The sequence below is a fragment of the Dermacentor silvarum genome, chromosome 5 (genome assembly GCF_013339745.2).
Source record: "Dermacentor silvarum isolate Dsil-2018 chromosome 5, BIME_Dsil_1.4, whole genome shotgun sequence".
Classification (NCBI taxonomy): Eukaryota; Metazoa; Arthropoda; class Arachnida; order Ixodida; family Ixodidae; genus Dermacentor; species Dermacentor silvarum.
In genome coordinates, this window is record NC_051158.1 from 127,204,963 (window position 1) to 127,265,910 (window position 60,948).

The 60,948-nt window shown below is 48.0% G+C and overlaps 1 protein-coding gene across 4 annotated transcripts; it reads right to left on the reverse strand.

Annotated features, from left to right (window-relative positions):
• Nucleotides 1–20,368: 20,368 nt before the first annotated feature.
• On the reverse strand, nucleotides 20,369–42,413 carry LOC119454406 (transposable element P transposase). Of its 4 annotated transcripts, XM_049668454.1 has the most exons (11): nucleotides 41,930–42,413; nucleotides 31,119–31,251; nucleotides 30,264–30,317; nucleotides 26,957–27,016; nucleotides 26,680–26,766; nucleotides 26,279–26,362; nucleotides 26,157–26,207; nucleotides 25,882–25,956; nucleotides 25,732–25,794; nucleotides 25,232–25,641; nucleotides 20,369–24,649 (listed from the first exon to the last, which is right to left on the reverse strand). In XM_049668454.1, exons 1-11 carry the CDS (start codon nucleotides 42,128–42,130, stop codon nucleotides 23,594–23,596), a joined length of 2,274 nt encoding a protein of 757 aa, XP_049524411.1. In that variant the 5' UTR covers nucleotides 42,131–42,413; the 3' UTR covers nucleotides 20,369–23,593. The 4 variants fall into 4 exon arrangements, with proteins under 4 accessions (XP_049524411.1, XP_049524412.1, XP_049524413.1 ...); XM_049668455.1 differs by lacking the exon at nucleotides 26,157–26,207; XM_049668456.1 differs by lacking the exon at nucleotides 26,957–27,016 and having other exon boundaries at nucleotides 20,370–24,649.
• Nucleotides 42,414–60,948: the final 18,535 nt, after the last annotated feature.

Sequence of the window (60,948 nt, forward strand, 5' to 3'; positions counted from 1 at the left end):
ATTTTTTGCTCCACGGCTGCAAATCCGAATTTCACTGGTCGATCTGGAGCGGGTTCGCGCTTTTCACTGGTCGTTTAGGATCAACTCGCTCCGCGCCGGATCGCTCTCACTTGCTCCGCTGCCGAGGCGCGGATTCGGGCGGAAATAGGACGAAAGGATACGTCACTTCCGCTCGGTGGGAGATGGCGATCTTGGTGGCCATAGAAACATGCAGAGCGGAAGTTGATTTTTGTGACGTGTGTGCGCAGACTTCCGGTACGATCCAGCGCGGAGAATTTTCGCTCTCCGCTGGCAGATTAGTGTTGGTCCTGGAGCGAGCGCTCGCTCCAGGATTTCGGCGGCCGCTCCAGATCGACCAGTGAAAAACGCCATAACACTCTAAAGCCACTGGAATGGATTCTGACGTGGGTACTAAGTGAAGGAAACGCTAAAGGACGATGGCAGAAGTTATAATCATGAGCATGACTCAGCAAAAATTACAATGACCCAGCGAAAAAAGTTTCACACTCGAAAAACACTCAAATGTGTTCCGACGTAGGTACTAAGTGACGGAAACACTAACAGATGATGATAGAATCATAGCCATGACCATGACTCTGCAAAAATGGCAATGACTCAGCGGAAAAAGATTGACACAAATACCAATGGAATGGCTTCGGATGTGGTAGAATGTGAAGGAAAAGGCGACGGTCGAAGTCATAGTCATGAGCACGACTAAGGCTTTCGCCTTAAGGTCTCTCAAGCGTAGCTAAAGGGACTCGTGAAGACTCGTGACATGAGTGTCACGACATGCGTGTCATGTAGGTCATGAAACAGCCGCCTACGTCTTGGTGCTCTTATGGTCGTTTCGTTAGACTTGGTAGGCTCCGCGACCGCTGCTTCACATAACATCGATTCCCACAGAGCGTGGGATCTGCCGGCTTTTTTAACCTGCAGTATCCTGCACTAACTTGTCCAAACAGAAGCACTTCGCAGCAAACGCTTGTCACTATCATCCCCATTCAGCTAGTGAATGAATGGCGCTTTTAGAAGTAGAGTACAAAATTTGCACACTGACTTCTGATCTTCGAACCATTCGAGGTTATGACGTAACCATACTTCTACCGGGCCATATACCTTGCTTCGGTCACCTTACTCTCCGACATTGAACATCCACGCCAACACTTCATTGAACACACACATTTCCCCGTGATGCTCTCAGTAACGTTCCAAGCACGAATTATTTCTCGAGCACTCGTAACACTCGTATGGCATTAACAGCGAAAAAGGTACTACAGTACAAGCGTATTTCTTTCACCCTGATTGCCGTTACTTCAAGGCGGGTAAATACGTCTGTTGATGCGATGCTCGAAGTGATCCCAAAACAGTACGAGCGAGATACTGCAGGGTAAGGCAACAAACAATTCTTTAGCAAAAGCAAACGTACGCACGGTCCTCTTGGAAACAATACCACCATACTACGGTGAAATGCAAGCGTGTACATGTACGTGTACAAGCATCCGCTATACAGCGACATACACGGATAAGAAGAGCCTCTGTGCACCCCTTAACAGCAAAAGCCACTTCCCCGTCAGGATTAGACCTATTTGCAAGATTACCACAGCAACAAGGTAATGGTGGTGAAAAGCTATCACTAAAAAGCTATCACAGACCTTTTACGAAACGTAAAAGTTCGTTTACGGAAAACATCCATCAATGTTAACGGCGGCACCGAGTTATACTGATTCGGTTGCACTTTTCCTTGGCTGCCGGTGATCAAGAATATATAAAAATAAAGGGTTCAGAAAGTGACTATAAACAAATATATACACATGTCACGAGCTGTAGCAAGTAGTTTAAGCAAAGGTTTCATTTCGAGGAGCTCTGTTCTTGTTTGGTGGCCATTTGCACGTATAGAGAGCGCACGACCAAGCTGTACAGATGTTCGTATTCGCCGGGAAGCGCCTCGCTCATTGTGAACTTGCGGGGCTCCGTCATCGCAGACAAGTGCGACACAAACTACAGAGCCCGTTGCACACACTGAGCACTGAATCGAACAAGTGCTGCACTAAGTCTTTCTCAATGCACTTGTTAGCACTCGTAAACGACACGGTGTGGTACCGTTGTCATCTCATCAGTGCCTAGCGATGCCGGGCCTGCTTCGCGATTAAAATCAAGTGCGTTCACGCGCTCCTGGCCATTCGCTGCGTATCGACGTTGCTCGGATCTGCTTCGCATTTCTTCGCACGAAACACAGAGCCTCTTAAGGTGTGAGGCCAAGTCAAAATTGAATTTTTTTTTTCAAAATGTCCATTTTTTATTTTCCGCTTTGTTAGATGAGGAACTTATTCTCCGTCGTTTCGCTTAAAAAAGCTTCTTCCTACGCAGTTTCTTTCAAAAGATATAAAAAAAAAATGTAAACCCACCCGGCGTCTACGAAACCGAAACTGAAAGTGCCAGTTATCTGTGGAACAAAAAAAAAATGCCCTGGTTTGCAGTTCTCTGCTGGTTATTTAAGAATCGTATCACGTACTAACGTGTAGTAATGCCATAGTAGCATTTTCAACACTTTAATTATCAATTAAAATAAGAAACGCCTCACCAGGTGGACGTGCAATGTTTTGCACGTGTTGTTTACGTTCTCGAGGCTGCACGCATGCTAAAGGAGCAGCGGATTGTTTGGTGGATGTGTTTACTTTCTGTCGCTTACTTTTTCTTACTGGCAGCCACAGAATGAGGAAGTTTAGAGCGCAAAGACGCACAATTAAAATGAAAGTTTGCCAGTAATCAGTACAAGGCGACGGACCTGGTCACATACTGCAAATACCTGTAATACTGCAAAGCAAGCTAGGAAAAAAAAAGAAAGTCGAGGTGCCACACGAGCAAAATCGTACAAGAGCAAGACCCAATACGGAACTGGCTACAAATATAGGGGATTTAGCTTTCCTGCTCATCTTATGTAAGAGCTATGCTTTGAAATCTTTTTGTTGATTTTCTCGGAACCCACCTTTTTGCGATTTCTTCAAACGCGAACATTCATAACGTTTTCCCTAACAAAAATTTTTTGTGAAACTTGGCACAATTTTTTCTCACATTATTGGGTGCGCAATGAAGTTCAACAAGTAAAATCATGCTACAAGTTTTGATATGAGTGCCTTTTACACCAAGGCACACCCAATGGCAGCAGACAAGTTTTTGGTTATTTCATCACTATGCTTCGAGAATTCATCTGATCTCAGTAATTTTGGTTCATTGCACAGATCAAAGCCTCCCCTATACCACTGCCAAAAATTTTGTTTTTTTTATCGAGTTAAATTAGAGTTATGACTGTTGGCGTGAGACCCACATTTAATTAAGTTTTTCAAATAATAAAATATTGAAAAAAATAATGCATACTTTAAAATGCTCACATGGGCCTAAAAAATGTGCTTTATGATGTAGACCAATAATTTGCATTGTGTATCCTTTTTTAAACTTTTTTTTCGCAGCACTTGGCCTCATACCTTAAAAACGTCTCGAAACAGCTACGAACGGCTACAGACGTCTTGATCTAAGCGAAGACGAGTGTTTTTCTCCAAACATAACCGAGGTGCCCTGAAATATACTCGTATATACCTTATCAGCGGTAGCAAACAATTACTAGTGCACCAAGGAATATTTGGTAAACGCATTTAGCACGTCTACTCAACAATCTTATTAGATGTTTTTGCCGAAATGTTCACGAAATGCCAATATGGATTGTTAGAAGTACAGTGACAGTCGGTGTGCATGAACAAAAGACGATACGGACTAAATGGCCTGATAAGAAGCAACATAAGCTGGCGCAACAGAGAGTATTCCGCCACTTGGCGGAATATTCCCCGCGATCTTCACTAGTGCTCATCACTGCCACACGAGGCTGCTCCACTTAGAGTTTACTAGTCAGTATATGGAATAATTTCCGGCTCCGCGTGACGCTTTTTCTCAGCCTCTGTCTCGTATAAAACTGTGTTTCGAAAAGAATAAACCAGTTGAAACTCAGCTCCGTGTTTTGTGCCTTCTCTTGTGTCCAAGTTTTGCTTCCGCGCTGCTACTTTAACTCTCTCTCGTCTGCAATAACACGCTTTGATCACATTTTATCTGTGTTTGAGTTTGCACCTGCGCTTACATCAGCTGCCGATACGAGCCGCCATGGTTTGCGCTGCCTCCGGGATCAGCTTACCGTAGAATACAGCAGCCACCTTACGCAAAATAAGAGGAAAAGCGAAGTAAGCTTCGGTTTAAAATTCTAAGATACCATCGAGCAATGATTGTCTAAGTCAATCGATTTTGCTGCGATGTATAAAGCTGCCGAAATTTCGTATATTGTGTTGTGGGTAATGTGAGTGCGTGTTACGACGACAAGACAACGGCGACGACAGAGAGATAACATCGCCAGTTTCATGGCCTATCCGCCGTAGTGTGGTTGCTTTTATTGCGATAGCAATTATATGGACACTCCAAAGCAGATTTCCGCCGTCGGCGTCGCCGTCGTCGTCGTCGCCGTTGCCGTCGTCGTGAGGTTCCGTATGACGTCAAAGGCGATGAAATTGTCGCCCCGCGCCGAACGCTGTATGTGCGAGTGAAAGGGCGCGAGGGACGCGCGCTTTCACAGGGAGTGAACGCACGGCGGAGAACAAACGCGCGTTCTGCGCCGTGCTCCCTTAAGGGCTGCAGAATTAAGCGTCTCTTTCCTCCTTTACAATCACCATATATGTAGAGCAAACGCGACTTCTTCAGGCACGCGAAAGGCCGTGAGGGGGGGGGGGGGAGGGAAGGGAGGCGACGTTTAGCTGCGGCACAAAATGCCTATTTACATAAAAACGTTGTGAGGCGAGAAGGTGGTAAAGACTTCCGACGCTGCTCGACGAGTGTCCCATTCTGATCTCGTCGAAAACCTCCGAGCCGCCCCAAGAGGCACCGGCAACAGTCACCAAAGCCGCGCGCGTTTTGTGCGAACGCGGGCAAAACGCCGACGGCGTCGACAACAGTTCTGTGTGTTGCCGGTGCTGCTGCATGTCCGAGTTCGTACAGCTGATAAAACTACTATCCTTACTCCGTTTAGCTCTGTACTAACTTGCTATCGCAATTGATGCTTCGCCTTCCGGGTGAAACTACTACTACTACTACTACTACTACTACTACTACTACTACTGCTGCTGCTGCTGCCGCTGCCGCCGCCGCCGCCGCCGCCGCTGCTGCCGCTGCCGCCGCCGCCGCCGCTGCTGCCGCTGCCGCCGCCGCCGCCGCCATTTAAGAAGTTTAAGGGGACATTTTGCACTCAATACTACTTCGCCTCTCTGAAATCTCGCAACAAAACTGCCCTTTATTTTTAACGCGATAGCGTTTAGAGCCCGTGTCGCAGAAAATCCGGCGTCGGCAACCGGCGTGTGATCGCGGGTGGCGGAGAAAATCATCCAACCACACCAACCGCGCAGGCCCTCCACGTGGTGGAAGGTTTTGGTGAACAAAAATTGAATTTCTCACAGTGAAATGCAGCTCGTGGTCCACAACACCCTGAGCGAAATCGTAGAAGCACAGAAAACGGCAGAGATCGTTCGCCTGTCTGCCAGCAAGTCCGGCCGCCGAATACTCGACATGGCGGGCCTCACCGCCATGGCCGCGGAGTCGTGCGCCGTCCCCCTCCAACAGGAAGAAAGGGACGCCTTTCGAGTCTCCACATTCCCGAGGAACGTTCACCCACAACACAACGAGGCCAGGCGCGCAGCCAGGGCCCGAGCACTCATCAAGACTGCCCTACAGAACCCAGAGCTCGCGTCCTTTGTCGACGCGGCGCAGTATCCCAGATCAAACTCGTACGCGGCCACGGTGGTTGACCCCCAGGGCAAAATTCTGAACGCAGCGTCCATCCAACACTCGACGGCCTCCGTCGCAGAGCAAGTCGCAGTGGCGCTGGCTCTGTGCGATCCCGGGCGCACCCAGATCTTCACAGACTCCAGGTCGGCGGCGATGGCCTTTCTCGCCGGCTCGGTCTCGGCCGAGGCTGCGGCGGTGCTTAGGACCCGCAAGCCAGGCACGGTCCGTCACGTCATCACTTGGTTCCCGGCTCACATGGGCCGGAACGTCTCTCCCGGCTCGATCAACCCCAATGAGCTGGCCCACGACCAGACGCGAGGTCTCGTCAACCGCGCCGGTCTGAGGGGCCCGGCTTCGCAGGGGATCGACCGGACCACGGACCCGCTGCTTACTTTCTACGACATAACGGCTCACTACCAGCTGGGACGCAGGCAGTTCCCGGCTCCTCACCCGAAGCTCGGCAGACCCCAGGCCTCGGTGTTGAGAATGCTGCAGGCGGGCTCATTTGCGTCTCGATCTAGGCTGAGCCACTACGCTCTGGGTGTGGATCCCCGCTGCCCCGACTGCGGCGAGGAAAGGTCCGCCTTTAATCACATGCTGTGGCAATGTTCAGCATTGCTCCACTCTCCTTTTAACAGGCAAGAAGACTGGGAAGAAGCCGTCAAGAGCGACGACCTTCAAGTCCAGCTTCGGGCTGTCCAAAGGGCCTGCGAAAGGGCTGAAGATCACGGTCTTCCGCCCCCGGTGCAGCTGCGGCCCGCGACTACGACAAAGTAGTCCCTTAGGACAAAATAAAGTTTCTTTTCTGTCTGTCTGTCTGTCTCAAGGTGAAATCCGTCAGAAAAATGGTAAAGTACGAGTTTACCATTCGGCGTCGGATTGTAATTTGAACGTACGAGAAAACCTAATTCTACTGCGAGGAAACTCAAACATTTCTACCAGACCTGCGCGCGTCGGGGCAATAGCAAACAATTAATAAAATAATAAAAAAGGTGCTAGGGCGGTAGGGCCTTCACATTTTAATATAAGACCACTTAATTGCCCCTGGAAAATGCCTTTCCAGCAATGCATTTCCGTTTAAAAGTGAAGCCGACTATAAGGGGATCGGTGTAAGCTGGTCTTTGTAAGCTGGCTTTCCCACGTTCAGTGTTGCAGTGAATGAAGCCTACTTGCCGTATGCGAACGATGCGATGCGGACGGGTCCCGATAACGCTATCGCGTTCTACTCTTAAAGGCGAAGCTTAAGCGTCCTTCAATTTTTTTGCTTCACATTTTTCAATAAAACGTCTGGAATCGCTGTCTACGTGTATTCGACGGGCGGCAAAGTATCCGCAGCAGCTCGCTCCTACAATTTAAGCACAAAGAAAATGTACGATCGCTGTGCAATCAGCTGGTCCGGCTGATTGCACAATGATCGTACATTTTTCTTTCAAGATGAACCAGTCAAACAAAACTATAAATTTGTTATTAAGTGACACGGACCGAAAATTTTCACTCTTATATGAAATTTGAGAGCAAACAAAGCAGCCATAAACACAAAAAATCCTTCGTTATTCTTAGAATGAAAACGCAGGTCACTGTATTTTGGTTCGGCGTCTATCATAGCCCCACTTCTAAAGCCTCACAAGCCCAGAAAGCGATATGCGTCCATTTCTGTAGTGCCTGAAGTCGACAAACTTCCGTGAGTGATTGTAGTTTCGGCATGCATCGCAGAACGCAACGACCAACTCAGTGTTTTCTCGTCTTTCTTTCTTACATTTCTTAACCCTCTTTCCCCTGCATTGGGTAGCAAATCGGACGTTCGGCTGGTTGACCTCCCTGCCTTTCCTTTACTTTCCTTGACAACCTTTTTTTTGAGAATTTCACTTAAACTGCACCGAAACTGCAACTTTCCAAACTTTAAATTACTGTGTTGCAACATACAAATTAAAATACGGGAGATCACACCAGCCAGTGTTTCCAACCATTTTGTTTTTCATGAACACCCTACGCGGCGACCTAAAATGCCCCATTACTCGGCCTTCGCCTCGAATTGGACCATATACTCACTAAACTATCCTTCAAATAATTCATTACATAACTTTACATAACAGGACCTTCAATAATTAATTACTCCCTATAAAAATAAAGTATCGAAACCGGAAAATCATTTAAAACAAGCAACGCCCTGGAACTTACGTCACATCACCTTTATCCTAGCAAAGATCACCTTTATCCAGCAAAGATATATGACTAAAATTTGTGCCTTTCAAAAAGGGCGTTCGGTTTCTCTTCCGCCAGCAAAGCAACAAGAACATGAAAAGCTGCAATATCTCCTTAGCTAAATTTTCACAATTGCAGTTGAAGAAATGCTAGTTAACTTTAAGCGCAATGTCGAACAGGGATGACAGAGCGAACACAGACATGCAAGCTCTAAGTTCCCACAGAACATTATTTTTAAACGGCACGATTACAATTAAACGCATATGCAACAAAGTGCATGGATTGCCAAAATCATTCGGCGTACAAGTTACTCCGTTGTGAAGATCGCACACCATGCCACTCACAATAGACCAGGCGAAGCACATTCAACCATACAAAGTCTTTATTTAACATGAATTCAAAATAAGATTCCTTTGAAATATACAGTGGCGATTTAGCGGTAAATGCGAGAAAAATACGTTAGCGTTACGTCGCACTTCTTTTCCCGGGCGACAAGACTGCGTTGGTCGTCCAGGTCGTCAGAGGAAAGCTTCGCGTCCCATGTTTCAGTGGTGGTACTGAAGTGCGCTGAGTAATATATATATATATATATATATTGTTACGGGGTGTGTAGAAGGCGTTTATTGCAGAAAGCCGTAGGGCAAGTGGGTGCCGATACTACACGTCGTCCTTCTCTTCCTCGCTGCTCTCCTAATGTTGTTGCTGCTGATGCTGCCGCTCCACTACCTTTGACGCACTGTAACATGGCTCCTCTCGCAGACGAAGCCCTCCGGGCGAGTAGTCAGTGGGGCTTTCGTTGAATAAACGGCTTCAGGCGGGCTACATGCGTGATGTCGGTCCTGGATGACCGTCTCCCACTGGAAGTGAGGCGCGCAATTCTATAATTCACCTCGCTGAGACGTTCAAGCACAATAAACGGTCCACCATAGTCAGCGAGCAGTTTTTGACATAGACCGCGTTTACGCACGGGAGTCCATAGCCACACTAGGTCACCCGGTTCGTAAGTGACTTGCCGATGTCGACTATCGTATCGGGATTTGTACTGCTTTTGCGAAGCTAGAGTACGTAATCGAGCGATGCGCCGAGCCTCCTCTGCTCGGCAGAGAGTTTCCGCGATACAAGCGTCGTCGTGACTGCCAAAAGGGAAGATAGTGTCCAAAGTGTACCTCGGCGGACGCGCGTAGAGCAGGAAAAACGGACTGTATCCAGTGGTCTCATGTTGCGCGGTGTTGTATGCGTATGTGACGAACGGCAATACTTCGTCCCAGTTCTTATGGTCCGAGCTTACGTACATGGAAATCATGTTCACAAGTGTTCTGTTCGTGCGTTCTGTCAGCCCATTAGTTTGCGGGTGGTAAGGCGTTGAGTGTCGCAGGTTGGAGGCGCACAAACGTAGAAGTTCTTCAACAACATCAGCTGTGAACTGACGGCCACGGTCGCTAATGATCACTCGAGGGGGACCATGCCGAAGTATAATGCAATGTAGCATAAACTGGGAAACCTCGCCTGCAGTTGCAGAGGGTAGTGCTGCCGTCTCGCAGAACCGAGTCAGGTAGTCGGCACATACTATGATCCAGCGGTTGCCTGTGGAAGAACGTGGGAACGGTCCTATGAGATCGATGCCGACTTGCTCAAAGGGGGAACTGGGTGGCACCACAGGCTGTAAGAAACCGGCTGGAGCTGCAGTAGGTCTCTTGTGACTTTGACACTCGGCGCAAGTGGCTACGTATGTCTCCGTGGTCTTGCGCATTTGAGGCCAGTAAAACCTTTCTTTGGCTCGATGGAGTGTCCGCGTGGAGCCTAAATGACCTGAAGTTGGATCATCGTGCACGACGCGCAAAACAGAAGAGCGGAGGGCTTCTGGCACCACCAGAAGAAACTGTGCACCTATCGCGGAAAAATTCTTCTTATACAACAGTCCATCCCGAACACAAAAACTACATGATGTCGACTCTTTCGCTGCAGAGAAAAGTGGCTCTAAACTCGGGTCATCACGTTGCTCTCTTGCGAAGGTTGTGGCATCTGGGAAATCACGGTGTACGGATGCGATGAGGTGGTCGAAACTTTCGGCGTCGCATTCCGTTGTACTAAGAGGCATTCGGGAAAGGCAATCGGCATCAGCATGTCGTCGGCCGCTCTTGTAGGATACAGTGAAGCTGTACTCTTGCAGACGCAGGGCCCATCGTGCAAGGCGTCCAGATGGATCGCGAAGATTCACGAGCCAGCACAAAGAATGATGGTCTGTAACGATCGTAAAGTGACGCCCATACAGGTACGACCGAAATCGCTGCACCGCAAAAATGACAGCAAGACATTCCTGCTCAGTCACCGTGTAGTTACGCTCGGGTTTGCTTAATGACCGACTTGCGTAGGCGATGACGTGCTCTTTGTCATCCACGCGCTGAATCAGAACAGCACCAAGACCTACACCACTCGCATCTGTGTGGACTTCTGTTGGCGCGGAAGGATTGAAGTGTCGGAGGATTGGTCGCGACGTCAGCAGAAACTTCAGCTGTCGAAAGGAAGCAGAACAATCAGGCGTCCACTCGAAAGCGGCGTTCTTGTGCAGGAGGCTGGTCAAGGGATAAGCGACGTCAGCAAATCGAGGAATGAACCGTCGAAAATAGGAGCAGAGTCCTAAAAAGCTGCGAAGTTGTTTGACGGACTGAGGTGGTTCAAATGCTTCAACAGCCTCTGTCTTCGCAGGGTCAGGCCTGACGCCGTCTTTGTCCACAAGATGTCCCAACACCAAGGCTTGGCGCTCACCAAAATGACACTTTTTAGAGTTGAGCACAAGACAAGCCTTCTGTATGCAGCTGAGTACAATACCAAGACGCGTGTTGTGCTCGTGAAATGTGCGTCCAAAAATAATAACATCGTCGAGGTAGCACATGCATATTTCCCACTTTAGACCTCGCAGAATAGTATCCATGAATCGTTCGAAGGTGGCGGGTGCGTTGCACAAGCCGAACGGCATGACATTGAATTCAAAAAGTCCATCGGGTGTTACGAACGCTGTTTTTTCCTTATCCTCGGCATGCATCGGGATTTGCCAGTAGCCGGATCTCAAGTCTACAGAAGAAAAGTAAGAAGCCGAATGAAGGCAGTCTAAGGCATCATCTATACGCGGAAGTGGGTAGACATCTTTCTTGGTAACATTGTTTAGCCGCCGATAATCAACACAGAATCGCCAACTGCCATCTTTCTTTTTAACGAGGATGACAGGTGCAGCCCAGGGACTCGCGGACTCCTGAATTATCCCTCTGTTCAGCATTTCCTGAACTTGCTCGCCAATTATCTTGCGCTCAGTCGGGGATACTCTGTACGGCTTCTGTCGTATAGGGTGCGCTGATCCGGTATTTATACGATGGCGTACTCGAGATGTCGGAATTTGGGACGTCGTGTCAGTCTGCGAAAAGTCAAACACTTGCGAGTGCTTGGATAGAACATCCAGTAACGTGTAGCGCTCACTCGTGCTGAGCGACTTGCTTACCATCTGAAGTAGTTTCGAGTCCGATGGGCAGGGATCGAGGGACTCGTCTACAGCTCCGAGTACAGCCAGTAACGCCGGTGTCTCTTCTTTGAAGAGAGCGAGCTTCATGCCAGAAGGGAGAAGTATGGGCTGGGCCGCATAGTTCATTGCCCATAATCCAGAGTGTCCTTCAACTACCGATACTAAACAATGCGGAACCAAAACGTTCTTCTTTACACAGGCCGAATGAAGCGGCTCCGTCGCGGCTTCAAATGTGGCGGGGTTGGCACCAAAGCAAATGACCGGAACGCATACAGCGCATAGTGGGGGAATGACGATGTCCTCCGAAACACAAAAGGCACCTTCTTCACGTGGCGAGTTCTCCATGAGTCCTGTTATAACCTCGCGCTGTACCGAAAGCTCCCCACTTCGACAGTCAACGGTTGCACCACACTCCTGCAAGAAATCGATGCCTAAAATAACATCATGCGTGGATCGAGGAATAACGGCGAATTCAGTGGTAAATACTTTGCCACACAAACACACATCCGCAGTACAAACACCAATCGGGCACAGCGTGTCACCACTAACACTACGAAACGTGGAAATATTGTCCCAAGAAAACATCACTTTTTGTCCCAGTAGGGCTTTAAAATTTAAGCTCATCACGGAAATTGTTGCCCCAGTATCCACAAGAGCCATTGTAGGTATATCGTCAACAAGCACGTGCACTTTGTTTTTCAGCATGAAAACTGGCGGAGGAATGTCGGTTGGCAGCGAACGGTATCCAGCGACCTCACCCCCATCGGCCGCACTGCCTAGTTTTCCGGTGGTGGGGATAGCCGGCGACGCCGCGGCGATGGAGACCGCCGAGTACGTGGAGCAGGCGGTGGCGTTAAGCTGCGATCGGAGGCTGGTGACGGGTTCCGGAAGCTACCTTGGCGAATTCCACGATTGGTTGGCGGGCGTGGAGGCCATGACGCGGAAAAGGGTTGATAATTTGACTGGTACGTCGCTCGTGAAGGTTCTCGGAAAGGTCGGCGGCGGTCACAAAACCTGGCGATGTGGCCAGGGACCCCGCAACTATAGCACACACGAGGAGGCCGAAATTCACGGTGCTGCTCAAAGCCTTCATTTCCGCCACCGAGCATGGGGTATCGGTCATGATCGTCGTATTCTCTGTACCCCGAATAAGTGGTACGGTACCGCTGCGCCGGATAAGAAGTGCGGTGCTGCTGCTCGTTGTTGAAGCGTGGCCGGTTGGTGGGTGCAGATGGAAGCACAGCTCTATAATCGTCCACGTTCGCCGCATTAATAGAGGGTTGCCACGACGTAGCTGGTAGTCCGGGTTCGTTGCCTCGTGCGTCGCCGCTACCATAACGGCCGATTTCGTGGCACCGGAGGAGCTCTTCCCGAACTATCTGTCGTATTGTAGACGACAGATCGGATGGTGTGCTCGCGTCAACGCAGGCCAATGTCGGCACATTAGCCAAACGGCCAAATTTCGGTGCCACGCGACGCATCTTCAGTGCTTCAAACGTGCGACAATGTTGGATGACGTCGGCCACAGATGTCAGGTTTTCTTTAGCAATCAAGAACTGATATACATCTTCAGCTATGCCCTTGAGAAGATGACCCACCTTATCTTCATCAGACATGCTTGAATCCACGAGTCTACATAGCTTGAGGACCTCTTCTATGTACATGGTACATGTCTCGCCAGAGAGTTGGGCCCTTTGGGACAGAGTCTGTTCAGCTCGCTTCTTCTTCGCTGCGGAGTCCCCAAAGCACCTTTTCAGTTCTTGGACAAATGTATCCCAGGTCGTAAGCGTGTTCTCGTGGTTGTCGTACCACATGAGAGCAGTGTGCGTGAGCGAGAACACAACATTTGACAGCTGAGAGGTGGAGTCCCAGCCGTTATGTTTGCTCACCCGTCGGTACTGCTTCAACCACTCGTCCACATCCTCACCGCCAGTCCCGGCAAAGCTGGGTGGCTCCTTGTACGGTTGCGAAGAACCCGTCGGTCTCGGAGCTTCAGTTTCTCGGGACATGCCTGCTGCTGAGGATGGTGGAAGTCCCGCCAGTCGACGGCTGCGACGAGGTTCAGGGGGTAGCGATTCCGTCGTTGGATGCTTAGATACCCAGCACCTCCACCACTCTGTTACGGGGTGTGTAGAAGGCGTTTATTGCAGAAAGCCGTAGGGCAAGTGGGTGCCGATACTACACGTCGTCCTTCTCTTCCTCGCTGCTCTCCTAATGTTGTTGCTGCTGATGCTGCCGCTCCACTACCTTTGACGCACTGTAACAATATATATATATATATATGTATGTATATATATATATATATATATATATGATTTCGTGCCGGAACGCGGCAGCGACGCAAGGTAAAGCTGCACATCGTCACATGCTGTCGCCTTCCTTGCCATCCAAACTCTTGCTCTATGTACAGGCGCTTTATCAGTTACTTTTGCTGACATTCGCGTCCTTTCAGCTCCAAATGACACTGAAGACGTCGTAGGTCGCAAGTTACGAGTATATCGTCCCGTCGTCATCAAGTGCGACGTCATATATCAAGCCGTCGTACCCGCTTCTTTGTTACAAGTAGCGTACGAATTGAACGATTCCCGGAGTAGTGCCTCAGGGCTATATGGGTCGATCCAAATAGGTCGCAAAGCTTCAGGTGAAAAGCGGTCCAGTACCAATCGTCACTGGCATGAACAAAGGGCGAAGGGGAGGGGGGGGGGGGAGCAGTGATTGAAGCGCGGCTATGTGAGGAGGGGACAAACAACGAGAAATAAAAAAAAACGCTCGCTAATTAAAGCAACACACAGTTTGATTTCATTCAACGCACACACAATTCCTAATCAACGTTGCATACGTTTGGCAAAGGAGGTAAAGGCAATTCTCTTTATCATTATCAATCATGACCTATCTGTGCCTTCTATAACACGGGGGGGGGGGGGGGGGGGGGGCGTTCACGCCGCTATCTGATGCAGTACAAAGCGCGGCTTTTGAAGCGTGCAGAAAGGCGCTCGTAAAGTTGAACTGCTACTATACGCCTCTCTCACAAGTTTTGTTGTTTTCCTCGTACGCGATTGTCTGCATGCTGGTAGCGCATTGTTTGCGAGCTGCTTCATTTGCGTTCTATAGTTGTTGTTCTACTTGTCAACGTTGTCCTACCTGTTAAGATAATTGTTTACTTTAGCTGCTTTCTTGCGTCAGAACTGGCCGACGGGATTCACGTGCGACGATGCCGACCAACATTCAAACCCAAAGCTTTCTTTAGCCTGTCAAGAAACGATGTTTTGTCCATGTGTGCAATTTCTACACCCGTACGACCGATATATCGCTGCATCGTTATGCGCGTTAAAAGCTCGAAACGCCCCTCACGTGGAACTGCGGGGCACTTGAACATTCAGCTGTAATGGTAGGCCAGGAAAACAATTTTCACGTGTTTGCCTACAAAAATGACGTCACTTCCGATTTTTACGGACATGGCGTCAAAATATATTGTTGTTCCGCCGGAAGTGTTCCATCCTCACATAGCTGGCGCTAAGCCTCATGAACCGCCGATGAACCACCATGATTTGAACGTATGGGCTTCTATGGAACTTTTTAGCAACAGCGCAAAGAGACGACCGCAAGAAGGGAGACACGTACACACAAGCGCTGACTAACAACTGGTTTTATTGGCAAGGATAGCACACCTTATATATGCCAGGGTGAAGCAAGGGAAAGGGGAAAAACATAACAAGGTATACTCGTGCCCTGGCATATATAAGGTGTGCTATCCTTGCCAATGAAACCAGTTGTTAGTCAGCACTTGTGTGTACGTGTCTCCCTTCTTGTGGTCGTCTGTTTGCACTGTTACCCAAAAGTTTCAAGATTTACCAACTCGCCCAAAAAGAAGTATTGATGAAGTTCTATGGAAGCTTTGCAACCAAGTATACTTACCTTGGGGCTGTAACGCCTGCTTACCTCGGCACGCTCTTCCATGCGCCGCTAGTGCTACTGTTAGCACTAGCGCAGAGTGCAGCTCAGTTAAGTCTGCAGAGCACACTGGCGGCCCCACAAAGTGGCGTTCGTTGTAAAGCAACAAATCAGCCGTAGGGGACGCCAAAATTCCTTCGTTGCACAGCATATCAGTTGTAGTGGTCTTCGTTGTAGGGGATTTCGACTGTAGATTTACAATATATACAGGGTGCCCCCACTGACATGGGCTACGATTCAAAAATATGCAAACGCCACGTACGTAGCTCCACCGAACCAAAGTAATGTTGTGTGCCGTCGCTTCGCGATACTCGGATTACTTTTTTAGGTTCCGCCTAATTACTTAACTCATCGTAATTACTTAATCAACTTCTCAAATGTTATAATCAGATGCAAAGTGTCAATGAGGAAATTGTACAGCAACATGAAAACGTCCCACTACAGCTTTCTGTTGCTCAATATGTGCTACATAAAAGTGTTTTTCCGAGCATGAAAGAAGCCCGCGAATACACGCAAAGTGTCTCGAGCGGCCAGTCGCACGTCAATTTAGTGTTATGGCATGCCTGCCATCACACTGCGACACAAGTTCAAGGTTAACATTGAGGAGCGCTAGTTCCTTTTGAACCAGGTGGATGGATGCCATGCTAACGCACTGATCCTGCACGCCTTAAATTCATACCGCCTGTTTTTGTGTGGTAGCATACTGCCACAATTCCGTAGCATAGGTGCTACGAAATTGGCTACGTATGTTGTTCTCTTTGTATTTAAGGTACTACAGCATAGTTTCTTTTTCCGACCTCCACTGCTCCATTCGGTTGACAGGCGCCACCGAATGTTGCACCACCTGCATTTTTTTCTCGTTTTTTTTTTTTTTTTTTTTTTTTGTTTTGTACGGGCTTACAGCTACTGCCATGATACTTGCTGCGGGTAGCCTGCTGATTCAAGGCGGCTCCCCTTAGACAAGAGACTATTGTGCACAGGGAAAATGCAATGCTTGCTAAGAGCGTTACCTAGACACTTTTTGCACGTTAGTTTTTTGCAAGCTTAGAACCCACTTCGAAAGGAACTAGTATTCCCCAATCTTAGCTTAAGTTTTTCACATAGTGAAACATGAGGGCATGTGGATTGCCATCAGGACACAAAAGAGCTTTTACTAATGGCTCATGATTTTGTTGATCCTGGGACCTTGAGAAATTGTTTCGTGTCAAGGTCCTTGTATTCGCGACGCGCGAATACAAGTTATCGCTTGCCTACTAGCGGCCGCACCCAGAACCAGCCGATCCAGGTTCAAGTTCTACCACGGCAAGCGCTGAATGCCTCGTAGTTCTCAAAGCGTCCCTATACCGCCGCGTACAAGCTCGAAAAGGAAATTTGGTAGAGACACTTAAGACTGCTTACGTATTGGAAAGTGAAAGCATTATACCGTATGTAGACCTCGGAACGTCACGAACGCGTTCATTTTATACTCAAGACGTGGCGCCACGTCCTCCCCATTGTCTGCGCCATCACGTGCACAATGACGCACGCAATAGGCCACACTTTTAGTGAGCCTGATGGCTGGGTCCTGACGTTTGCAATTAGGCAGGCGCTAGGCCCGTGTTTAGTAAGCCAGAACCTTGGAGCCGCCGTGGCATCGGGGAAGCGTGCTCGTATCGCTCACCCAGGTCGAAATGTACGAAATTTTATTTTCAATGCTATTAATTTACTTGGTTTATGGGAATATGCCTTAGAAATGTGACGTCAATCCAAGCATATTTTGATGTCGTCGGATATTTGTGGCGTCGGACATTTTCGGTAGAATCTTTCGGCCGCGCCATCGGACTTTTGCGTCATGGGGCATATAATGCATTCACAATTAAAAATGAATGTCAAAAGGCTTTCGCTGTGCACCATTAAGCGTGTCATCACGGTGGAAAGACAGCAATGCATGATGTCATCGCGTCCCGAAAGAAACAGACGACGCGCATCGGAGAGCGACAAGGATAAGTAACTTTCACATCGGGTCGATGTGAATAATGTGTGTAAGTGACTCACATTAGTCACATTCTTTTTTCGGAACATTCGACTCGGGACGCCTTCCCGGGGTGTAGATGATTGCTTTATTTTTTATATATTTTAAATATACTACTGGCGTTTCAAATTTCAGAGCTACTGCCTTTTCGTTTGGGCAGGCGCTTTATTAAATTATAGTGGTCTATACGCTTAAGCCTGGTTTGATTTTGTTCAATTTTCAGCCCCAGCATTAGTGTCACTAATGCTTTCGGCAACAGGAATATTCTCGCTAATGAACTTTTGTCGAAAGGCACGGTAGCAGGATAACTATGCCAGAATGTCTGAGGTTGATCATAACATATATTACACCGCGAGGCGAGATATCGTTTAATATAGCATGCTTATAGTTTATCGATGTAAAGAGAATATCCTGTTTTATGATTCAACGCGGTGAGTTGTCAGTTTATGTGCTCTCAATAAATTTATAAGCAACTGCTAAAAGCGCTGGTTCCTGCTTTCGAGCATTCGACCTATGCACACAGCGCCGCTAGTTTGCTTTCCGACATTGTGCACGCAGCAAAATGCCATTACAACTAGTTCAATTCGTTCCCAAGTCATGCATTTACACTAATACAAATGAATTTGCTAAAAACATCGATCTATTTCTAAAATTTGTTGGAAGGAGCGCAACTTGGTCCAATTGACTGTAATCCCCTTCTCCCGTTTTCATGTTTCCCCGTTATTGTCCGCTGTATTCCCAAGTCCGGGGCCTACCTCGAACAATGCGTACTGCGAGCACCAACAAGCCCCAGTCATCGGATGCAGGCGACCGCATCACACAGATCACCTGAAAGGTGCACCCTGACTCACAAAAAGAACTCTCATTTATTTTTATCTCAAGATGCACTGACCACACATCACAGATTTTAACCTCGTTCTATCAGTGAACAATATGCATATGTAGCTTCTGAAAGCATCACAGCGGTTACGGCTAATGTATATTGGGGCATGCTACGTGGTCTACCGAAAGAGGAGTCGCAACGTGGAGTTTTTTATGAAGGCTGAAACCAGTCGTGTCGCACCTGTAGCAGTAAAGCTCAATGCCGCGAACTGCTTCTACCTTTCGGAGAGGCCTGCTGCTCTCAAACACTTCCCTTCTTCAACCTGCCGCTCCGCTTCGAGGTCTATTTGCCTTTAAAACAACCTGATGTGGCTCACAGAGCAGTTCAGTCGCTTGCAGTAACTGCGCGACTTAGTTCCGCGGTTTTTTCGCTGAAATGCTTCAGACCGATCAATATAAACTGATCAAGAATCAGCAAGGACCCTTTCGGCTTCGATGAAACACCCCGATTCGACACTATATACGAGTATAGCTTAAGCACCGCACCAAGCAAGAAAGCCGCCGTGACACTGGATATGGTAGCCTTCTTTGTTTATTTCGACAGTGTTGTCAGCACGAGTAAGGAATTCTGGAATTGCCAATACTTAAGCAGGTTTTTCTGAATAAACCATCATCTGATAGACAGCCATCGTTTTGTGGTCCTCCATCAGTTCCTATTCGCGTGCGCGCTCCCGACAATGAATCGTGGCCAATTTTCCCTCTACACCATTTTCCTAAGATGTTTGTATTGTTGAAAATTGCAATATACAGGGTGTCCCAACTATCATGCACCAAAGGTTCGAAAAATAGCAATTGTGTTACTCGATGAAAACTTGTCTCCAGTACAGTGGAGTAGCCGCCAGTAATTTTTTACAGCGAAGCTGTTAAAGGGATAGGGACACGAAATCTGAAATTTTTACAAAAATGCTGAAAATTAATCCTCAGCGAGTGATTACACCGAAAAGAAGTAGTCACTTAGCTCATTTTTGAGCCGATAGCTTTATTTTTGGCGTTTTTGTGAGCGCGCGCCTCGCCGCCCGACCCGCGGGAGTTGGAAGGCGTGACGTCACGACGTCCTCGTCGGATAGCCAGCCGACCAGCCGCGGTCATTCGAAGCGCACCGACGCCGCCATCGCGAGCATGGATTCGAGTTCTGGTGCCTCTACCAGCGATGAGTACACATCTGAAGACGAGGACCATTCCAACTTGGCAAGAAATATTACGGTTACGAGCCATCCGCGTCAAGCGACGAAGAGCAGGTGGCTGAGGAAATGCCGGTCAGGTTTTCGCGAACCGTAGCGCGAAGATTTCGCTCTGAACCAGACACTTGTGCAAGAATTTGTTATTTCTTCTGTAGTATTTGTTATTTCTTCTGTAAATATATATGTGATACTTCATGCTGGTTATTACACTAGGAACAAACATTTGCATGGCTGCAGTGGCGTTAAGCCATGTCACTTCAGTGTGCGCGGATACTCGCACTACTGACTGCGACGGACTGGAAAAAGTGAAATGGTTGCACTAATTTGCACTTTCGATCTTTGCTACATTTTCCTTTCTAAGGAACTAAAGGGAGAATGCACACTTCTGTAACCTCTCCTTGGCCTTCCACAGAATGATGCTTGCACGCAATTCGTCATTCTAGGATGTGTGGAGAAGCTTGCACCCTATATCATAAGCTTCAGAGTACCTTCATGGGCATTTCTGTGAATGCTGGTGATCGATATAGTTGATATGCACGGGACTTATTCACTGCAAAACAGCCTAGTTGTTGTGTCGTGAAAGTAGACACATACGACTACCTGGTCGCTTTCCCATCACCGCTACTGCCTGAAATATCGCTTGTTCGTTCTCGGAACTTTTAAAACTTCGCCCATTTCTAGTGCGGTGTTTTCCACCCACGCTCCACCCCAATACTTGCTTGGTATGCTCAGAACGAGACCTTGATACACTGGAAAATAGCTCCGCATCGTCATAAGCATTGACAGAGTTCTATTGCAAATGACAGTGGTTGATGATCGCAAACGCAGCACACACATATATTCATCGCGCACAGTGTTGAACAAAGTGGATATGCCTGCGGACAGTCAAGTTAATGCTTGAACTTCGAAACGGAAACCAGTTTTTTCAAGAGAAATCCTTTCAATTGGAAAATAAAGGTCCACCGCACACAGCTACATGCATACCTATGCTTACCTTCAGGGCAGAGCTCCCTAACATATTTCAACAGGGCATATATACGAGATTGTTATAACAGCCCTTGTAGGTTCGATGCATCACGCTTAAATTAAGCCATTAAAACCATTTATCACCAAAAGTATGCTGCAAAAAGCCGCAAGATTGTCTCCAGAAACCCAAAACCATCCACTCGCTCATTCTATTTAAGTGCTGTGTTGCGAACACATGTGTTCAGAAGCTGCAATTTGATGAAAAAGAAAGATCCTGCTCATAGAGCATGCCTTTCTATAACATGTTTTATTTCAATATTTTCATGCAACAGAAGATATGCAATAAGTACAGCACAAGTGAAATTGAGCACTTAATAGTTTCTTTACACAAGCAAATGAGCGCATTGTAAGCAGCAAGCAATTTTATACTCGTCAAAAGCCTATTGCATAAAGAAACGACAATTCAGAACAAATAAATGGGTAGTAAACAATGTCAGTGCAAGGATAACAATAAGTTGGACAATAAGGACATAAACAGCCAGGAAAGAGCATACAATAATACCCCATAGCGAAGGCAAAACAGGACTAACTGAATCATCTGTAGAAATGTTCTAGTGCATTGCGAAAAATCAAAGGAAATGCAAATACAAGAACTAAGAATGAAAACAGATTTATAACACATTAAAGATGCGCGTCCTTTTGTTGTAAGAAGCATTTGCTAAATGACAACGAAATGAATTTTGGCTACCATGTGCAGTGAATTCCCACTGCCAAAAAAACGTTAATAATTAAAGTATGAGGGGTGTTCAAATGAAAAGGTACAAAACGTTGCAAAAATGTAACTGTTCAAATAGGTGCCTATGCCGCTATGGGAGAACATAGCGAGACATCTAGGGATGCGATTGGAGTCTCCACGGTGAATTGGAGTATACAGGGGGCACCCACATGTGCAGGAGAGAGCAGAGGCTCTTATCAAGAGTGCCATCCAATTGACGGGGCAATGCATGTGAGGACAGGATAGTGTTCACATTGCAAAATTCCACGATTGAGTAGTAGCGAGGCGTTATCCGATTTCTGACAGTGGAAGGTGTTAAACCGGCCACCATCCATCGCCGGATGATGACCGTATATGGGGAAGACTGTGTGTCCGAAAAGTCCATGAGTGCTTGGTTTTGTGCAGGCCGTGAGAGTTTGGTTGATGACCCGAGACCAGGCCAGGCAAACACAGTCATCACGGCCGATCTCGTCGACAAAGTGGACGACTTAGTGACAACTGATCGGCGTGTCACATTGCAAATTTTGGCGTTGAAGGTGGATGTCAGCGTTGGAACAGTGTGGACAATTGTTCACGACATGTTGCGTTAAGGAAGGTGTGCACGCAGCGGGTTCCAAAGCAGCTCACCGACCAGCACAAGGAACTGCGTACAGGCTAGCACTTCAACATCTGTTTCAGTATCATGAAGACCCCGCTTTCCTGGAGTGGATCGTCACAGGTGATAAAAGCTGGTGTCATCACTACGAGCCAGAGACAAAGCAGGACACCATGCAGTGGAAGCATGCGTCGTCACTTCCCCCTAAACAGTGCAAAGCCGTGGCGTCAGCAGGCAAGGTGTTGCTCACCGTCTTTTTCGACGTCCAAGGTCCACTACTTGTTGAATTCCTTCAGCACAGAAGAACCATTAACTCTGATGTGTACTGTGAGGCACTCCGAAGCCTACGCAGGTCCATCAAGAACAAAAGACTGGGGTTGCTCATTGAGGGTGTGGTTCTGCTCCATGATAATGCACATACACACATCTCCAGGGTCACACATGCGGAACTGGCCAAGTTCAAGTGGGAGCAGCTTGACCATCCGCCCTACAGCCCGGACATGTCGCCCTGAGATTTCCATGTTGTTTGGTCCCCTGAAAAAACATCTGAAAGGGAAGCTCTTCAACTTTGATGACGAACTCAAGGAGGCTGTGAAGGACTGGGTCTCGTCATGGTCATAGGAATTCTGGAAACAAGGAATTCTTCGGCTCGTTCATCAATGGGATTGTTGTGCTCAGGCCTATGGTGTATACTTTGAATAAAGTCTTCATTTATACCCACAGTGTCGTTTCGTACCTTTTCATTTGAACACCCCTTAAATTGTACAAGCCAACCACTGCAAGGAGAGCAAACAAACATATGTTGCTACACTGGTTTTATAAATCACAAGACAAATACACTGTAAGCACATGAAATGTGTTACACATTGTAAATTAACAAGCGCAACTTTTACAATGTACTGAAATCAGATGCAGCAGAACGCTGATACACTGCTTATTCGCCAAAATTATGGCCACGAGAAACGACCAACTAAGTTTCGCAACCCAGTGAATGTGCCCTCCCCCTAAGCACCTTATTCCTGGAATTATTTACCGTTAGTAGTTGCAGCTTGCTTGCCAATGCTGCGACTGCCGGACTTTATATTGTTTTCAGTTCTCAGCAGTTCTTTTTTCCCAAACAAATACAAATTCTTGTTCGAAAAAATGCCTTCAGTAACCATTCTTCAATGTTGTGTCAGACAGGAAAACAATTCGTGGATGCAACACTCACACGCACGGAAGCCTCGAGCTGGGGAATGCTTACTACATTGAGCAAAAGTTTGTCGGTGTTTGCCCAAAAGTTCTCTGCCACTTGTAGTACCTCAATAACAGCCAGTGAAGGAACCAAAAGATGGATAGTTTCAGTGTATGACTTGAGTAAGTGTGCTGGCCTTATCAGATTTATGGCTGGTCTGCACTGAATGCAGAAAGTGGTGTTTTTTAATCACATTGTGCACAACATACCCTGCCAGGTAATCAGGAGCTTTGTCCCAAACTAAGGTCAAGCACATCATCAGGGAAGGCAACAGGCACCTTTTTAGCATTTGCTCCCGTACTGGCCAGTTCAGCCCCTCGACCAAGTGAGGAAGATGCATTGTCCTCAGTGTAGCTGCCACGCTTACTCGGCTTAAAAAGCTGTGACAGTGTAGCAGACCTGATTGCACTGCAAAACTCAAGTGGCCTTGGCACTGGGTTTTTTGACCGTAGGGTAGAAAACAAACTTTCAAGTGCACTTTGACCAAACCGGCTGAGGAGGACACAAAAAAAAATGTTTGACATTAAGGTAGTAATCCTGCAATTCAAGGGCAACCTTGCAAACCAAAATTACACCTGTTTGAACTGGTTTCCATGCAGCTTTCTCAGCACACCCTATTTTGATTTCCCCAAACAAGTGAATGACTTCTTTCAGGAAAGACACTGTATCCTCATACTTCTGGTCATCTAGCTTACTAATTGCAAGCTTGGTAGACCGTGAAGACATTATCTTGAACCATTTAAATATTACTTCAAGAAACCATGCCGTTGTTAGTGCAGATTGAGGCAAGTCTCCTTTTTGCACAAGAAACCGTAAAGCAGCTGTGGTGTCATGATTCAAAAGCGTGAACACCAGACCCACTTTCATTTTTTCAAAGTGCCCTGGGTTTAAGCAAGCTGCCTTCAAGTGTGGCGCAATGTTCGACTGATGCTTGAGATCAAACTCAACCAGCTGCTTGACGTGGTCAAGGCTGACCTCATTACTAGGCAGTTTATGTTTCAGCACTATGTCTGGGGGCAGAAAAATTGACTGTCCTCGAGTCAAATGATTCCTTAGGCTTTTCAACAGGTGTGAAACATCTGCCATGAAATACAGTTTACGGCTTGCATCACAGGGATGAACACAAGATACTGTAGGAGCCGAGTGTTTGCCAACAACTCCAAACTGCCTCCACAGTCCCATGTTTTCCCCGCCCATGTCGCTTACTACTGCATCCACTCTCATACCTGCTGTCTCACAATCTTGAATTATTTCAATAATAATTGCCTTGACAGCACCACTACTGAACGAATTTCCTGTGAAATGGTAGGCAATAGTCTGTTTCCAACATGTTGTCACACCCCCCAACATGAAAACAAGGCCATGCGTGGCTATTGCATCAGGTGAGAGAGTCCCGTCTGCCAAGGGTATTGTTGGTTTACCGATGACCGTACCAGTAGCTTGGTCATATGCGAGGCCCACAGCAAGCTGGACTTCAGCGACCATCAGGATAGCATGGCGTTCATGTTCCTGCATGAGGTTCACCTGAAGAAATTCATAAGTACATGAGTGCGATTGTACAAGCCTACTTTTTGGCTGCGTCAGTTGGCAAGAGGATGCAGGTTTTGAATGTGTTAGCAGCCATATACACCAAAAGAAACAAAAGCTTGCTACAATGCTATGTGAAAACCACACAATCTCCCATTACTTGTCCCAGCAGTTGCATAGGCAGCAATGGGAAGCGATTAAGATGACTTCTTTAATGGTGCCTTCCCCTTCAAATAACCATGAGAAAATGAGCTTTACATGGTTGCGCTGAAGTAAACTCACTCAGTTTCTACAGAGGAAAAGTTTGAAAACAGGCTTACATATCCTTTTCCTATTACTTCAACCTTCCAAACATACATATACTCATTCGGCCCTCCCCAACTAATACTCTTGGTTTCCACAAGTAGAGTTTGCACACACTTCTTTCACCTCCAAAGGAAAAGTGGATTCAAATGTGCCCCTTTTCTCTAAGCTTCCGTGTACCTATGCCAGCAATAAACATAACCCAAGTAGGAAGCATTCCTCGAAATGGAAAGTTGCATGCATAAATTACTGTACAAAGGACACTGCAGCTAGTACCTTAAATGCAAGAGCAGGCAGTATTTCATGCAGAATGCCCGGTGAAAACTTGTAGCCTTCAACGTGGCGCTGAAGTGTCCGTTCAGCAGGAAGTGGTGCAGCAAGCTCCCTGACAATGTTGTAGCCGCGGGTGCCACATGCCAGCCGAAGCTTCAAGCCTTTTTCAATAGTAGGCGTAGCCCATGCTGTCCCTCTCATGTTGGGCTTTAAAATGGAGTGCAGCTGGTCTGGTGCCAAATAATGAGAGAGCTTTTGCTTAAGGGATTGCTTTTCCAGGATAGCTTTATCTTTTTGCCGCTGCAAAAGTGACCGTCTTCGTTCCGAGCTTTTCAGACGCTCCTCCAGTTCACTTATCCTCTTATGTAGGGCTGCTAGGGTACTTGCAGGAACATGGCTGCTAGAGAGGTCTCCTAAAGATAAAGATGGAAAGCCAATCATTACATGCCTGTGCACAAAATTGAATGCACTATGTAACACAACTATACATATTTATTACTTACCATTCATGTGAACATCTTGGTGTAGCTGATGAGCTAAAGCTGCACTGCAAGCTGACAGAGGATCTAGACAGCAGAGACAGAGCATGAGAAAAATATCAATGTACATCCTAAAACACCCAGCAACAAGCAACATTAACTGATTATCTTTACCTCCTAGAGTGTCTGTGCCTCCTAGAGTGATGTCTTGCCTGTTGCAGTCAGCATCTGGCCCAACACATGAGTGACCTACAAAAGAAACAAGTCAAAAGAAAAACACTTAAGATGGCAGTCATTGCTACTTTCTACATCATGCAAAAGTGCATAAAGCTGGTATTCCCTGATGGTACCAGCAGAAGCCTCAGGGGCTACAAGATGGGCCTCAAGTAAGCATTTGACAGCACTATCAGAAAGCATGCATAAATCACATTATACAACTGTCACCTTACCTTGCAAGACAGACTCTTCTAAGGGGATGGTGCTGAAATCTGGTGCAACACCTGACAGAACACAAGGGTGCAATCATAAGAATTTCAGCCTAGTTGGGGGTTAAGAATAAATTAATACAAACCTTCAATGTGAGCTGTTGCTGTCAGAATCTGGACGCCACTCGGAGGCACAGTGAGATGTTCTGATTCACCAGGAGCCTGGGATTCTGCACAGGGCATGAAAACTGCTCAGCATGACCCCTTCAGTAACTTAAGTTACCGGGCTAGTTGATATTGTGTTGTATCTTCAGCCTAGTTGGGGGTTCAGAATAAATTCTAAAATTAAATTATGGTGTATGTGCCAAAAACACAATCTGATTATGAGGCACGCCGTAGTGGGGGACTCCGGAATAATTTGGACCACTTGGGGTTCTTTACCATGCACCTAAATTTTTTCGCATTTCACCCCCATCAAAATGTGGCCGCCGGGGCCGGGATTCGATCCCGCGACCTCGTGTTCAGCAGCCCAACACTTAATACAAACCTTCAATTTGAGCTGCTGCTGCTGCCGAAACCTGGGCACCACTTGGAGGAAAAGTGACATGTTCTGATTCACCAGGAGCCTGGGATTCTGCAGAGAGCATGAAAACTTCAGTAGCTTAAGTTGCCGGGCTAGTTGATTTTGCATGCTATCTTAAAGACAGGGTTCTGCAAGACCACGAAGAGGACAGAGCACAAGTCCTCGTCCTGTCTTCCTGTTGTTCTCGTAGCACCATCTTTGTTAAATAGCATAACAGCTAACCACTGGAAATGAGCTTTACCGTGAAAAGGCAAGGTTTTCAGCCTACTGCAGGTCTCGTCTGGGCCAGCGCATGCATGAGCTATGGAGGGCGAAACATATAATACTCGCGGACAACTTTTTTTCGCCAAAAAAGTGAAGGCTACACAGCCAAATTACTCGAGTGCTACTGCTAAAGAATGTAGTCCTACCATTGAGTCCGCGTTTTCTGCGTAAGAAATTAAAAAAAACATTGCTTCATTTTCTATTAGACGCTATTTGAAAGAGGACCCAGCACACACCAGGAGATATTTAAATTTTTTACTTTAAACATTGTCATTTTCCGTTTTTGCACGTGTGAGAACGATGCGCCTTTTATGTGCACCTCAAAGCCAAATGGCATCTCTGTCTTCAGGTGAGCGTTTCGTCACCTTCTGGCTCATCCGTCGACTCACCACAGAAGCTAGTGACGAACTTCGCCAACAAATGGCTGTCTAAGCAGACGAAGCAAATGGTACGCAACGTTTATTCTACATTCACGCATTCCCATCCGGAGCTCACCACCATCGCCGTGCATAAAAGAGTAATAAGCGAGCTGAACGGCGTGAGATATGTTCCGTGAGTAGGATAAAAGCAGAGGCCCTTCGAGGTCTGCTGCTATCTCCAAAGCGGAGAAGACCTGACTTCAAGCAAGGAAGAAGTACAGAGAAAACTGGAAGGACAAGAATGCAGCTGTATGACAGCTTCACGCTTGGTGCCTTCAGATGGAAGGTGCATCAATATTTCTTGCGTAACAAGTTGCCTAAGTCAGCGAAAATTGCTAAGAATGTGTCAACTGACCCCGACATGCAGGTGCCCGATGTGAGTGAAGGGACTGTGTGCAGACTGCTAAATGATATTAGCTTCGCTTTCTGGGAGCCGAAACTGAAATCTACGCTCTTGGAAAGGCGGGACATTGTCGTGTGGCGCAGAAAGTACCCGTGCACCATGTGGGAGATGCAGAAGCAAAAAAGGTATGTTCACCAAACGCCCGTTCATTATGCGTCCCTCTCTAGAATATGGTAGGGCTGTAGTAGCATCTTGGAATGACTGTATCCAGCATAACGCAACACGAAAAGGCTTGTTACTGCTTTGAATTGTGTGCTCTATGCGTCTTGCGATGCTGCCAATGTTTGTGTATTGGGAGACTTTCGCTAATGTGTTCGCTGCAGAATGAAGAGTAATACCACATGTGCATACCATTTTCATTGCAGCACTGTGTACTTCTTAGACAAGACCTGGGTAACTGCAGGACACACAAAAGAAAAGGTATGGGAAGAGAACCATGTTGTGACACAGCAAGACGTTTTCCGGCAAGGAACTACAACGGGTCTTCGAGCTCCATCTGGCAAAGGTGGTCGCCTTCATTGTGCTCCACGCAGGCAGCGAGAAAGGCTTCGTAAATGGAGCGTGCCTCATTTTTCGTGCAAAGAAGAGTGTTGGTGATTACCATTCAGAAATGGATAGGCACTTTTTCTAGAAGTGGTCTGTTGAACAATTATTGCCGAATATTGAACCCGCAAGTGTTATCGTCATGGACAATGCCAGTTATCATAGCGCTCAGCTCGAAAAAGTACCACATACGTCCAGAAGAAAGTGATATACAGTCGTGGTTGAGCAGCAAGAACATTCCGTTTTATACTGACCGGCTAAAGGCTGCTCGTGGAGCTTGTGAATGAGCATAAGCACAAGTATATTGGGTACAAAATTGACACCCTCGCCAAAGCAGCTGGTCATGATGTTTTGAGGTTCCCGCCATATCACTGCAAATTCAATCCAACAGAGCTAGTTTGGAGCCAAGTGAAAGGGTACATGGCTGCAAATAATGCAACATTTAAGCTTGAAGACGTAGAAAAACTTTTGCATGCAGGAATTAATTTAGTAAGTGAGGAAAACTGAAGGCGGGACTGCGCTTACATGGAAAAACTCAAAAATGAATCATGGGAAAGGGATGACAAAATTGACGACGATATTCAGAACTTGATAATCGAGCTTGGCTCAGACTCGAGCGCAAGCTCCAAAGGTAGTGGAAGTGCGACAAGTGCCAAGGAAGAAATACCCTGAGTGTTTTGCTTCCATTCTTTGTATTATATTTGGCAAAGGGCGCATACAAAGTAAACCTTTTTCTGATTTTCACGACAGCTCTGTTCTCCTCACTTCCATCAGTATTTGTTAACTTGTTGAGATTTGTGTTATAGCTCACATTCGTGTTCTCATTTGTATCTCGTAAAAATATTCTCTGCTACGAAATTGTGGCGTAACGAAAAATTAAATAAATTCATTGAATCTTCTGAAACATTACTCCACTGATAAACTCTCATTTTTTCATAAGCTCATTGTACCTTCGGCCACTATTTCAAATAGCATGAGTATATCAGCTGCATCTCTGACAAAACTGACATATCATTACTGAAACAAAGCAAAATATAAAGCTGTGGCACGTGCCACATAATCGTGAACATCACTATAACATGACTATTAACAGCGAAGCTGTTTAAGCCAGCCGTAATTTGTGGAGCGTATCAAGAAACTACAAAGAAATAAAGGAAAATAAACTTTCTTGCCGAGGCGGGATTCGAACACGCGTACCCCCGGTCCCACAGCGAGCATCGTAACCACTAGGCTATACAGCTAAGCTTTGAAACGCCAGAATACGCATTAATGCGAACCATGATTGCATTCGAGCGTCGTCCTCTTCGTCCACTCATGCTCTGTGAGGCGAAGATTTTTTGCACGCTATGAAAGCGAGAGAGAGATGCATTCACGGAGCGGGTTTCCTGGAACACGGTGTCGGCATTGGAACGTGGTGTCGATGATGCAAGCTGCGCTATGCAACGCGCAGTGACGGCCGTAAATCCGAGACGTGCGAAAAGAAATGATCATCATCACGAGTAATAAGACGAAAAGTTCGCGCACACTTCAGGAAAATGCTGGGCTACGATCACCCAGCTTCGCTGTTTCAAGCTCTGTGCGGCCGAGTGCAAGGTTAAGCGTTTTTTTTTTTCTTGCGCTGAAATATTCCTCATAAGTTCATTTATTTACCTGAGGTCGAAACAAGTGAAAAGTCTTACATCGTCAATTCACTATTAGAAATCCTTAATGAAGTATCTCTGTCTGCCTTTAGACATACACCGGAGCTATGGGAGGTTGACAAACCGAAACTAAATTCGAAACGCGCGCCAAGCTGGACTACTTTGCGTAGGAGTACATGTACAGAAACTCTGCCCCCGTAGCCTTCCCTTCATTGCCCAGTTGTCTGCGAGTATAAGAAACGTCACAATAGATGGATGCACGTGGTAATGGATACCCACCATTGTCCACTGATTGAAGCTCGAGGTCACTGGGGGCAGCAGAGTCTTGTGAACCTGCATCAAGAGTTGCAAGTACATCTCAGCATCTAACAGAGCACACAGAGGTGATGATACATTCCAGTTTATTTGAAGGTTGTTGAAAGATAAAAAATCTACCTTCAATGTAAGTAGCTATCGAGGAAAGAAGGTGGAGGTGGTCCAGAGCCACAACAGGAGCCGGTAATTTTACAAAAAGTAGAGAAACAGGGCTGCATGCCAAATATCTACCGGACGCAGAGTAAACACCGTTTTACCTTGTGATGATAACGCTTTCAGGCTATTGCAAGCCTTATCTTGCAATGCACCTACATGAGGCACAAAGACAGATATGTTATGAGACGAAATGCAGGTGTAGGCTGCTTGGTGCAAGTACACGTATACAGAAGGTATTATTAGTAGCTTCCAGGAGTTGAGTGCCACTCAAGGGTGCAACAAAAATATGTGGGCCTGTGTGAAGCAGAGCTGGCAGTGAGCGGAAAAGAACAGCATGATCAAATGTAGACTGCAGAATGAGTAAATGATACTGCCTACACTGGGACACTGATGCTGAAGTGTGTTCACTTGGGGCATGTGATCTGGTACCTGCACACATAGAGAAATCTGCTACAGGCTCTGACACAGTGCAAGTAGCCTGGTAAATATGCCATAAATGTTTTCACAATAAGAATTTCCACATGCATAAATTTGTTATTTGCTCAAATTAACCTTTCGCAAGTGCACTCCACTCTAGCCATAAAACTCAAGTACGTTTGGCACATGGTCGGCGAAAAAATATTCATTTGCACAACGTTAATACTTTCAAATGTCTCGGCTTACATTGAGCTGGTGGCTTTCGTGGTTGGGGTTGCTTCCTATGGCTGAATATGGATGGTGTCGCATTCTTCCTCAACTTTTTTATTCCAAACTTGTTTAGGATTATTGGCTCAAATTGATTTTCTTCAAAATGATCCTGGACATAAAAAAAATCAGATTGCAATCTTACCACAGCATCAAAACACCACAAACATCAGAAACTTCACAGAACAGTTCAAGAAGTCTATATGGAAGCAGGGACAGAGAATGAAAGCATGGTTGCTCTTCTGTAAAAATTTAGTCTCTAATCAAACAGGCACCGTGCCGCAATTACCGCAACTATTTGACACTTAGCGCTAACCGCATGAGGCGATAATCCGCGGCGACACATGGCGCGATGACCTGAAAGCCGCTGAACCACTGTCGCTCAAATGGTTGCTCAGGTTCCGAGTTTGCAGAAAATTTTACCCATCGCCACCATCGCCCAGAAGTGGTTCACCAGATTGGACAATATGAAGTGCTGTGGATACATGCGCGACTTCCAATGGAATTCTCTGAACTAAGTTCGTTTATTATAGCGCAGTTTCAGCGAAGAAACTGCCGACGGTTGCTCCGTCTTTAGCCATCCATCTAAACAGTACAATGAAAGCATGGTAGGATCTGCGCAGCATCAGCGGGTGTTGCAGTTTATGCCCCTCACTCATTAAACATCTCCACATGTCATAAATGTAGTTATGCGCCACTGTGCAGTGTTCTGGCCGATGTCTAATTGTTCAATATTGCAAGATGAAAGAACGCTGCACCACCATCATCGAGCAGCTCAGAAATCGTCACTCTGCCGTTCTGCGTACGTAAGTACATGCATACCTTTCTCCGCCCTTGTTTCTCGCGCTGCCCTGTTATGTGTTCAAGATTGCACCACCTAGCCAAAACGAGAGCGTTACTGCATCCAGTCCCGTCTCTTTATGTGCAAGCGGCAGCGGCAGGCGATGGCATTGTCATCGTGCGACTTGTTGCGAGGTTAAGCCCGGTCCACATGCTGTGATGTTGCAGTGCGTTTTTCACAGCTACAATTTCTGTACATGTGAAATTCGCAATCCCATTTCGCATGGATCCATGGCAACTGTGTTTTTCGCATACTCGTGGCACAAGGTTTACAAACTCGTATATTGTTCAGTGCATGTTTTACCAACTTTTATTGCGATAGCAATTATATGGACACTTCAACCGGATTTCTGCCGTCGTCGGCGTCGCCGTCAGGTTCCGTAGATAAAATCTTCGCCGCGCGCCGTATGCCCCAGCGGAAGCGTGCGGGGACGCGCGCTATCACGGAGAGCGAACGCACTCAATCTCCCACGCGCAAGCAAGGAAGCGGAAAGCCAGCGCAGGAGGGAGCAGGGGGGGGGGGGGCACTTCTCTGCCAACAACCGCGCTCGTCGCTCGCAGGGGGGGGGGGGGCACTTCTCTGCCAACAACCGCGCTCGTCGCTCGTCCGCACAGTCTCTTATCTCTCCCACGCGCACGCAAGGAAGCGGGAAGCCAGCGCCGGAGGGAGCAGGAGGGGGGGCACACTTCTACGCTGCCAACAACCACGCTCGTCGTTCGTTCTACCGCACCGTCTCTTATCTCCACACGGCTCTGACCTTTATGCGCCGTGCATTCGCCGCTCAGTTTCCGTTGAAGCGATAGACCGCACGTACCTTCGCCCGCTGCCAGCGTTTTGATAGTCGTTGGCTGCAGTCATTCAGTGTGATCTATTCATGTTTGTTTGTGCGCGCTCACACCACGCTTGTTCATTCAGTTAGTAATAGTCGGGCCACATTTTCCAACGCACGCTACACATGCAATGCTGCCCAGATCGGCAGTGCAGCACTACAGGTGTGTCCCTTCGCACGCGCTGCCCACGGTAAGCGCTTCTCATCAACACCACCGTTTCACACGCGCCTTCTCGTGGTCATCGAGTCTCTCTTCATATCGGTCTACTTACGCCGCAGCACACCTGCTTACTTATCAGCTCATGTTCACTACAATTCATATTGCTACCAAGGCCGCTCACCTTACTTCGTATGACATTGCTGTGTTGCTATCACATTCATTGATTCGCCCTTAGGGCGAAACTGTGACATTTTTTTTGCTTCACAACTCTATGATGTTTCTAAACTATATTTTTAAGCTCTTGAGAGTTTTATTAACGTATAGTTAATGAAGCAAAAAAATAAACAAAGCGATCCAGCTGCTTTTAGTTGCATTCTGACTAAGGCACAAAGCTACGGGCAACAGTGGCGAGCGCGCATTTTGCGCGAGTAATATCTCAGCAGTCGTCTGCTAAGTGCTGTTCGCGCCTGCAAGATCATGTCCAAATGGCAATCGTCGATAAACAGCTCCTGCTTCTTCATAAAAAGAGACTTTACTTACTGAAAGAAAAGGCGCTCCTGCTACGACCAAACCCCCGTCGATAGTGGGTGAGGCCGAGCTGGCAGAACAGAGAGTCCGAGTTCTACATAACGATGAGCCACATTCATATTGACTACTGTTCGTACAAGTGTGCAGGTGTAGTAATTCTGAAATAGTATTTTCTGCACAGACCCTCTTCCTGATGACCCATGATCCCGAGTTCTTCCGAAAGTATTACCAGGTTACACCAGAAACATTTAAAAAGCTCCATTCCTTTGAAAAGAAGGCTTTCAAAACAATGGGTTTAACGGGAGCCCGTGCCCTCACAATGCCGCCTTGCCATCACATTGAGGTAAGTAAACAGCTATGAAATGTGCGTTCATGGTATTGCAGTCAAAACACTCCTTGACCTGTGCTTCGGATATGCAATTAAAGGCTCTGCATCTTGCAGGATATCCAGTCTGTGAACTCATTTTTACAATTAGGGAAGTTCGCAACTCAGGCAAAAACAATGTACCTCTGCCAATGCCAGGGAACTACTAGTTGCATGTCAACTTTGCTGCTAATTAGCAGTAAAACAAATTTATAATTTGCTGCAGGAAGCAAATGTTGCACAATGTTTTGGGAACTTGGCTCCAGAAGTTTGTCGAGCAATGCATTTTGTATCTTTTTTTATATACCTCGCATTGGAAATGCACATTCAAGAAGTTGCCATGGCCTTTAAGGTAGGCATATCCACTGCAAGCAACATTGTGGGAACTTCTGTGGGAAGTTTTTCAACCTAAGTGTATGATGGTAAGTCATCCTACAAATTTCTTAAATATGTAAGCTTTTTTAAACAAGTCATCAGACATCCTTGGCGACCTACATGGATAAAATGTTATGCGAGTTACGCAACTTAATTTATTGCAGTTTTAAGCAGAACAACTATTTGCCATGTGCAACCATTGCATTATTTTCTATGAGGCAAGACTAAAGTCGGTAATTATTTTCAGTTCCCAGCAAATTTGGAGCAGTGGCAGGATATTGCCAAGGGCTTTGAGTACAGGTGAGATTTCCAACACTGCATAGGTGCTGTTGATGGGAAACATGTCCAGACAGAAGCCCCTCCGCATTCGGGATCTCGACATTTTAATTATAAGGTAAGAAACCGTTATTCACTCTCCACTGCCGTGGCCCCTTACGTCTTTGTCGGCAACGAGGTGTTCAAGCTGAGGCCAGACTTCCTGCAGTCATATCGTGTCAGGTACCTGGAAGGGGACCTGCGGCTCTTCAACTACCGCCTTAACAGAGCAAGGTAATGTGTAACTTAAATTTATGCCTAATAAGTTCTGCATTAATGTTTGTCTTTCAAATTGCAGTTGAGGAGCTGGCATCAAGGTTCAGAATATTCTGCAGAACCTTCTTCCAGAAAATGCCAAAATAGTGACACTTGCTGCATATGCTCTGCACAATTTTCTTCGAGATGACATGTCCTACATCCCAGAGAGGTATGTGGACGAGATTGACAACTTCAGCAACCTTGTGGAAGGGCAGTGGCACCAGGAGGCTGAGGAGAATGCTTTCCTTGACCTACAACATCATGGCGCCCACAACTACAAAGTCTGCAGCAGAAACACGGGATGTATTTCAGACATTTTGTGAATGAAGGAGCAGCGCCGTGGCAACGCGAGCACTGTGGCCTTCCACCATAGGTTTTCAATGAAGTTTAACCTCTTAAAGGGCTCCTCACTAGGACCCACTGAAAATTTTTTACACTAGAAGTTCTAAGGTGTCATCAAGGTGTTTTACTGAATTGTTTACATCAGTTTTTTATATCAGACCTTGACTCACTCGAGAAGGGTCACCCTTCTCGAGCGAGTCAAGGTGAGGGGCCCTCTGCTTGACATTTTGACCATTTTTGAGCCACGCAGCCATTTCACACTTTGCAGACACAATCGCCACTGCATGGTCAACGCAGTGTTTCTTTGAACTTACCAGAACTGGTGAGGGACCCTTTAAGGTATGAGAGCCCCAGTTGGAAAATCAATTTTTTTTTTCTTCAAAGAACTCATTTTTTTGTTTAATTAAATGTGTGAGACATTAGAGAACATTTTGCAGCAAACATTGTTTCTGCACACCTTCTTTGAAAAGATATGCTTTCAGGATTCCTCAGATCTCGTTTTAGTTCACTGCACAGATCAATGTCTATGTGGCTGCCAAAAAGTGTTTATGGCAAGCAAAATTCAAGTTGCAAGTGCTGCTGTGACACCCAGATTTGTTAACAATTCTTATAACAAATCATAACATTTTGTACATGTTATAGAACGCTTTGGTTTGCTTAAATAGTTTACTCTATAAGGACTAACAATCTGCATTTTAATCTTAACACATTTTTTACAGCATTGGTGTCATAGCTTAGTAAAGGGACACTAATGAGAAAGAAATAAGTTCAGCTGTGTTAGTAAATTTCTCTGGCCATTTCAAGTTGCCCATTGTTGCCAAATGTCACAATTCTTTGTTAAGCAATGTTAATGTACCTGTAAATAAGTGTATAAATAAATACTGAGTGCTTGTATACACAGTTTGAATGAATTTGATTGAATATTTATTAGTTTATCACAATACATTTTGAGTGGAGGCGAAGGGAAAAGCCATTCAAGGGTGCCTTGAGGGATTCCTTCATCCCTGCACTGGCAAAGACAGCAACAGAGGCCCAAGCATTTTGTTTATGTTGCCGTACACTTTGACAAACCATCATATTAAACACAACATTGTGATACACTTTGACAAAACCATCCATTAAACACATCACTAGTTATTACCCTACACAGAGCGTCCTGCACTAGCACAGATCACTTCACGTCAGCATCATACACCAGCACAACACTTCATTACAATGTTTGCATTGTAATAGTGGCATTTAAGAATATAATTAAATACAAATAAAAGACAGCTCTAGAGGTCAAGTTTAGGTTAGAAAGAATATGTACAAGTCAGATAATTATACTTTGCGAATAAAGATTTGTTTTTTATTAAAGTGATGTAGTAAGCACGGAAGTTTGTTGTGAAGCATTTGCCGACCATAACCCGTGTGACAATACAGAACATTGCATATTATTTCTGTTGCTCCTTCGAATGGAGATTTATTCACTTTCTGTTATTCCTTGATATATAGAAGTGCTGGTGGGTAAATACCTTGGGCATAATGTGAGGCAACATGTACAAGCTCCATGTATAGATCCCCTTTCATATGCCGAGACGTTGCAGCAACAAATGGCTCTATGGCCAACCCAACGTGAGCACTAGAGCTCAATTCGCTATACGCTGCAATGCGATTGTTCACTGTGTCGAGCTGCTTATCAATTCCTTGCAGTGCTCTTTTTCGACCACCAGCTCTTTGTTCCGCACTCCTCTTGCGAATTGAGCTGGCACTACTCGCCATGCTTGGACCTGGTGCCCTTTCTGAAATATTCTCATAAAGTGCCTACACAATCTCTGTGTAGGCTCTTCAGTTTGTTCTGTGAGGAGAGCTGGCTCAACGAAGGAGATTTCTTCACTGTCACTCGCGTTGCTTCCAGTTCTGCATCAAAACATCAAAAGAAACATTGCCAAAGGGGCTCGCAACAACTACTCCGTATGTACAGGTTTATTACAAATATGCATGCCAAAAACAGACTGTGAAGCGACAGAGCTCCAGAAGCTGTAACAGCTCTTTCACAAAAATACCACATTTGAAGCAATCCAATTCGCAAAGAATTGCACTTCTCTGCCTCTCGTTAGCACCATAGGGCTGAGGAACTACCAATCACAAGGCGCTTTACAAGTGTACTGCTCTAAATGTCAACGATCGGAACTCTGCAAGCAAGTTTTCTTTATGCTACCCCTATGGGTCCCCTCCATTTAGTTTTCTTTGGGCAGTCCTTACACTGTGGCTTTGCTTCAAAGAAAACAAAGCAACAAGAAAAAAAAAGTTGCAGTGGCTTAGCTCGGCTATGCCAGGATATACGTAGCGTTAGCAAAGGTTCAGCTGATTATTCTTAGCTTTCCTGGTTGTCTAGATTGTCAAGGATTAGCTTGATTGTCATGCTTACTGCTGCTCCAATGACACACACGCGGTATACGTATTATGTGGCGCATGTATATAGCCTTCTTCTGTTCATTCCTCCTATGCTCAACCGCTAATTGCCAGGCAACTACTTCGGGATCCGATGAGTCAAGCTTCTCCGTTCTTCTGCGCTGTTGAGCAGCATTTGCGCTCTCCTTCTCCGTGGCTATACCACACTCGCGAACGCCAGTCAGAAGCGCAGCGGCTCCAGCGCAGTGTCAGACGGCAACTGCACAGCGAGCGCGCGCCGGCGCCAGTGCATCTACCACAGCTACGACGTCACTCCTCTGGAATGCGCAGACCGGCGGCGGTGAGTCGCGCGCGGCGGCGTGCGCGAGAGGTGCCGGCTCCGGTGGCTCCGGTGCGCAAGCCGTGTGACATCACTGATCCTTGCGCATGCGCAGCACGGCTCTTGATGTGCCGCGCGAAACGGGCTTGGCTAGGCCAGTGTAGCTAACGCTACAAAAAAGAAACGAATGAAAACAGCAAGAATGAGATGCATAAATAGAAGCAAGTAAAAGTAGCATTCCCTTTTCATTTTACACGGGCGCGGCCACCTTTGCAGCCTCTCTGTCCCTCCCGTTCCCGCCAACAACGGTCAAGACTGTCGCCACCCGCGTAGCACTTCGCGAGTGGCAAGGGTAGCTGTCAGACTACAGTGAACCATGTAATCAACACTGAACCGATTTTACGAAGCTTATTGCCGTGGTGTGCCCCAGGAATTAAATTAAGTGCTTAAGAAAATGCATACACAGCTTCTTCCATGGTGTCATGTAGAAACCACATAACGCTGTAATACGGCCACTCTTCTTTAGTTCCGTCTTGAGAACCGCTCGCGCTTAGTGAAGCATCTTTCTTTTCTTTTCTTGAAATGTGTCGCGGAGGCTGCACCTGCGCTTCGTCGGGACTCACTGAAAATGGATAGACGAAAACATGGGCGCGAGTCAAAAGCATGCGTGTGCATATGTAGAAGTGCTTCACTTTTTTCAGGCAAGAAGATCAACACCATACAGTTGTACAAAACACTTACCATTCGGCTTTTACTTCTTTCAGGAGTTGTGCAACTTCAATCCACAGACGATCACGAAGGTCGGAGTCGCGGTATTGCTCTAACCATGTATTCCACAGAAGTGGCCTCTTTTCGACTTCGGCAATAATCATCTCATTAAATGCTGCCCGTGCCATTGTTGTGCGCATGACACACAAAATAGTCGCAGGCGACTGAAGAACATCACTACAGCTCAGAAAAGGCTGCAGTGCTGATGTGTGAGGGCGAACGTCTCGGGCACGGTGTAAGAATAAGAGAGGTGCTGACACTCTCCCCACAACGCACGCGAAAGCGCCGCCCACTCGCGTCCAGATTATGTTCGGCTCGGTTACAGCTCGGTCGGCGCCGTCGTAGAGGGCGCTGCGGAATGCGGTTCCAGCCTCGGCGGCAAGGCGCGTGCTGCCACTGCTTCGTCTTCCTACTTGCATGTGCGGTTGCGCTGTTTTGAAGGCACGATTTTTGTTCGCGTGCGTTTCATGAGCTTGAGCTTGGGTATTGTCACCACGGGCCTTTGACAAAGGTGGCAGCGGCCTTCTGAGGGGTGTTTGAAATGGCTAGAAAGTGCTTCGTTCCAAACTGCAATTCTGGATACCTGACTTGTGCGGAGCGTGTGCCTTTATTCAAAGCGCCGTCCGACAGCGGTCATCTAGAGCAGTGGTGCCGTGCAAATCTGAGGCCGGACCGAACTCAACGCCTACCAACCATGTCTGCACCAACCATTTTTCAGAGGATACGATATCGACGGCATATTATGCGGAGCGCTCGATAAAAGGATTCCCACCTTATTTCCAAACTGTCCAAAGAACCTCACACGGTCAAATAAACCTCGAAAGCCGCTGCGGAAGAGAGAACCCCCTGTGTGCCACAGCAGTTCGTGCAAATTTTGCAGCATGTACAAGATATATACTGGGTGGTTTACTATCATGCACCAAGATTTGAAAATATGTAAATGTCACGTAGCTGGACAGAACCAAGGTAATGTTGTCTGCCGTCGCTTAGAGATACTCAGATTATTTTTTATTCAGCTTAATTGCATAATTATTTTCATTATTCAACTTTTTTAATGCTATAATTGGTGAAAAAGTGGGAACGAGAGAATTGTACAGCAGCACGGAAAACTCCCAACATAGCTTCTGTTGCTCAATACGTGATACATAAAAGTGTTTTCCGAGCGTGAACGAAACCCGCGAATACAGCAATATTGCTGCGCGACTGGCCGCTCGGGGCACTTTGGGTGTATTCGTGAGCTTCTTTCATGCTCGGAAAAACACTTTTATGTAGCACGTATTAATTGCAACAGAAAGCTGTATCGGAAGTTTTTCATGTTGCTCTACAATTTTATCATTGACACTTTCAATCTAATTAAAATTCAGAAGTTGGTCACTAAATAAGGCTAATTATCTAATTAGGCGGAATGTAAAAAATAACTGAGTATCTCCAAGGGACGGCAACAACATTACTATGGTTCTGTACAGCTACGTGACATTTGCATATTTTGAAATATTTGTGCACCCTGTAAAATACTGCTGTTTTCTGTGCATATGTGTGCCTGATTTTCAAATTTGTTCCATCCTGGCTACTGAATTTTTTTATAATACGCGTGCGGTGTATATTACACGCTTGCATGTTTTTATACAACATTTTCCCATTGTGAGAGTGTATGAGACCGCTAGCTTCTGGGATGGTTATCCCCTATTAAAATTATCGAGCTGCTTCATGCACAAGTTTTTTCGTATTGTGTCTATGCAAAAAAAAGGTCTATGGGATTATTGTGTGGTGGGTGTCAGCATATTTGTGGACAGGCTGTAGCATGCATTGTCAAACACGCTTACACACACACAAATTGCACATTCTCATATGCAATTTAAGAAAAAATAAAGTCAGCTCTTGTTTTAGATCTTGCAAGAGGCACTCAGTCCTCAATGGACGAAAGCCCAGTGAATAATATACACGGTCTATGTTAAATGGAATTGGAATAAAAAAGGCATTTGCTCAGGTTTTCATCCGGAAACTGTGGTAGTGATGCTCTAATTCAAGATTCAAGACGCCTGCCTTCATCCCGCCTAATAAATTCCCATTTGAAAGAGTTTTTACATAGCTGATGTGCATTCTCATCTTAAGTTCTAGCCATGAACAGCCACTTTGCTCTAGTGCATTGCATATCGCAAGCTTGCGCCGTTTCATTTCTTAATTTATATCGCGGCCGCATTGAATTCGACAGTATCATGTGGATCACATGATATGGATCACATGATCATGGATCGACAGTATTAATAAATAAGTTTGCACAACGATGATTCAATGGTTTTCTGAGTGTGAATGGAAGCAGCGATAAGCATGAAATACATTTTCTGGTGCAGTCACTATTTTCTTCTGATCGAGGGGTAGCACGTGCGCAAACACTCATTTTCTTATGCTTGGATGAACGGCTAGACCAGACGAAACAAATTGTGCGCGCGAGGGTAACTTCAGCGGGCTTTAAGTGCTGCCCGATTGACCCGTGTTCACGTCACCCCGCCCTGCACAAGGAACCTTCATGTTAGTGAAGCCTGGTACACTTATAACTTTAATGTGAAATAACGATTTTTTTTTTTTCGCGCTTTGAGTTTTACTCACTCCACTATGAACGAAAATTTAGGGGAGGCAGAGCAATGTCAAGCCGCCGGCGCCGCTAAGCTGGGACCGCTGACCGCAGCGCCATCCTATCGGCTCGCAGCAGAGCTACTCGGTGCGCCCGCGCGCTGCCGAACATAATCTGGACGCTCGCGCGCGCGCAGTGTCAACACCTAAATGATCTTACACCGTGGTCTCAGGTGGATCGCGTCGTCCTGTCCCTTGCTGGCGTAATCTGAGATAGAAAGAAAGAGAGAAGAAAAAAAAAAAAAAAACACGTCCCCTGGAGACCGCTTGTAAACAGAATGTTTGAAATGCGCGCCGCGCGATGACGTATGAGCAAGCCGCCTTCTATTGGTCGTCCGTCCCCACCGCATTTGCGTTTTCGCAGGGAAGTTCAGCACGCCGAACATCGAAAAATCGCACGCACGAAGGGTTCGGCGGCCTATTTCCCGCACTTGCGAATTCGCAAGTGCGAAGTCGCAGACAAAATCGCACCATGTCAAACGGGCTTAACATCACCTCATGCGGTTACCGCTTCCTACCCGCAAAACTAACTGGCTGGAGCGAGCGACTGCCTTGGTGGCTGACAAACAACACGAAATTTTGCGTGAGACTGAGTCTGAAGCGAACAATTTACGCAGCGCGGCAAAGCAAAACACCAGCGGAGAGTAACAACTCACGAACACTTACCTCACAAAGGCGCGTCGATCCCGTAGGCTCGAAATTGGCTCGACCTATTCTGTGGAGCCAGACTTTCCGACGCGCTTCGTTCCCTTCTCCGCGCGGTATAGTAAAAAGCTTTTTCCCTTTACTGTCACGATTATGACACCCGAACGCGCAGCAACAAGGCATAGCGAGACCAGGATCGCGAGACGGAGACTTCGCACGCATGCGGCGAGCACAGACTGACCTCTAACTAATAAAGCCCCTCGGGGCCACAACCTACACGAACTCCAGACCTGCACAGGTATGGGAGCCGCCCGCGCCCACTCTCGTTCAACCGTTGGCCGTTGGTGTCGCTTTTATGACCTGTTCGTCTGCTACTCTACGATAGACTGGGGCGGACGGCTGTTGTGACGAACTGCTTGCATAGTTGGTGATTTTTGCGAACACAGTGACAGCGATGTCACAAGGCTCTGATCGGTCACTTGGCTGCAAAAGTTCACTGCTCGAACCTGAAAAATGCCAGTGCGTGTAGTACGAAGCTCTATAAAATAACGTTAATTGCCTTGTTCACGTATTAAGAAACCGCACAGCTCTTGCACATTAGGTCACAGTGTTTACAGAGTTCGTAAAGTTCACAACAGTTTCATTGTGTAGTTTGCAAAGTTTGCATCTGCTTTTTAGATACTGGGAACCACCGTAACTAGAGTCTAGTTTAACGTTTGAGGACAGAACGATCGATTACGACTCATTTTAACAAGCTTTTAAAAGTTGCCCGTGATTGCGTGGCGCGAGTTCAAAACTAGAATTACGCGTACAGTTTCACTGCGTACGTATTTTTCGCACCACCGTGCAGAGTGTCTGCCACAATGGCAGCACGAGCGTAGGAACTACAGTGCCTATAATATACTGGCTAGTGTGCCGACCGCGGCCTTCCGCGTGGCACCGTTTGCAATGAATGCCGGCGGCTGCCGCTAGGAGCGCTGCAGTGCGGGTGTGTGCCGCGGCGCCACCCGCTCTTCATAGACCGCCTTGTTTTCACATAGGGGCTGCTGCGCTTTTTGTATTTATAAAGCCGTAGGGCCAGTAAATTTCTCATGTGGGAAGGTGATTTCTAATTTAGGGTTTCTTTTGACTATAAGAAGGCTTACTTACTGCTTGCGGCCTGCGTTTGAGCTTATGTACCAGCTAGCTCTGTTTCGAGTGTCGAACCTCCGATGGTTCAATTTAGGAAAATGAAGAACTACATTCGTATTCTAAGACAGTCCAGCTCATTGCAACGTAGGATTTTTAAAGTATACTTATTCGGCGACGTTTTACTAATAGAGAATAAGAATGCCTAATTTATATATGACCTGTGAAACTGACTATATGGGATGTTTCTTTTTTCTTTAGACAATGCAAATCTTTATTTTTAAAAAGTAATGAACGAAGCGAACCTGGTGTTTTCACCGAAGAGTTCATAAGCGAGGCGGACATTGCCGCTAATAACGTGAGCTTCAGAAGATAAATTTATTGATTACATTTTTTATTCGAGCCTTGTGGGGACCGTTGTCTAAACGGCAAATTAGGAGGCAGTTACATTTTCATCCACACGCATCTTTTAAAGACCTGGAGAATCGCACCTAATACAAAATATTCAAGAAGTGTGCGGCGAAGTTCGAATGACAGCATACCGCGGCAAGTCCTAACTCGACACACAGCCGCACATGCTTGCCAGGCAAATCAAATATTTGACGCTTCACTAACTGCCGCGACTACAGCCGAGACGTTCGGTTTGCTACTTTCTCGCGCTTGTCGTCACGGTATTTCGGTCTGATAAGGCAGCGCGCGGTCGCCTTTTCTGCGCTCTAGCGTATTGCCTGAATTGACCGTCGAAGTTCGATCATAAATATCTCTAATTAAATGCTACTTTCAAGCAGTGGCGTAGCCAGGGGGGGGGGGGGGGGTTGGGGGGGTTCAAACCCCCCCCCCCCCCCTACTAACCCACCCTTTGTTTTCGTCGCTGCGCACTGACATAATTCATGAAACCGGTGCTACTGTCACAATTTAATTCCTGGGCGCTTCCGTTTGGGTTAGTAATTTACAGCGAATCATGTCTGCATATGGAAAAAACTGTCACGGTGTTTGTCAAGGCTTGCACACTCTGTGAAGTTTTGGGCGAGAATGTGGCGGCCGCATTCTGAAGCAACAAATGCGCAACAAATGAAGCAACAAATGCGGCAGCCGCATTTTAGATGATGGCGAAAACGCTCGACGCCCGTTTACTTAGATTTAGGCTGCACGTTAAAGACCCCAGGTGGTCGAAATCTCCGGTATACATTTCCGCCGCTTCCCTTCAGGTGCCGGTTAGGCCGCGCTCGCGCAGGATTTTAGGCTACGTTCACACTTGGTCTCGAAGCTGTAGGAAGCGGCAAAATCTCGCCTAGGCGGCAAAACAGGCAGAAAAACAGGCTGCGAGCCAAATCGGTCTCGGGCCGATTTTTTCGCCATGGCGAAACGGAAACGCGGTGGAAAGTCGTTCTGCTTCACTGGAAGCTACACTAGCATGTAAACAACCGGACCCGGTCGTAAAATGGCACCGGGCACCAAAACCATGGCACCAAAATTGTAGGCTGTAATGCTGATCGACGCGATCAAGAACCAGCCCTTGCTCTACGACAAGAGTGGCACTAAAACGTACTGTCAGCAATACTCGCGATAGTATTCAACGTCGCGCGACCGGAGGTGCGGCAACGAAGCCTTGGCGTGACCCAACTTCTCGCGCTTTTGCAAAGCCAGGCGAACCCACCACCGCCGTTTCCGAGGTGTCCGCGTCTTCCGTTTATTTAGTGTCCATTTCTAGAAAACAAGTAGGTAGAAGTATAAAAGCCATTTCTTCTTCCACTTCCATGGCAGACAATAGTTAGGCAGATTCCTCGTTGGCGCTCCATAATTCTCCTCGCACGTGTACGGTATGTTGCAGAAGTCGCGGGGTGCTTTTCTCGTCGCGACGATAGATTGGGAGCGTAGGTCTCACGTAGGACGCGCAGGCTTTGGCGAGCCCCAACACAAGGGCCAGCCCAGGTTTTAGCTGTGGTGTTCCCGTTGCCCCTTTGGTGTCCTGGAGGCGCCGACAATACGAAATGATGAAATGTTATTACAACTTGTAAATAAAAGCTATTAAAGAAATATCACGCCTAGGCACCAACCTGTGACTCAGCGCTACCGCGCCCGTGTGCGGAGAATTACGGAACGCCAACGAGGAATTTACCGAAGGTCGCAGATGACACGCGAAGTTGCGTAAAATGATCACTTTTCATGACGGTTCGTGGGTCAAAGAATGAACATACCGCTCGAAATAATGCGATAATGAGCGCCACCACACCGACAAACGTACGCAGACTAGATGGATCTGGACGAAAACGGCAGCGGCGGCCGCGGCGGTAGCAAAACAAATGTGAACAACTTGGACAGGCGCGGAAAAAATTTTCCGGCCGCTTTGGCCTTTCCGCCCGCTTGCCGCTTTCCAAGTGTGAACGTAGGCTTAGTCTGCGCGAGAAACGTCTCTTGTTTGCGATTGCGCCCCTACGGAAGGCTGGTAATTACTGTTGTGTTGTTGAATCCCAAACCAGCAATTACGGAAGGCTAGTAGTTGCTGTTTTGTTGTGGAATCCCAAACCAGGAATGTACACACGAAGGGGTTGATGACAGCAGTGAAATTCCACCGACTCGCAATAGAATGCACGAAACAGACAGCCGACAAGCATGAAGTGTTGTGCGCAGTACAGCGTAAGTAAACTCTTGTTGCAGACGCTGACAGTTCTCGTCGGAGTTCACGCGTCCTGAGAAATTGTTTATGCGCACTATGCACTGAATAATACCGGAGTTCATTCCTGCATCACTATAGTACACCAATCAGTCGAGATTCTGTGAGGTACGTACAAGGCCGCTTCCTGTTTGCACCGGCGTAAGTGAAGCAGAAATGACTTGCACGCACTACTTTAAATGCGTACACATGCCATATCTATGCTGTGCGGTGAAATATTCTGTACAATTCTGAATCTGTTGACGTAAAGGCAAATGACGGCTGCACGCTCGCACACAGCGCAAGACACAGCGGCCCATGCACTTGCCGCAGGAAATGCAACCCTCTCGTATAAGGGAGCGAGGCGACGAAAGCTTCGAAAAAAAAAATAATAATAATAAAGCCTTACGCGTTTTTGCGCGTATTTAAGTTTTCTAGCGCAAAGACAGCAGCGAACAAGTTATTGCTATGGGAGTAGGTATAGCGTGGTCACACGTACATTTTCACGCGTATAGCCGTCCTTGACTTGTGAAACGCACTTCGCCCCGACGAGGACGACGCCATCTACGCTTAACGGAAATTAACAATTAATGATGTCTTCTCCGATCGCACGGTGTCAATGATGCGTTTTCGAAGACTGGTCCATTCAGTGGCGCGATGAGAGACCGTTGCTCCAAACGCCCACTGTACCTGTCGTACTTACTGTATTTAATGAGCTTACTTTAGTTTTTACTTAATATCTTCACAAGCACACGCACACGCGAGGGGGGGGGGGGGGGGGAGGTAGGGGCGGTCCCATGTCTTTGATATACATGTCTAGAGTCTGCTTACACTACCGCTATTTATTATCGATCACGTGACCTAGAGGAAAGCAGAAGCTTGCCCCCCCCCCCCCCCCGGTCGGGCCGGTGAACCCCCCCCCCCCCCCCCCGAAAAAAATTTCTGGCTACGCCCCTGCTTTCAAGGTAAAAAACATAAGGTGCGTGAAAATGTGAATGCCTTCATATTCTCCAGTTCAACAACTGTATAAAAAAGGTAATTAATAATTTTTTTGTTAATTCGTCTTGTGAACCTCACGTTGTTAGCGGCAACGTATTTCCGCCTCGCGTCGGAACTCATCTGAAAGACAACGCCATGTTGGCTGCTCTAGCTTATATAGCCTCTTTATTAAAAAAATCTGGATTGTCTATAAACCCCCCCCCCCCCCCCCCCCCCTGTATATGACTTCTCTTGATGATGCTTGTATATGTGCTTCGCGTGTTTATACGTTTCACAAACTCACCATTGTATCGCATGCCGTGATGCGACGGCCCGTGAACGGCCATCTTCTTTTCACGTACGGGAAAACTCTCTCTTTGTTGAGTGCATTCGTGTATAGAAGGGAAAACGGACTCAAAACGACAGACTGGTGTGCTAGTTGGTATGACATTATTTACACAGTAGCGCAGAAGCACACGGACGGCGAAAGAAACAGACGGTACTCAGCGCTAAGAGCTCAGTTTTGTCGCGTTAGGCGCCTGTGTCAGTTGAACTTGCTAGGTTGATTTGCTTGTGTGTCTTCCTTGTACATTCCTTTTGTGTGGCGCTATATATATATATATATATATATATATATATATATATATATATATATATGTGTGTGTGTGTGTGTGTGTGTGTGTGTGTGTGTGTGTGTGTGTGTGTGTGTGTGTGTGTGTGTGTGTGTGTGTGCTCGTTCAATAAACACTCAGTTGTTAGCGCTGTGTTCCATCTGTTGCTTTCACCGTCCGTGTGCTTCTGCGCTATATACTGCGTAAACAAAGCATTATGGATTCTTTATCATGTGAGAAGCTTCTTCAAGCTTCCCACTATTCAGCAGTGCGTCCAGTTTAGGGTTTGCATCCTCAATGCTCAGGAGAAGTGTCAAATCGCCCCCTTCACAGTTGCCATTGCGGGAGCTTTGACCAAATCGTAGAAACTAAGACACTTGACGGTGAGCTAAAATTGGGCAGCAGTACGATAGTAGCATCCAGACACGAAATAATGTTTTCGTGCCTTGAGTACACATATAGACTTGCTGCAGCACAAAAAGAAACGAACGTAACTTTCCACAGGTCAGGGCGGGCGGCGTCACTGCAGCAGTGCCATGTGCGACTCGCATCGGGCGACGTTGATGATGATGTATGGTGTGGGAAGACGTGCGGTAGACGATCTCCCACATATTTATTTTCTCGTCGGTCGAGCGCAGACGAAATCGCCGAACGCCGCTGGCCTGATCATTCCTAGCTCAAGCTCTGGCGCGGAGCTGCATGAATCCCTTGTCGCCACTTCGTCGTCCTCGGTAAAACGCCGATCACCTTACGCCACTATCACAGACGCTGTTGCTCTTGCCGCCGTTCTTGCCGTCTTGTCGCCGTTCTCCTCTCGTGCTCAGCTCGCACGGGCGGAGCAGCCGAGGGGCAACATCGTCGTCGTCGTCGAGACGCTGACACAGACGCTGACGGCTCGCCACAGCCCCCCTCTAGCGAGGTAGCCAGTGGGCGAAGGAGCGATCTCTGTGGTTGAGCGATTTCACCGCCATCTCAAAGCCTCGCGCATGCCCTCACGATCACTGATATCCTGGACGGAGCGACTACCACTCGTTCTCCTCGCCCTTCGCAGCACGATACGTACGGACGCGTCCTGCTCCTCAGCTGAGCTCGTTTTTGGCACGACCTTTTAAGGCTTCCTGGCCAGTTTTTTTTTTAGGCGTCACCGATACCACCACTGGACGTTGCCGATTATGCCAGCCGCCTCGGGAATGCCATGAGAAACGTGTCTCCTATTCTGCCGCGTCAACACTCACGCCCATCTTTCACCAGTCGTGCTCTCCGCGATTGTACACACGTATTCGTACAGCACGATGCAGTCAGACCACCACTGCAGCCGCCTTACGACGGGCCCTTTAAAGACGTCAAGTGTTTCCCAAAGCATTTCGTCCTGCTTCTTAATGGACGCGAAGACAGTGTCTCCGTTGACCGCATAAAGCCAGCCTTCCTCGACACCGACGCCGTTCCTGAAGACGAAAGGCCATCCACAAACACCAGACGAACGCGCTTCGCAACAGCAGAACCTACCATCTGCTCATAGAGATCGCTCCTTCGCCCACTGGCTACCTCGCTATAGTGGGGGGGCCCTATGGCGAGCCGTCAGCGTCTGTGTCAGCGTCTCGATGACGACGACGATGTTGCCCCTCGGCTGCTCCGCACGTGCGGGCTGAGCACGAGAGGAGAACGGCGACAAGACGGCAAGAACTGCGGCAAGAGCAACAGCGTCTGTGATAGTGGCGTAAGGTGATCGGCGTTTTACCGAACACGACGAAGTGGCGGCAAGGGACGCAGCTCCGCGCCAAAGCTTGAGCTAGGAATGATCAGGCCAGCGGCGTTCGGCGATTTCGTCTGTGCTCGACCGACGAGAAAAAAAAAATATGTGGGAGATCGTCTACCGCACGCCTTCCCACAATGGTTTATTGGCATCCCCTTTGAAACGGGGCGACGACAAATAGTCACCTAGCCTGCTTGATTTAATCAGGTATACTATACATGTGCTTAGCATTTTGTATACCTCTTACTATTCTTTTTTCTTTTTCAAAAATTTACCTTGTACCGCTACCTATGTTTTAAAGCGATCAGGTCGTATCCATCTTTTCCCTGCCATCCATTACAAAAAAACACAGATTTTCGAAAAAAATTGTTGCGCTTTAAGGTCATATTTACCAATACCGCCGCGAGCATAGAACGTACAAATGGTGATTAAAAGCTCTCAGCGTTATTATTTGTGTCGCGGGCAGACGCTTAATATTCTGTTCCTCAATTATTTCCCGTTATGAATAACACTTGCTAAACTTTATCGAAATTAGTCGTTGCAGTGGTTAACTTGACACCGGGGACTGTGGGGTCTTCGAACAATGTGCTTTTGAAAGGAAATCAACACGAATAATCTTTCAAGTTTGCCTTCCCATATTGAATCCAACACGGTATATATTTATTTTTTGTTTCTAGGAAGTCGAAGAAATATATTGCCCGGAAACACGAAAGATGACTAGCAGATTTGTACAAGTTCACTGCTCGTACAGTAGTTCACTACTTTTCCGGAAGTTTCACGATTGCCACCAAATATACAGCTGTCGCTAGTTCATTAAGCGACAACGACGGCGGCGTGACAAGAACACGGCAACGGCGACTCGACGATGTCATCTCTATATAGCCGTAGTTTGCAAAGCCTTCTCAACACCTGCTTTGAGGTAGCACGCTGTGTAGTCAGCTGCCGTACACGCGAAAGAAACGGGCCGAGTAAACAAGGATCCGCCGAGCCGTAAAATGTCACATGAAAGCTGTATAGTGAGCCGAGCTTACTTTCACACTTCAACACATACCTACACTAAAGTAATATTCACAACGCAAAGTGCAAACGGCAGCTTGTAAGTAGAGCCACTGCAAGGAGGTGGTTGGTTTTGTGTGATCATGCAGTTGGGTGTCGCCGACGCAGACGGCGGGGCAATATTTTAGAAGTTGATTAATTAATGAAGACTAGTTATGTAATTAGGTGGAATGCGAGAAATAATCTTAGTGTCTCCAAGCGACGGCAAACAGCATTACCGTGGTTCTGTCCAACTACGTGGCATTTCCGTATTTTTAAATCTTGGTGCATGATATAGTGGCATATACAGTATATATAATGCGTTCATTTATATACGTACACAACAAATTTACTTCGGCATCGCGTGCCTGTGACAAATAACACAAATCAACTTAGTGATTTGAATTAGTCGATGAGACTGGAATTACCTGCACAAAAAAATCGAAATTGCAAGGGTTCAGCGTTGTCAGTTTAAAGTAAAATAAAAGCTGTGTCCGTTTTGTTTTCTGGAATTACAGCAGTACTTTAAATAAAGTCTAACGATTCATTCAAAATTTTATCCACAGTTAAAGCAGGCGCAACGACAGGAAGTTATTATGCAATTCCAAAGGCGCATAAATAAAAAAAAAGACCACAGAATGAGAAAAAGAGACTGATAAGGCAAATTCGTTCTGCGGAATTCCGCAAGGTGGGCGAAGGTTCACGAAAGAAAAAATTGACATCCAACCGTATGTAACACGAAGCTACAAAGGAAACCCACAAAGCGGTGAAGACACTTTTGTGCTTCTTGAGGACGACGGGCTTGTTGAACGTCTTTCACTAATAGAGCAATACCTCACGCGTCAGCAATTTAACCGCTTATTTCCTTCCCTCCTCTCTCTCCCTGTCATCTATGTGTTCCCCTTTCCCGTTCCCCAGGTGTAGGGTAGCCAACCGGCCGTTATCATGGTTAACCTCCCTGCCTTCTGTCTTTCTCTTTCCTTCCTCCTCCACACGCGTTTATTTTTATTATCCCGGACAAAGACCCCTTTTTTATTCAATTATATCGACACTTCAACCGGATTTCTGCCGTCGGCGGCGTTGCCGCCGTCGCCGTGAGGTTCCGTATAGATTCCAAGGGCTATAAAACCGTCGCCGCGCGCCGTATGCGCGAGTGAAAGCGCGCGGGGGACGCGCGCTATCACGGAGAGCGAACGCACGGCGGAAAGCAAACGCGACCGTCGCGCGAAAGGCCGTGGGGGTATGGGAGGGAGGGAGGCGGGGCGACTCTGTGCTGCTTCACCAAATGCTTATCTTGCAACCGGGCGCAAGGGCAACTGGCCACTGATCCACGCGAAAGCAAGAAAGCGGGAAGGCAGCGCGGGAGGGAGGAGGGGGAGCAGCTTCTCCTCTGCCAACAGATTCATTCCCAAACCTACACAGATACAGCAAAATGTACCCACAAACATATCGCGGCATCTGCCCCTGGTGCGGCGACACACGCCCTACGCTCTTTCACGTCTCGTGGGGGTGCGGGGGCAAACCTGAACATTTAAAGACGCCTAACACGTCATTTGAGCGGTGGGAGGTACAGCTGACCGGCGATACCCTGGCGGGACAAGAAGCTCTCGTCCAGCAAGTACGTCGAGCAGCCATGGCCAGTGGAGTCCTGGAATGAGGACACCACCCACTCGTCCTCAAGATCAACTCGATGGTCTAAATAAATGTTTCTCTCTCTCTCTCTCCTCTGCACAACTCCTCTGCACTTTGCCCGGCGCTGGCGGTCGTCCGCACCTTCTCTTATCTCCACACGGCTTAATTTTGTATGCGCTGTGCATTCGCCGCTCAGTTTCCGTTGAAGCGATTGACCGCGCGAACAATTCGCCCGCTGCGGCGGCTGCGCTTGCTGCCAGCGTTTTGACAGTCGTTGCCTGTGGTCATTCGGTGTGATCTATTCTTGTTTGCTTGTGCGCGCTGACACCACGCTTGTTAATTCAGGTAGTCCAAATGTGTCCAAGTTTATGCAGCCGATAAAACTACTATTCCTACTCCGAATAGTTCTCTACTAATTTGCTATCGCAATTGATGCTTCGCCTTTCGGGCGAAACTGCGACATTTTTTTTCAACCACGAAGCTTCGTTTCTGAGAAACCCGTGTGGGTTTTTCCTAGTAGATTCGTGCTACATACGGGTGGATGTCAATTTTTCCTTTCAAGACTGATACGGATGCTGGAAATGGTAAGTACACTAGTATTATAATATGAAAGGTCCAACAACAGACGTACCCGAGCAAAACTGCTGGAAGGAAAATATACCTTATGCAATCCTAAGACAGACAGACAATGAACTTTATTAAAGGTCCTGAGGAGCACCGCCGCCGTTCAGGGCGGCAGCGCAGCGGGCCGCATCCACGTGGGGACGGGGAGGCGAAGCCTAACCGCCGCGTCGTGGGCCCTCTAGGCGGCCCTTAGCTGGTGCAGTAGATTGGGGCTCCCTAGCTCGGAGCTGCACTCATCCTCGGTGATGCGTTGAGAGCCCCGTAATGAGGGACACCGCCAGAGCATGTGCTCTGAACTGCTACGTTCACCACAATCGGGGCATTCCGGTTCAAAAGTTTCCGTGTAAGAGCAGTGAGAGTGGATATAGACAAGGATAAAACCTAGCTGGTCTGCAACATTCGGAGCGTTGCTACCTGCGGTCTGGAGGGTTTCTCGTGCGGAAGAGGAAATGTTCGCCTGTCCAGCTGATAGTGCTTAGTACCCTCGTTGAATGTGAATAAAGTGTCTCTAAAGACCTCCCGACCAATCTCCGAGGTACCACCTCCGTCCGACCCTGCGCGCTGCAGATGGGTTAGCTCGCGCGCATGGGTGTGGGCGACCTCGTTGAGGTTAGTTATAGAGGACAAGTGCGACCCGAGGTGAGCCGGAAACCAGGTGATGGTGTGTGAGGAAATGGCCCTATCGCCTAGGATGCGAGCAACTTCGGACGAAGCGGAACCTGATGCAAAGGCCCTGACAGCCGCGCGATAATCGGTGTAAATTCGATGTCTACTGTTGTCAAGTAAAGAGAGAGCCACTGCGGTCTGCTCGGCTCTAGCCGAGGTGGTACACCTGAAAGATTCAGAGTTAAGAACTCCTCCACTGTGATCCACCATGACGGTCAAGAAGTTTGCCGATCAGCCGTACTGCGTGGCGTCCACAAAGCACGCGGAGTGCGGGTCATCGCGAACTTGTTTTAGTAGGGCCTCGCCTCTGGCCCTTCGGCTGCCCGCATTGTGCTGTGGATGCACGTTGCGGGGAAACGAGGAGACAGTTATATCGGCTCTCTGCTCCTTAGTAAGGCAAAACTTGCGTTCTTCCTCGAGCGATGGATTACAGCCCAGAACCGCCAGAATCTCCCTGCCAGCAGCCGAAGAAGACAGCCTGGCAGTCTGAGCCGTGTGCTGCGCCTCGATTATTTCCTCTAACGTGTTAATTGTGAACCCCGAGCTGCATGAACCTCTCTGTGCTGGTATTCATCGGAATACCCAGCATGCGCTTGATGCTTTTGCGAATGAGTAAATTAAGCTTCGTCTTTTCGTGATTCTGCCAGCAGTGCATGGCCGCCACGTACGTGGTGTGACTTATCAAGAACGCGTGGAAGAACTTCAAGAGATTGTCCTCCCTGATGCCGCCGCGACTGTTCGAGACCCGAGTAATTAACCATATGATGCTATCCGTATTTGCGGTGATTTTGGCGATGGTGTGCCGGTTACAACCGTTCGACTCGATGAGCATACCGAGAACTCTGATGACCTCAACTCTGGGAATGGGGTGTCCCTCGCTCGTGCGGAGTGCAAGGTTAACCTCCCACAGGGGGACCCAGCCCTTGGGCTTAACCCCCCTCCTACTAGGTTTGTACAGAAGTAGCTCCGACTTGCTCGAGGAGAGGCGAAGCCCCGCCCCGGCAAGGAAAGCCTCTGTGCGATCCAGCGCTTCCTCCACCCTACCCTCGCAGCCTCCGACGCACCATACGGTGATGTCGTCCGCGTATAGAGTATGGTTGGTGTCCTCGACTTCCGAGAGCCTCTGAGGCAATTAACGCATGGCAATGTTGAACAGGAGCGGAGATACTACCGAACCCTGCGGCGTCCCCCTCGAGCCGAGCTCGATGAGCTCTGACCTGAGGTGCCCAATCTTTAGCGTGGCCTTTCTGTGCCTGAGAAACGAGCTGACAAACGTGTGAAAGTTCTCGTGAAAATTCTGGTCTAGGTCCAGATCCGAGATGGAATCGAGTATGTGGGCGTGCGAGACGTTATCGAAGGCCTTCTCTAGATCTAAACCCAGGATGGCCCTGACGTAGAGCACTGCACGGGCCAATTTTTTCCGCCCGGGCCCGGCCCGGGCCCGTTTTTACGTTGGGCTGCCCGCCCGAGCCCGATCAAAACTTTTATGGCGAGACCCGAGCCCGGCCCGGGCCCGGAAATAATCTACGTTACCCGCCCGGCCCGGCCCGCCACCCCTTTACCTTAGGCCCGAGCCCGGCTCGAAACCGGCTCTAAACCGGCCCGAACCCGGCCCGAGACCGAAAAATATGTTTTTCAGATTTGAGACGCCCGAGAATAACTCGCTGCACGTTACATGCACACCACCAGAAAGCCCGAGCCCGGCCCGAGCCCGGCCCGAGCCCGCGTCAAAAACCCGAGCCAGGCCCGGGCCCGGGTCAAAAAGCCCACGCCGTGCCCGAGCCCGGCCCGAGCCCGAGAAAGAATTGCTCTACCTGGCCCGGGCTTTCGGGTAAGCCCGAGCCCATGCAGTGCTCTACCCTGACGTCCCTCGTGTTCCTATTGATGATCTCATACTTGATAAGCTGCATGGCGTCCTGAGTAGAAAGGGATGGCCGAAAGCCAATCATGTTATAGGGAAAGACACAGCGGTCCTCAATGTGCTTGGAGAAACGGTTGTTATAATCACACGTTCCGCCACTTTGTCTATGCACGACGTGAGCAAGATCGACCTGAGATTGGTTAAGTCCGGAGCGCGCCCCGGCTTCGGGATCAGGACGACCGACGCCAGCTTCCACGATTCCGGAACCGCGCCCCATTCTCAGACCCGATTTATCTCCTCGGTTAGGAATGTGATCGATTCGTCGTTTAAGTTGCGAAGAAGTCTGTTTGAAATGCCGTCCGGACCCGGAGCAGAACGCCCTTTGAGGCCCGCGAGGGCCTTCCTCACCTCGGGGACGCTAAAGGGCTCGTCCAAGAAGGCCATCGGAGGACCTTTGTAAGGCGGGTAGTCCGCATCATCCGAAGTATCTATGGGTAGATATCTGTAGGCGAGCGACTCTAGTATTGCCGTATTGGAATCGGCCTGGCGGGCCGCATGTAGAATATTATCAGTGGCGCACCTCTGATTAGTACTGGAATTGGATTCACTTAGCAACTGCTTGAGCAGGTTCCATTTACCGCCCGTTCGCATCTGCCCGTCAACCGAGTTACAGACCTCGCCCCGTTGTTGCTTGGAAAGCGTCTGACAATGTAGCTCTATGGGACGGTTTCGCTCTGCAATCTTTTTTCGTAGTCTACGGTTCAGGCGGTGGCCCTTGCATCTATCGAGGAGGGCCCTTTTCGCCTCTAGAAGGTGCGCCAATCGGCTGTCCATCCTGTCCACATTCAAGTCGGTGGCAACGGACTTGGTAACAGACTCTACATCCTCCTTAAGCTGCGCTACCCAACTATAGCTAGGGACGTAGGGGTTTCGGCTGCCCTCACCTTCCTGATTTTACGAAAAAGATCCTAGTCTGTAATCCAAAACTCCTTCGGAGGCCTCTTACGCACCACCAACGACGTGGCCGGCACGCAGTGATCGCTGCCCAAGTTCTCATTGAGATTGCACCAAACATCGGGCCCGACGTTCGTCACGAACACAAGGTCTGGCGTGGTGTCCCAGGTGCATGAGTTTCCCGTCCTAGTTGAAAAGGACGGGTCTGTGACCAGGGTGAGACCGTAGTCGGACGCTGCCCGCCAGAGGTCCGCCCCCTTGGCCGTAACGCGGTGGTATCCCCACTCCTGGTGCGGAGCGTTGAATTCATGAGCCACTACACGCGGAGATCCTGCCGCCTTGCCAGCCGACTTCGAAATGAGAGACGTAAAACGCTCCCTCATGTCTCGCGGAGAGCTGTAGATGTGAAGAATAAAAAGGCTATCCCTGAGCTGGCCGCTCGGAATGAGTGCGATTAGCGAGTGCTCCGTTTTACTGTGATTTATAAAGAGATTGTGAACAATGAAGGTGAACTTTTTCGAGACGAGAGTACAAATGCCTCTCTTGCCCTGTCCGTATACCGAATGAGATCCGTATCCTGAAAGCAAGACCTACTCAGCCAGTGTCTGTTGGAGTAAAATGATGTGTGGTTTGTTAGCTTGGGATTTGACAAACGGTTGCAGGTCTAGCTGCCTTTTTAAGTTGGGAGCCGCAACAGTTCAGCTGCCAAACGACTATCTCACTATCGTGTCCCACCATGGTTGGGAAGCTCGATTAGCCGGTCGTGCGAAATGCTGGGCGCAGGCGCCGGCTGCGCAGTCTTCTGGGCGGCTTGGACTGTAGAGCTACCCGTCGATGGAGATGCGTTTCGTACGGAGGAACCAGACAGCTTAGCTGTTATCTTAACCTTAGATTCGACCAAATCGACTCTCGCGTTCAGGGCAGAGACCGCTTCGCTAAGGGCTTTGAGCGCGTCCCTCAAATCGGGCTAGAATTCTCTTAACGTACGCCCGCTTAAGAAGCGCATAAAAATAAACACAGAGCCGTTATTCACGGATAAGAGGTTCCAGAAGTTTCCTTTGCAAAATAGTGGCTTCAGAGTAAGCGACAATATACAGTTAAACCTGGATAAAACGAAATTTACAAATTCCCGAAAACTTCGTTATAAAGAGGATTTCCTTATATGCAAGTTTGGCGCAAAAATTCGAAAAGCAAACGCTTACCGTATTTACTCGATTCTAACGCGCCCTCGATTTAACGCGCACCCGTTTTCCGTGACCAAAAGAGAGGGCAGCCCTTCACAGTACCGCGCACCTCATGCTTTCATACAGAAATACAACTCGCTCAAGATGCACTCCCAATACACTGAAGTTGCGATGAACAAAAATGTCCCAGTTTCGCCCGAAAGGCGAAGCATCGATTGCGACAGAAAATTAGCAGACAGCTATACGAAGTAAGGATACATATAGTAGTTTTATCGGCCGTGTAAACTTGTAAACATTCGCTGTTTAACTAAATGGGTAGACCAATTAGAGCACTGCACGAGCCGATTTTTTTCAGCCCGGCCCGGGCCCCTTTTTACGTTGGGCTGCCCGCCCGAGCCTGATCAAAACTTTTATGGCGAGACCGGGGCCCGGGGGAAATAATCTACGTTACCCGCCGGGCCCGGCCCGCCGCCACTTTACCTTAGGCCCGGCCCGAGCCCGGCCCGAGCCCGGCCCGAACCCGGCTCGAAACCGGCCCGAGACCGAAAAATATGTTTTCAGAGTTGAGACGCCCGAGAATAACTCGCTGCACGTTACACCAGAAAGCCCGAGCCCGGCCCGGGCCCGGGTCAAAAAGCACACGCCGTGCCCGAGCCCGGCCCGAGCCCGAGAAAGAACTGCTCTAGCCGGCCCGGCCCGTGGGCCGGGCCGGGCCCAAGCTTTCGGGTAAGCCCGAGCCCGTGCAGTGCTCTAGCTGACCAATCTACGTACTACAGCACATGGTCGCACGCACGTACAGTACACGTACTACAGCACATGGTCGAAGCTACGGAAGCTAGGCTCGAAGTGGCGTAGGAGGCGGCCATATGGAAATGCCGATGGCGATATGGTAGCGCAAATTTAGGGTCGTACTCGATTATAACGCGCAGGCAATTTTTGTACCCGTTTTATCGGGTCCTAGTGTCAGGTTAGTGAAGTGAAGCGCAGAGACTTGCGCAGTAACCAAAGAGTGGCGCTGCCAGCGCGTTGAAAAAAAAACACGTTTTTGTAGCGTTAGCTACACTGGCCTAGCCAAGCCCGTTTCGCGCGGCACATCAAGAGCCGTGCTGCGCATGCGCAAGGATCAGTGATGTCACACGGCTTGCGCACCGGATCCACCGGAGCCGGCACCTCTCGCGCACTCCGCCGCCGCCGCGCGCGACTCACCGCCGCCGGTCTGCGCATTCCAGAGGAGTGACGTCGTAGCCGTGGTAGACGCACTGGCGCCGGCGCGCGCTCGCTGTGTAGTCGCCGTCTGACACTGCGCTGGAGCCGCTGCGCTTCTGACTGGCGTTTGCCAGTGTGGTATAGCCACGGAGAAGGAGAGCGCAAATGCTGCTCAACAGCGCAGAAGAACGGAGAAGCTTGACTCATCGGATCCCGAAGTAGTTGCCTGGCAATTAGCGGTTGAGCGTAGGAGACAACCAGGAAAGCTAAGAATAATCAGCTGAACCTTTGCTAACGCTACGTATATCCTGGCATAGCCGAGCTAAGCCACTGCAACTTTTTTTCTTCGGCAACATCAACTCGAAAAGGAGAGCGCCGGCTTGGCGGGCAAGGCCAGCTGCAGCAAGTGGCGGGATCAGGTTTGAATGAAGGGAGGGGGAAAGGTCACGCCCGCGGCGGCAAGATCGCCGGGATGCAGGACCGCCTCGCGCACGCACGCAAACATGCGCCCGCTCTCGCCTCGCAGTCGCCGTGAATTCGAGCGCGCCAAGCGCAACGCCGCCGCTTCGCATTCCGTCGCGGCTGAGAAGGTGCTTCCGGTTGCTGCTCCCGCAAAAATGACAAAATTTGGGGCGAAATCTCTGGGTTGTCGGCGGGGAAAATTCGTTATTTCGTGGGGGTCTCCAGCTGCCACTTCGTTACCTAGAGGTCTCAAACGCATGTGCTTCTATGGAGTAACGGCGGGGAATAGAAAAACTTCGTTATATCCAGGAATTCGTTATAAGGAGATTCGTTATATGCAAGTTTAACTGTATTCTGGTAACGCGTGCCACTCGTTCACGGATTGTACTCCGAAGGTGAGCATTTGTATTTTAATGTTGTACCTTGTGTTCATGATAGCATCTCGATGAAATTTGTTGTACTGGTTGGTTTTGCTCAAGCCACCCTCTCTGCCTTTCTTCAAATAAACCTCTCTCTCTCTCTCTTGCAAATGTATTGCTGTAATTCAAAGAATAAAATAATGTTAAACCCGAACACTTGCGCCGAAGTTTTAAGGCCGGAAATTATGATGCTACGTTTTAGCAATGACACACTAACACAGGGTGAATATGAAGAAAGTATGAACCTGACCGCCTTACTACTGCACTGACTCGACTGGAAAGGCGCAAGAAGGGGGAAGCAACTGTAGTACCTAGGCCTCTGCTGTTCTTGTGGAGAAAAGTTTAATGATATCCATTCAGGGCCATTACCAGGAGGGTTAGTTGCCTTTAAAAGAAAGTGTTCCTCATAGAAGGAAACACCTGGTGTACAAACAACATGGCATGCACACGCATTGCGCAGGTGTACTGTCCTGTTCGGTGTAGGCAGCGTAACCGAGAAACAACTACAAAAAAAGGAGGAACACAGGAACATCTGTCTGTGGCTCCCATCTTGTCCCGAACTTTTGCGCAGGCCCCCATTGAATCATGCACAACCAATTCGCCGAATCACTACAATTGTGTTGCTCTTTAGTTTTGAATTTCCCACTTCTGATGCTGCACAAATATGTCATCATCATCATCATCAGCCTATATTTATGTACACTGCAGGACGAACGCCTCTCCCTGCGATCTCCAATTACCCTTGTCTTGCGCAAGCTGATTCCAACTTGCGCCTGCGAATTTCCTAACTTCATAACTCCACATATAGTTTTCTGCCGCCCTGGACTGCCTCCCTTCTCTTGGTATCCATTCTGTAATTGTAATGGTCCATCGGTTATCCATCCTACGCATTACATGGCCTGCCCAGCTCCACTTTTTCCGCTTAATGTCAACTAGGATATCGGCTATCCCTGTTTGTTCTCTGATCCACACCGCTCTCTTCCGGTCTCGATCTTGACGTTAGGCCTAGCATTTTTCGTTCCATCACTCTTTGTGCGGTCCTTAACTTGTTCTCGAGCTTCTTTGTTAACCTCCAAGTTTCTGCCCCATATGTTAGCACCGGTAGAATACAATAATTCAGGGGTTCTCAGGTACGTTCATCCCAGGGAACCCTGCTAAGCTCCATAAAGTGCCAAGGAACCCCCCCCCCCCCCCGCCCCCCTTCCCTTGATTTAACCGAATTATCGAGGGTATCAAGAAAACAAACAAATGCTGCACTACGTCAACACGCTTTTATTTACTCAATGAATCGTCAAATCTTGTTTCTATTTAGCACAAGACCAGTGCGGAAGCTGAAATTCTCTTCATCTCATGACTGATTAGCGCTAGCGGCGGCGAAGGCCTCGCGACATCCTTCGCGGCGCGCGTTTTCATCTGAGGCGCGCTTTGCACTAACGGGCGCACATCCCGATTATTTTTTCGCCACTCAGCTGCTCGCCAACAAATTGTCCGTCCATAGCGATGTAGCCGGTGCTTTTTATCTTTGACAGCTTTGCACTGAGTAAAAGCGAAACTACTGCTTGCCGCAACCGCTATCGACGAAACCGCGGCCGCTATCGACGCGATCATGGACGGCGATCTTGCGGTTCAGAAGGCAGGCGGCTGACGCACGCACCAAGTCAAAACGAAACTACCTTTCGCTGCAAGAAGTGCGGACTAAACTGCGGTCGCTATCGACGCTGCCATGGGAGGCGACTACGCAGTTGTGAAGGCACGCAGCCGACGCGCGCATCGAGTGAAAACGAAACTACTATTTGCCGCAACCGCTGCGGACGAAACTGCGGTGGTTATCGACGCGATCAGAGATAGCGACAAAGCACTTACGGAGGAACGCG

What these genes read in the sequence shown, in the direction of transcription:
- LOC119454406 (XM_049668454.1), bottom strand. Translation starts at nt 42,130, where the DNA reads ATGCGTGCGAAGTCTCCGTCTCGCGATCCTGGTCTCGCTATGCCTTGT. An exon ending in ACGAAAGCCACCAGCTCAAT is followed by an intron (nt 30,318 to 31,118) that starts GTAAGCCGAGAC and finishes CTCTTGATGCAG; the next exon opens with GTTCACAAGACTCTGCTGCC. An exon ending in CCAAGATGTTCACATGAATG is followed by an intron (nt 25,642 to 25,731) that starts GTAAGTAATAAA and finishes CTTTATCTTTAG; the next exon opens with GAGACCTCTCTAGCAGCCAT.